The 60748-nt window shown below is 45.3% G+C and overlaps 1 protein-coding gene across 1 annotated transcript; it reads left to right on the top strand.

The window, feature by feature from the left end:
• Positions 1-32851: 32851 nt before the first annotated feature.
• On the top strand, positions 32852-59723 carry RRH (retinal pigment epithelium-derived rhodopsin homolog). Its single transcript, XM_077476720.1, has 7 exons — positions 32852-33154; positions 33925-34115; positions 38789-38888; positions 41337-41490; positions 56909-57077; positions 58880-59058; positions 59377-59723. The coding sequence occupies exons 1-7, from the start codon at positions 33031-33033 to the stop codon at positions 59480-59482; spliced, it is 1023 nt and encodes a 340-aa protein (XP_077332846.1). The 5' UTR covers positions 32852-33030; the 3' UTR covers positions 59483-59723.
• The last annotated feature ends 1025 nt before the right edge of the window (positions 59724-60748 follow it).

The raw sequence follows: 60748 nt of genomic DNA, 5'->3' as shown, positions 1-60748 counted from the left end.
GGCAGCCATCACAAAAAGGCAGTACAAAAACCTCAAAAGCATAAAAATCAAAGTGTAGTGCCCAAAATGTTATGCAAATCAGAGTAGCATATATATATATTCTCACATCAGCTAAAGACAAATGGAATAGACACAATTGGTGCATTAACTGAATAGAAGTGGTATTCATATATGCCGACGGTCCAAAAATAGGTACAAATAGTAATATAATATAGTCCAGGTGAGTAAGTAGGTGGGGAATATGGATGTATAGCCCCCATTCCAGTGAAGAAAGGGGGTCAAATACTGTCCAGGTGCTAGAGCCTCCACCATCAACTGAAATGCCTACTCGCCATGATGAATGGCTGCCATTACAGCAGAAAATACGTTTTAAAGCATAGTTGAACATCACTCTGGAGAGATTGCAGCTCCCACGGACAGCTCTCACTGGAATCCAATTGTCCCTAGTTTCCAGATTTGAGTTCATAAACAAGCCAAAACCTCTGTAGAGTTTCAGGGTTGTTATCAAGATTACTTGCTTTTACCTCTAGCCGTCCTTTCTAGTTTTGCTTCTTGGAGTTCTTCTTAAAAAAGCTCTGCAAGGTGTCCCGAACAAGTGCTCAAAATGTTAACTGGTGGCACAATCCTTCTGGATTTGAGTTACTGTTTGTAGTTTGCAGTCCCCCCCCCCCCCCCCCCCAAGTGTGCCTGTGTCTCTCCTCTGTCTTGTCTCCCAATTCCTTCCAGAGTGTTTTCACTGCCATTGCCAGCTTACACTCCTCAAACTGACTGCTTGCTATAAACTGGATCTAGTTGTATATAGCTGCCAGATTTGCTGGATGGCCAAGCAACTAGCATTTTTGGAAGGTCCTTAATGGCTCCCTCTATTTTTAGGAAAAGCTTACTATATTAGTTATGCAGGAAATAGTATTTGCCAACCGTGATCACTTTTTTTTTTTTTTTTTTTTTTTCCGTTCCCCTTCTCCATGGGGGGTTGGTGTCAGTTTACAAAGTCAGGAAACACAGTATACATTCACAAAGTCCAACATGGTATAATAAAGCCCAAATCCCAATCCTACCTGCTCGCTGCCAATGCTGTATGAGCAGCTTTAGTTTGACTCCCTAGCAGGTGAGTGGTTCCCAGCAGGCTAACACACACCACTGTTTGTCAGCAAGCACGCATAGGCACAGAACCCTGTAATTCCTGGGTTGATGCACAGCACTAGCACAGACCTACTTTTGTATTCTCAGATTGCAACAGCAAGGACAAGTATAAAATGTCAGTATTACATTTTACCAAAAATATGTAGAATACGTATCGGCCTGAGCTATGGGAAAAAAAAATATATATATATATATATATATATACAATTGACACTTTCGTTTCTCCTGAATCAACTTATCTGTCAGTGGCTCCATTGGTGATCTTTCTTTAACCAGTTCCTGACCATGCACTGTAGCTTTACTGCTACAGTGCCGGCCGGCTGTGCAGAATCGTGTGTGTGTGTGTGTGTATATAATATATATACATACATGTACACGCACAAACATGTGATTCATCTCTTCCTGGTAGGGGGCGCTCTGCTCAGAGGAAGAGGGAACAGAGCTCTGCCTATGTAAAGAAAGCAAAGCTCTGTCCTGCCAGGGGTGTGCTGGATTTTTGTTTCCTTACAAAGCGGGGAATGAAAACCGGCACATCTGTTAGTAAAAGCACCACATAGTAAACCCCCTTCCCAGCCAGTGTCATTAGTTGTGTGACAGTGTATTTTTTAGCACTGATCACTATTGGTGGTACTGGTTCCCAAAAAGTGTCCAGTTGTCTGCCGCAATATCGCAGTCCTGCTATAAGTTTCTGATCGCTGCCATTACTAGTAATAAGTGCGAAAAGAAGTTGCAATATATATACCCTAGTTTGTAGATGCTACAACTTTTTGCTCAAGCCAATCCATATATGCTTATTTTTTTTCCCTCCAATAGTCTTCCAGGGCAGCATCCGAGAGACGGGCTCCTTTAGAGAGGTATGCAACTATCCCCCCAGCTGCACTACATGCTGCTGGCATTTTCCCCCACAGCTACTGCTCAACGCTATTGGAGGGCCATCCGGCTGAGCCCCGCACTCCAGGTGCTTTAGAGGTTCCCTCGATGGGCAGGCAAACCGGCCGCCGACCACCCTACCCGCCGATCATATCCCACAGACCTTTCTGCAAAATCCCCTCATTTGCGGTCCTGGGAGGTTTAGCAAGATCACGCTGGATGTGTCCTTTTGTGGTTCCAGTCAACTGCCATTTTGGTGGAGGCTGGATCCTCCCAGGGCAAGCACTAGAGTGCGTTACTTCCAGTGACATCACTTCTGGTCAGGTGCAGCGTGAAAAAAGAAAATGACAAAAGGCCTTTAATGCTCCCCTCCTTTAATTAAAACCCAGGAAGGAGGATGCCAGGGAGGCTGTGGCAAGTACAGGTGTGTCCACCAACCTGCTGGGGGAGGGGATGGAGCAGGAAGCAGATAAAATGGCCCCTCTAAGCAGAGGAACCCGGTGGCTGGCCAGGTCAGACACTTCTCCACTGTGCCCTGCGGTTCCTGCATGTCAGGACAGCTCCAAGCCAGAGCACTCTGGAGTCACCTCTGTCTTTACCTCACTACAAACCGTACAATTGCATTGTACACTGTCAATCTCACGCAGGCCCTTTCTGCTTACTTGCAAGCAAAAGCCCCAACGGACAAAAGGGGTGAAGACTGGAGCAAGGCATGCGCATCTTGCAGTCACCGTTTTTTCTCTAAGTGGAAAAAGCCACTATGCCAAAAACGCTTGTACAAAATGGAGGCTAAGGAGTCACAAGGACTCCTTAAGGACATGCTCAACGCCTTCAAAAAGAAAATAAAGAGCACTATTGGATCAATACGCTCAGCAGTAGAGAAGTAGAGACGCTTCTGGTGCATCAAACTCTCAAAAGCATAGTCAAGAGGGAGTGGGATAAGTTGGAAGAGAAGCTCTTCATACCAGCTGCGGGCAAGCGCAGGTATCCATTTGCAGAGGAAGACACAAGTACTTGGGCGAATGTCTCAAAGTGGCGCTTCCCTCGTGAGAGTCGCAAACAAATCCGACTTCACTTTTGATAATGCAAAGTATGGGAAGCAGGGGCAGCGATTTTTGAATCCAGCAATAGCTTCCACCTGCACAGCTCACACCCTGTTAGCTGGGTGTCTCAACTAGAAGAGTTGCTAGGAGACACACCAAGGGAACAGTTAGTGAGGACCATTCCCACACTAACCAGAGCGGCAGCTTTCCTAGCGGATGCCTTGGCTGAAACAGTAAGAGATCTAGGGCCACGACCTTAATGAGGAGAGTCCTGTGGCTGAAAGCCATTGGTGGGGGACATCGCCTCCATGAAAAGGCTGTGCAGGATCCTATTCACAGGAAATTTGCTGTTTGGGCCAGACCTGGAAATGGTCCTGGATGGGACCGCATCGAAGAACAACGGGTTCCCCCAAGATAAAAAGAAGTGGGGAAGGTGGCTTTTCCTCAGTCCAGGAGATTTAATAAGGAAGGTGAACAGAAGAGCTAGGTTATGCATGGCCACAATTGATTTCCAAGATTCATACCTACATGTACCCATAAAGAAAAGCACAACTCCACACAAAGCCTCTACAGAATCGCATTTTGACCCAGTGGGATGGTGATCCATCATCCTAAGAGATGTCCATTCCTGTCCCTCGGTTGGTCAAGCAATCTCTTCAGTGGTGGCTCAATCTGCTTTGTTACGCCAAGGGGTGCAGATGGACGCAAGCTAAACCTGTGAGGATCGCCATGGATGCCAGTACCCTAGAATGGGGTACGCATATGAGGGATCTCTGTACGTAGGGGAGTTGTAACACTCCAGTTCTTGGGCCTCCTAGAATATGAGGGAGTTAAAATCCGTAGCGGAAGTGTGGAGAGCATTGCAACCAGCTATCCAGGGCAGAGATGTCCAGGTATGCCACCGTCGTGGCGTTGTCTGACAATCTGAACAGACCAGGAGGGAAAAAATCCCCTCATTTTGAGCCTGACAGAAGCAATTCTGTTATGGGCCAAGTTAAACATTAGATCAATCTCTGGCATCCATATGAATGGGACAGACAACAAGCTGGCAGACTTTCTAAGGCCGCGTACACACGGGCGGACTGTCTGACGGACTTGGTCCGCTGAAACGTGTTTCAGCGGACAGTCCGCTCGTGTGTGGGCTTCAGCGGACTTTTTCAGCGGACAGTCTGGTGGACTAAGTCTTTCGGAATTTCCGTAATATTGTCCGTCCAACTTTGGTTTCAGCGGACAGTCCGCTCGTGTGTAGGCAAGTTGGACGGACTAAGTATGGCGCATGCTCAGAAAGGATTTACACGGCCGAAGGTTGCATTGCAGTGTATTGGACATCGTATTTCTAGTCCCGTCGTACGTGCTGTACACGTCATCGCGCAAGCTTTCAGCGGACTGTCTGTTCATTGTGTGTGGTCAAGTCCGTTCATTCAAAAGTAGGACGGACTGTCTGTCGGATTGTCTGACGGACTTAGTTGGCCAGACAGTCCGCCCGTGTGTACGCGGCCTAAGTCTAAAGACCATAAAACAGACAGAGTGGTCTCTAAACCAAGCAATCTTCTTGTGGATCACGCAAACCTGGGGAGTGCCCGAGGTAGATCTGTTTACCTCAGACAAACATGAAATTGCCAAAGTTCTTCTTGCTGGATCCCACAGATGGCGACATCGGATTGGACACATTTAATCAAAGCTGTGCACACCAGCTGTGTTATGCATTTCCTCTGATCGCTCTAATACCAAAGGTGAGCCAAAGCATCAGGGAAGAAAAGGCAGCGGTGATACTCTTAGCACCTCACTGGCCCCAGGGAACAGGGTTCAGTCACTCGAAGAATCTGTCTCCAGCCGCATCTGATACAGCCAGACCTACCGGACCTCCTATCGCAAGGACCAGTCAACCACCCGAATCACAAGCTCATGAAGCGTTTGGCTTGGTTACTGAGAGGGTGAGGCTGCAAAAATAGGATTTTTAACCATCTGGGGACTTAAAGCGGTAGTAAACCCGCTATTTTTTTTTATTTTTTATTTTTTTAACACCTGCAAAGCAAAAGGCATAATGAGCTAGTATGCACCGCATACTAGCTCATTATGAAATGCTTACCTTAGAACGAGGGCCCGACATCTGGCACGATCCACGCCGAGGGAGCTGACATGCTCCCTCTGCGTTTCTTCCGGGTATCGCGGCTCCGGCGCTGTGAGTGGCCGAAGCTGCGATAGCGTCACTCCCGCGCGAGATTTCTTTCCGGCCACTGCCGGATTTTCAGGCCGAGAATCCCCTCGTGCGCATGCGCCGCTGCAGTCAGCGGCGCATACCGAGGGGAATATCTCCTAAACCGTACAGGTTTAGGAGATATTTTTTTTACCTACAGGTAAGCCTTATTATAGGCTTTCCTGTAGGTAAAAGTTACAAAAGAGTATACAACCACTTTAAACCCCCCTCATGACCAGACCAATTTTCAGCATTCAGTGCTCACACTTTTTTTTTATTGATTTTCATATTACAAAATGCAAAAACATTCAAAGTCATAAATTCATATAGCATAACATTTAGTGCAAAAAAAAAAAAAAGAGAAGAAAAACTGTTATTGTTTGTTTTATATTTCCTCTACCACCCACCCAATCCTTAAATATACAAATCTAATTATCCATTGTCTATCATTAACAATCAAAAATAGAGAAAAAAAATCCTACTCTGAGGGTAGAGAAGCGATGTGGGAGAGAGACTATAGAAGGGAGGTGTAAGAAGCAGACGGGTATATGGTGGGGAGCAGGGGAGAAATTATCCCCAGCTTCCCCCCCATCCCCAAGGGGCAAGCCATCTCCTCCAGCCACGATCTCCACAATCTCGCAAACTTCCCGAGGTTATTTTGTCTAATATATACCACTCTCTTACTCCAAACCATTGAGTTGATAGTCTCAATCCATAGCTTCACAGATGGGGGAGATTCTATATCTGTGCAATTAATCTCCTCGCTTGGAACAAGCATCTCAGCACTGCTACCTCTGCCTTCACCTTGGTCACATAACAAGAAACCATCTCCTGCGGTTCTGTTTAAAGACTGGCTTGCTGACATCCCTTCTGGCTCCTTATCCTGCTTGCTGTTGCTCTACTTGGATCCCTGACTTCTGGCCTGGCTGACTACCCGATCTGGTTATTGAACTCAGAGAGGCACAACCCCTCTTTTGATTGGCTCCGTGCTGAGGTTATCTACTGGTCACCACAATGCAGTGAGACATGGTTGCTGCAGGTATCCAAGGTCCTGTGCACCTCTTCACTCCCCTCCCTGCCGGAGGAGTACCGCAATTTTAGCGATGTCTTTGATAAAGGTCAAGCTGGTAGTTTGATAAATAAAAAACAAAAACATATAAGAAATAAGAAGTAACCCAAAACCAAATATGCACCTAAAATTTAATGCACACCAAAATTTAGAAATGCATAAGATAAAAAACAAAAAACAAATGAAATGATAATAAAAATTATCAACTCTATAAAGCGTCCATATAATTATATAACTAGTTATCGGTGTAAAGTGTCCATATAATTAGTCAATCACCAGTGTAAAATCTTCATGTGAATAACTGTAAAAGAGCTATAAGAAGGCGCGGTGGCCCGGCAGAAGAACCGAAGAGGGGGACAAGACCCCCAAAGTCGGGAGAAGAGGCCGGCGGCGAGGAAGAAAGCCGGACTCCTCCGCTAGCAAAAGAGCTACAAGAAGATAGCGGAGGAGTCCGGCGAGAAGACCCCTGAAGACGGAAGACCCCCGAAGCTGTGCAATAAAATATTTTATCTCGTGTGTTGTGTTTTTTTTTGGTACTTTTATTTTACAGGTGAATGGGTAGGGGTACATTGTACCCCATACTCATTCACATAGGGTGGGGGGCCGTTATCTGGGGGCCCCCTTATTAAAGGGGGCTCCCGGATTCCGATAAGCCCCCGCCCGCAGACCCCGACAACCAACAGCCAGGGTTGTCGGGAAGAGGCCCTTGTCCTCATCAACATGGGGACAAGGTGCTTTGGGGTGGGGGGGGCCGCGCGGCCCCCCCTTCCCCAAGGCACCCCCCATGTTGAGGGCACGCGGCCTGGTACGGCTCAGGAGGGGGGGGCGCTCGCTCGCCCCCCTTTCCTGGCCGGCCGGGTAGCGTGCTCGGACAAGGGTCTGTTGTGGACTTGGGGGCACCCCCACACCGATTTTTTTCGGCGTTGGGGTTCCCCTTTAAGTCCATACCAGGCGGCGGGGCCAGCGACGTCTCCGTCGCGGGCCCCGCCTACCTGGATACCCGCTCGAAATGAGCGGACTTTTCTCCGGGCGGGAAAAGTCCGCTCATTTCAAAAGTAGGGCGGACTGGCACACACACGAGCGGACTGTCCGCTGAAATGCGAGTCCGACGGACAGTCTTTCCAATATTCCGAAAGACTTAGTCCGCCAGACTGTCCGCTGAAAAAGTCCGCTGAAGCCCACACATGAGCGGACTGTCCGCTGAAATGTGTTTCGGCGGACTAAGTTGGGCAGACAGTCCGCCCGTGTGTACGGGGCCTTATTCTTACTGACCATAAGAATCTTACATTCTTGTCTGAGGCTAAGCGACTCTCTCCCAGAAGGGCGCGATGGGTTCTTTTCTTGTCGAGCTTTAATTACATTGTCTCATTCTTACCTGGTACTAAGAATGTAAGGGCTGATGCCTTGTCACGACAATTTTCCTCCACTTCCAAGTCGGAGTCGGTTCCGCTTCCTATGATTCCTCCTGATTGTATCTTGGCTATGGTTCGCACCAGTCTTACTTCTCCTTTGGGTGACAAAAGTCTTGCTGCTCAGGTCCATGCTCCTCCTGAGAAACCTTGTGACCGCTGCTTTGTCCCAGAGAGTCTCCGTACTGCTATGCTCCAGACTTACCATTCTCCCAAGGCAGCTGGCCATCCTGGGAAGAATCAACTCGTTTGGGCCATTTCCCAACAATTTTGGGGGCCTAGTCTACGGGCTGATGTTACTGCCTTCGTAGCTGCCTGTCCCGTATGTGCTCAGAGTAGGACTCCACAACACCTTCCAGTGGGTCTCATACAACCCATACCCAATGGAGAGAGGCCCTGGACTCACCTGTCAATGGATTTCATTGTGGAGTTGCCCAACTCCCAAGGCAACACTGTTTTCCTTATGGTGATTTTTTTTGCTCAGGAGATCTTTCGCTTACATGGACTACCCAAGGTGATTCTCGGACAGGGGCAGTCAGTTTGTCTCCCGGTTCTGGCGAGCCTTTTGTGCACAGTTGGGAATCCAGCTTGCGTTCTCTTCTGCGTATCACTCGCAGTTTAATGGGGCTGCAGAACGAGCCAATCAGTCCTTGGAGCAATTCCTACGTTGCTATATTTCTGACCACCATAACAACTGGTCAGACCTATTACCATGGGCAGAGTTTGCTCACAGCAGTGCCTTGAATTCTGCCTCCCGATCGTCTCCATTTATAGCGAATTATGGTTTCCAACCTTCCATGTTGCCTGACTCGTTGGTTCCGTAGAGTATTCCTGCGTTAGAGGAGCATCTCCGTGGTCTTCGTTCCATTTGGATACAAGTCCAGGAGGCTTTGCGTCATGCTAATGATAGGTACAAACTCCATTCTGACCGCATACGCCTGCCTGCGCCTTCTTACCAGGTTTGGCTGTCATCTCGCAATCTCTGGCTTCGTGTTCCCTCACTGAAGTTTGCACCTCGGTTTATTGGGCCTTTCTGTATCCTTTGCAGGATTAACCCAGTGGCTTATGCGTTGGATCTTCCTCCTAGTATGCCCATCTCAAGGGTGTTTCATGTCTCCTTATTGAAACCGTTGGTCTATAACAGATTTACCACCTCGGTGCCACGCCCTCACCCTATTCAGGTTGAGAACCATGAGGAGTATGAGGTACAATCCATTGTTGACTCCTGTAGGTTCCATGGGCGCATACAGTACCTGGTGCATTGGAAGGGGTATGGTCCGGAGGAACGCTCCTGGGTTTCATCCTCAGACGTACATGCCCCTGTCCTCCTCCGCGAGTTTCATAGACAGTTTCCCCTCAAGCCCGGTGGTCCTCCGAGGGAGAGGGGTCATTGAGGAGGGGGTACTGTCAGGGCTGGCTTAGCCCTTCCTTCTATGGGCTGGCTGCTCAGCTGTCGACTAATTGCCAGCTCTCATCTCTCTCCACAGTTACCGGCTGTTCCTGATCATGCTCGTCTGACCTGCCTACTTAAAGCTGTCCAGTTCACTTCACCTCTGCCTTCTCCTTGGTCACATCACAAGAAATCATATCCTGCGGTTCTGTTTAAAGACTGGCTTGCTGACATCCCTTCTGGCTCCTTATCCTGCTTGCTGTTGCTCTACTTGGATCCCTGACTTCTGGCCTGGCTGACTACCCGATCGATCTGGTTATTGAACTCTGGCCTGGCTGACTACTCGATCCGGTTACTGGACTCTGGCTATTCTTTGACGCTTTTTCTATTTACCTTTTTATTTAATAAACAAGTGTGATTTAATTGTATTCTGTCTTGGTCTGATTCATGGTTACTGACACTACCTTAGTACTGGGCGGGACTCTATCTTCCTCCAAGCTCCCTAATAGGCAAGTCTTGGCCACAGGTTGTAATGTGGTCCTGAAGATTTTATTTATTCCATCGACTATCTCTACCCAATATCTAAATAGATTTGGGCGCTTCCACACCATATGGATAAGATCGCCTGTCGCCTTGCATCTGGGGCATTCATGATTTGATTTCCATCCAAGTTTAAACATTTTAGGGGTATGGTAGACTCTGTAGATTAGGAAACGATTGGATACTTTCTGTGAGGGGGAAATCAAAACCAGGGCTCCTTGTTCTAGGATCTTATCCCATTGTTCCAGTTATTGTCCCTACGTCTCTCTCCCACCCGCTGTACTCATAATTCTATCCCTCAAGCTAGCATATAACTTGGAAATTAAGCCTTTTGTTGAAGCTGGTTTAATTATTTTTAGGAGTACCGGAGTGTGAATCCATTCAATGGTTTGAGACCTAAATTGGGCTTGAATGGCGTGCCTAATCTGCAGATATATATAAAACTCCTTGTTTGAGATATAAAATTCCAGTCTTAAGTCTAGGAATGTCTTCATGATATGAGGTTGCCCTCATATAGTTGAATTAGCCGGGTAATGCCCTGTCTTTCCAGGGTCTCTCTATACCCCTTATTTCGGCCAGATTTTATTATGCCATAGAGGGGTATATTCAGTTACCCTGTTATATCCCATTAGTGCCTTTGTTACCTGCCACCCTTTACTAACTAGTTCTATCGTTGGGCATCTATGGATAAAAGTCTGCTTCTAATGCCTCCACTAGTGTATTATGTGGGGCCCTCATTAACATCATTTTATTGCTGGAGTTCCCACCCCCTAGGGCTCCACAGCCCGATAGTGATTGGAGCTGAGATGACAAAAAATATAATCTTGGGTGCAGGATCGTCATACCGCCTACTTTAATTGGTAGTTGCATGGTTTGCAGGCTAATCCTAGATTGGCCCTTCTTCCAAATAAAATCCCTATACAGGGATTCAGTCTTCTTAAACCACTTCTGATCAATCCAGGTTGGAGAGTTATGGAGTATTTACAATATCTGCGGGAGCCATATCATCTTAATTTGATTACAATGCCCTGCAACAGACAGAGGGAAGCGGCACCAAATATCACCCTTTTGCTTTAATTGCAGTAGCAATGGGGCTAAATTATCATTGACATACTGGTATCATTGACAGACACCCAGATAGTTTAGCTTGGCCACTACTTTCAGGAGGGGAATTCCCGGAAGTGGCTAGTCACTGAGTAGGTCGACTGGTAGCAGAGCCGACTTGTCCCAATTAATGACCAGACCAGAAAGTTGCCCAAACTTGCCGACCATTTGTATTACTGTATTTAGGGAAGATTCAACATCTCCAAGAAAAAACAGGACGTCATCCGCAAACGAGGCAATTGTCTTCTTCTAACTGCCGCAGGAACCCCTGTATGTCTAGTTGTGATCTAGTCATAATTGCAAGGGCTCCATTGCCAGTGTGCTCTCACACTTTGAATGACAATTACTCATGTAATACTGTACCCAAATTAATTTTTTGTCTTTTTTTTTCATACAAATAGAGCTTTCTTTTGGGGGTATTTGATCACCTCTGGAGTTTTTATTTTTAGTGCTATAAATAAAAAAAGACTGAAAATTTTGAAATAAAAAGCATTTTTCTTAGTTACTGTGATAAAATTTTGCAAATTATACATTTTTCTTCATAAATTTTGGCCACAATTTATATTGCTACATATCTTTGGTAAAAATAACCAACGATATGTGGATATTATTTGGTCTGTGTGAAAATTATGCCGCGTACACGCAATCGGAATTCCGACCAGAAAAAGACCAATGAGAGCTTTTCATCGGAAAATGCGACCTTGTGTATGCTCCATCAGAATTTAGCTGTCCGAATTTCCGCCAGCAAAAATTGATAGCATGTTCTCAATTTTCCCAACAGAAAAACTTACTATCAGTAATTCCGATCATGTGTATGCAATTCCGACACGCCAAAAATCACACATGCTCAGATTCAACTACAAGACAGAAGCTATTGGCTACTGGCTATTGAACTTCCTTTTTCTAGTCACGTCGTACGTGTTATACGTCACCGCGTTATAAATTATCGAAATTTGATGTGACCGCGTGTAGGCAAGACAGCTTGAGCCGAATTCCATCGGGAAAACCATCAGAGCTTTTTCCAACGAGAATTTCGATCGTGTGTACGCAGCATACGAGTCTACAAGTTGTAGTGCAAATCATAAAAAAAGGATCACACCTGATGTACTGGTGGCCTATCTCATTTCTTGTGACCGAAACAAGCCAGGAAAGTACAAATACCCCCCAAATGACCACTTTTTTGAAAGTAGACATTCCAAGGTATTTCTTAAGATGCATGGTGAGGTTTTTGATGTCATTTTTTTTCCACAATTCTTTGCATAAAAAGATTTTTTTCCCCACAAAATTGTCATTGTAACAGGTTATTTCTCTCGCATGGCATGTGTATACCACAAATGACGCCCCTAAATACATTCTGCTACTCCTCCTAAGTATGGCGATACCACGTGTGAGACTTTTTCACAGCCTAGCCACATAGAGAGGCCCAACATGCAGGGAGCACCATCAGGTGTTCTAGGAGCATAAATTACACATCTCATTTCTCAACCACCCATTACACTTTTGAAGGCCCTGGAGCACCGGGACAACGGAAATGCCCATAAAATTACCCCATTTTGGAAAGCTAACACCCCAATGTATAATCTGTGAGGCATAATGAGTCTTTTGAACGGTTCATTTTATTCTAGGTTTTGGAATATGTGGAAAAAAAATGAGACCGCATTTTTTTACACAAAGTTGTCCATTTATAAGATATTTCCAACACATAGCATGTACATAGCAGAAATTACACCCCAAAATACATTCTGCTACTCCTGAGTATGACGATACCACATGTGTGAGACTTTTATACAGCCTGGCCACATACAGGGGACACATAGCATTCACATACCAAGAATTACACCCCAAAATACATTCTGCTGAGCAAAGGGTAAACAAAAGATTACCTGTGGTTTTAGTAGCGCAGTTATCCACAGGAGGATAGCACTGGTCCAGGCAGCAGGCAGGGACTTGGTCAGCAAAAGCTAACACAATTGTTCAGGCAACAGGCAGGAATACTGTCCATAGTCAGTACAGGCAGCAAGTAGGGATACTGTCCATATACAGTCCAGGGTCAGGCAGAGATTGTCAGCAGTGCCAAAACATTGCTACTGGTAAAAGGTAGGAACATGGTCCATGTATTGTGGTCAGTTCATGTGACAGGCAGAGGCATGATGGCCTACAAGCAGCAGGCAGAAGTAGGGCCTCGTTCAGGACAGAATGGGGACAGGGGTAGAGGCTTCTCCCACCCAAATCTCTTTGAAGCCTCTGAGTCTCCAGACCCTAATCTAGGAATGAGAAAACAAAAAAAATATGTTTTCTTCATCCAGAAAAACAATTCTGGAGCCCCTCACATTTGTGAGACCCCTGTGTTATGAATTCTACTAGTCCAGTAGTAGGTACAAGATCAGTTCAAGAAGCAGGCAAGAGGCATGGTGAAACAGTCCAGAGTCAGTTCCAGATCAGGCAGAGGCATGTACAGGATCAGTAGGCAGAAGCGTGGTCGAATAACAAGCCAGGGTCAGTTGCAGATCAAGTAGAGGTATCAACAAAATCGGTAGGCAGAAGCGTGGTCGAATAACAAGCCAGGGTCAGTTACAGAGCAAGTAGAGGCATAGGGGGTGTGAAGGTAAATGGCAGGAAGTGAGAATTATGGTTTACCATACTTCACTTAAACTTTAGTGAAGTATGGTAACAGCGGAAACAGTCAACTATGCAGAGGCTTGGTTGGGAAGGACATTGGGGACAATAAAAAGTGGTGTCTATTCTAACTCCTCCTCTGGTGCACACCCGCATTTTTTCTGACGTTTTTGGCCTGCTGGTCTGGGAGGGATTTTTTTGGGAAAGTGGCGCTCAGAGAATCTGCTAATCAAATCGGATCAAATGGATTCTGGTGGGCCGTGCGGGAATTCAAGGGCAGTGGTGATTTCCTCCTAGCAGCCAAGGAAGGATTTGGGGCTTTCAGTGGATTTGTGATAGATAACGTAGCTGTTGTATATGGCCAAATTAAATAAATAAATTGAAACTTTTTTATACCACTGGTATGTTCGTCTTGTGGCAAGGTAGGGTTTGAGCATTTGGTCCCTGAAGTCGACACCCCCCATGAACATATTGTATACGTGGATACATGTTGGTTTTTGGATTGGGCCATTCCTCCTGGTGATCTCAAAGAATGTATTGTTGTGGAACGATGAAAGTACGTAGACATCCCTTCTGTCCCTCCACGTCACAGCCAGAATTTCCTCATTCGGTAAACTCGCTGTCTCCCCTCTTCTTAGCTTCTTGTTGATGAGGCTTTGAGGAAAGCCTTTCTGGTTCTTCCTTACAGTGTAACATGCTGGAGTGTTCTTTCTGTGAAGGATGTGGAACAGGAGCAAACTAGTATAAAAGTCGTCCACATACAAATGGTAGCCTTTCTCGAGGAGTGGGTTTATGAGTTCCCAAACGACTTTCCCGCTTGATCCGATATAGTCTGGGCAATTAGGGGGATGTAGTTGGGTGTCCTCCCCTTCATATACCATGAAGGCATAGGTATACTTTGTGGCTTGGTAGCACAATTTGTAAAGCTTCACCCCATATTGAGCCCTTTTGGTGGGAATAATTTTTTTATGCCCAGCCTGCCAGAAAATTTGACAAGATACTCATCCGCGCATATGTGTTTGTCTGGGGTACACAACTGGGGGAAGATTTCAGAAAAATTATTTAGTAGTGGCTGAATTTTTTAAAGCTTGTCAAAATTTGGGTTATTTCAGAGATGGCACTGAGTATTATCATTGTAGTATAGGAATATCATAATCATGAGATATCTGGTACTGGGCATTACTGAGGAAAAGATGGGCATGTGGTAGATGGGGGCGGTAGACCAATACAAACGTAATACTTTTTTTTGGTTAGTGCCATACAGAATGTGAGGCCCAAATTTTTTTTAAACTCCTCCACTGTTAGGGCTCTCCACTCGTAGGGACGGGCATAATAGGACTTTGGGTTACATGCTATGAATTGTTGTGCATACAAGTTGAACTGGGCCACAATTGATGCTAGCATGTCCTTAGTAAAAATTAAATGGAAAAAATCAACCGGGGAAACATTTTCTGTTTCCACCTGGACACCTGGCTGGGCAGTGAAAGGGGGAATGATAGCTTCTCCTGAATTAAGAGGAAGCAACAAGGGGTTCTGAAGGAAATAGGGAAGGCTGGCATGGGACCTGACCCTTTGGGACTGGGGTGACACCCCACTGGTACGTGGCCTTTGCCAAGGTACTGCGGTGCTGGTGGATGGCAATGCGGTGCTGGTGGATGGCACTGCCTCCTCACCAGAATGCCTTAATTTGGCAGGCAGACTCTCATTCTCCTCTGAGGCTGTCAGTGTTCCACTGCTTAGGACAGGCTCATAGTCCACATCAGACTCAGAATCTGAATATGAGGAGGAATTTGAAGCAGAGAGCTCCCCATTGCTCTCGTCGGCCGCAAGAATATTGTACACCTCCTCGGCTGAAAATAATCTTTTCGACATTCTTAGTGGTGACAAATGGCACTGATATGTGGCACTGATGACATGCGACACTAATGTGGCACTGGTGACAGATGGCACTGATGTGGCACTGATGAAACGTGGCACTGATGTGGCAGGTGGCACTGAAGACAGATGACACTGATACGTGGCACTGATGACACGTGACACTAGAAGATGGCACTGATACGTGGCACTGATGTGGCAGGTGACATTGACTGATGGTACTGACAGATGGCACTGATGACAGATGGCACTGTGACACTAGCAATGATGAGCACTGTAGCACCAATGGCACTGATATGGCACTGTATGGGCACTATTTGGCCTGATTTATACTGTGTTTTCACTGTAAACAGTTGGCACCCACTGACGCTACAGCACAGGTCACTCTCCCTCCTCACATGCGGTCTCTGTGTGAGGAGGGAGAGCCGGCAACGAGAGATGATCTCATATGTTTACACTTGAGATCATCTCTCATTGGAAGCTCCGATCAAGTGCTAAATGGCCGCTGTGATTGGCCATTTAGCACAATCTGTGATTGGCTGTGTCCAAGGGACACGGCCAACACAGAATTTCCCCTCTACTCACCCACAGTGGCGTGCAGAGGGGAAATAAACAGGAGGACGTCCAGGGACGCCCTCCCGGCAATCGGCTGTAGCCGTCTTTCAGCTATAGCATGGGCGTGAAGTGGTTAAAACAGCTTAGCTGTAAAATCCTAAGCTGTTTTAAAAATCCTATTTTCTTATCTTGCATCACGGGACACAGAGCCATAGTAGTTACTATGTGGGATGTCCCATAGCAATGCCAAATGAAGGGAGGGAGACACAACAAAAGTAGGGCACTAAGAGACTAGAGGACTTATACTGCAGCCTGCAGTACACTGCACCCAAAGGCGATATCCTCATGACCTTTTACATCTATTAGATAGAACTTGGTAAATGTATGGACTGAAGACCAAGTTACGGCCTTGCTGATTTGAGTCATGGAGGCTTGGTGATGCACTGCCCAGTACCAATATGTGACGAACGCGGGTGTCAGATCCCTGCCCTCCTCGCTAACTGGCGACAAAGGACCGGCCAACCTCACACCACGCTGTCACTTATGTAACAATGCCACACTCAGCTGCACCCAGCACAAAGATTTTGCAGCTTGTGGGACCACAATCTAGGTGCGGGCAGCCTGAGAGCGATTGTCACTGGGCTAATTACACAATTAACCCTTTAACTGCCACCACCCCCGTTAAAAGACAGAGCCGGGGGGACTCGTAATTTTAGCAGTACCAATTATAAGTTTAGAATAAGTGCCTGCAACACTCACTGCCACCACAGACAGGTCTGCTCAGTGCCTTACTCTACCACAGTAGCGCCCTTTTAAGAGACAGGTTCGTTTATAGTTTGCATCAAGTGCTTTAAAGACAAGGTTAACACTTTTCAACATAAGGATTTATTATGAAAAGGTCAAGGTTGGTGCGAATAAAACATTTACAGAAAAAGGATGTTTCAAAACATAAAGACAATATACAGCCACAAAGAAATAAGGTAGAATTGGGAAGGAAGAATACTTGCAATTAATGTCCGAGGGTTGATCAGAGTTCGATCGATGAGCAAAGGTAATCGGTTCATAAACTTGGCAGATGTTCCTGTTTGGATGGTAAAAGGAGAACTGACCATTGCCTTGGCCTCTCCTCTTTTCTGTCAAATCAAAGGGGGTGTTGACAGTGACCAGTGAGGGGTTGGTTGCTGGGAGGTGTCTACACTCACCAGAAATTTCTGCACTTTGAAATAGAAAATCATAATTTTCAGTTGTGGCCCTGCCATTCAGTCGAGCCACAACACCATGGGTGTTCTCAAAGATTCTGGCACCTTCTTTAGCCAGATTGAGGGCTCAAGGCATAACGGTCCTAGCCTATTTAGACAGTCTACTTTTAATAGATCATTCAGTCTCAGGTCTAAACCAGAGTCTGATCACAGCTGTAAACTACCTGGAATCTCTGGGTTGGATACTCAACCTAGAAAAATCTTCCTTAAAACCATCAAGGAGATTACAATACTTGGGGCTGGTTATAGATACCGTACAAAAGAAGGTAGTCTTACCGCAGGCAAGAATCAGTTCCATTGTTGGACTAATTCACCTTATCAAAACAGAGAAAAATACTTCCATTTGGCTGTGTAAGCGATCGTTAGGGGAAATGGTAGCCTCCTTCGAGGCCGTCCCTTACACGCAGTTTTCACTCAAGACTGCTTCAAACACCATCCTGTTGGTCTGGAATAAAAAGTTTCAGGCCTTGGTTTTTTTCAAATACGCTTGGCTCCCGACGTAAGTCAGAGCCTAAATTGGTGGTTATTATCCAGCAAAAGGGAAAATCTTTTCTACCTGTATCCTGGGAAGTGTTAACAACAGATGCCAGCCTTCTAGGCTGGGGAGCAGCCCTGGAAGAAGATTCCGTCCAGGGGAGATGGTCCATGTTAGAGGACCTTGCCTATCAACATTTTGGAAGATTCAGGCAGTACATCTGGCCCTAGAATCTTGGACGATCAGACTACAGGACTGTCCTGTCAGGATTTAGTCCAACAAGGCCACGACTGTGGCTTACATCAATCACTAGGGGAGCACGAGAAGTCATGCAGCCCAAAAAGAGGTGAATAATGTTCTAGCTTGGGCAGAACACAACATTCCTTGCCTATCGGCAATTTTCATTCCAGGAATAGAGAATTGGCAGGTGGACTACTTAAGTCACCAACAATTATTTCCGGGAGAATGGTCTCTTCACCCCAACTTCTTCCTAGCGTTATGTCAGAGATGGGATATTCCGGACATGGATCTATTTGCGTCCAGATTCAACAACAAAGTCGACAACTATGTAGAGAACAAGGGGTCTGCTAGCAGGCGGAACAGACGCATTAGTCTTCCCATGGGATCAGTTTTTTTTTACTGATCAATGCGTTTCCTCCAGTTCTGCTACTTTCGTGTCTTCTCTGCAGGATCAAGCAGGAAGGAAAGGAGGTGATTCTGGCAGGTCCCAGAAGATCTTGATTTACCAAGATCATAAAGATGGCAGTAGGAGTCCTTTGGAGTCTGCCATTATAGCCAGACCTTCTCGCACAAGGCCCAGTATTCATTCCATCCTACCTTACGGACGAAAAATTTAACAGGTTTGACTGTTGAATGCCACTTTATAAAGGATCGTTTGATTAATGCCAGGAAGCCGGCTTCCAGAATCATTTACTATAGAGTCTGGAAGGCATATGTTTCTTGGTGTGGATCCAGGGGTTGGCACCCCAGGAAGTATGTCATAGGCAGGATTCCTGATTTCCTGCAAATGGAATCTGAAATTAAGCTGGCTTTGACTTCTATCAAGGGCCAGATCCCGGCCTTGTCAGTGTTTTTTCAATGGCCTCTTGCTTCCCAATCTTGGTGCGTAGCTTATTCAGGGGGTAACACGGATTAATCCCCCCATCAAGGCACCTCTAAATCCTTGGGATTTAAATTTGGTCTTATCGGCTTTGCTGAATCAGCCATTTGAGCCTTTTCGAGAAATTCCCTTGGTTCTTTTGACAAGAAAAATAATCTTTCTGGTTGCCATTTCTTCTGCTAGAAGAGTATCTGAACTAGCGGTTCTGTCTTGTAAAGAGCCATATTTGATCATGCATAAAGATGAGGTGGTTTTATGTCCTCATCCTGAATTCCTACCAAAAGTGGTAACAGGTTTTCATTTAAACCAATATATTATTCTTCCTTCTTTCTCCCCAGAGCCTCAATCTAGGGAAGAGAAGGCACTACATTTCCTTGATGTAGTAAGAGCGATCAGAGTCTATTTAAAGGTGACCACTCAGGTTCGCAAAACAAATGTGTTGTTTGTACTGCCAGAGGGTCCAAAATGTGGACAAGCAGCGTCAAAATCCACTATTTTGCAAATGGATTTATCAAGTGATTGTTCAAGCTTCAGCTTAAATAAGAAAATTCTTCCTTCTCATGTTAAAGCACACTCATCCAGGGCGATTAGTTCCTCTTGGGTGGTGCATCATCAGGCCTCTATGGCTCAGATCTGTAAGCTCATGACTTGGTCTTCCGTTCATACGTTTATCAGATTTTATCAAATCGATATTAAGGTCATGAGGATATTGCCTTTGGATGCAGTATACTGCAGGCCTTTTTGTCCTACTTTTTTGTTATGTCTCCCTCCCTTCAGTTGCCATTGCTATGGGACATCCCACATAGTAACTACTATGGCTCTGTGTCCCCTGATGTAAGAAAAGAAAACAGGATTTTTATAACAGCTTACCTGTAAATTCCCTTTCTTTGATGTACATCAGAGGACACAAAGGTCCCTCCTTTCTTAGTATACACTTGTATTGCTTGGCTACAAAACTGAGGACTCGTAGTGGGAGGGGTTATATAGGGAGTACACTTCTCACCTTAGGGCGTGCCAGTGTCCATCACCTATCAGTGGCCCTATAACCCACATAGTAACTACTATGGCTCTGTGTCCCCTGATGTACATAAAAAAAAGGATTTTACATGTAAGCTGTTATAAAAATCCTGTTTTTTCTATTAGAAATTCTTTGGTTATATTTATCCAGTTCGTCTCCAAACAATCGTTCACCGTAAAAATGGAAAACTAGCCAAGAGCTTTTTGCATGGCGCTTCGGCTGACCAATTTTTCAACCATAGAACTCTACGCACATGTAGCAGCCCGAGCATAAGCCGTGAGGCTTGGAGAATAGAATCTTTCATAGCATCTACTGTAAAACATAACGCCTCTGATATCCCGGCCAAATCTTGGGCCTGCTGATCAGGAATAATCTTGAGCACCTATTTAAACTGATCTTTTAAGGACAGATATACCCCGATCACTGCCAGCGCAGGCTGAACCACTGAACCTGCCAGAGAAATATTGTTTTTAAATAAGAATTCCAACTTCTTATCTGTTGGATCCTTCAGCATTTGAGCATTGTCTACAGAACAAGTCAAGTTTTTGTTCACACAGGATATAGCAGCGTCAATTGCTGGTATCCCCCATTTCTTATTAAACTCTTCCTCCATATGATAAAGTGTTGAAAACTTTTTTTGGAGGAAAAAACTGTTTATCTGGGTGCTCCCACTCAGAATACATAAGCTTTTTCAGTAATGAATGGATAGGAAAAGCATGAATAGGTTGGGGAGGCTTTAGCAAACCCAAATAAGAAGTGGGCTCATCAACTGACTCCGCTACTGACAGCAAAAATGTGAAGCAGACCAGTTCAGTGAGAGATTGTACCAACAACCTTTCTTGTAAACCCCATCCGTATTAGACTCTTCAGAAGAGGAGTCATCATCCTCTTCCTGGTCACCTCAGAGACAAGCATCATCTCTCGCCCCCTGTTCCTCAGCTTGAGGGTCCTGGGTAATGGACTTATTACTCTTAGTCCCACTCTGAGATGCGATTAAGGCATACATTTTTTGCTCCAAGCCTAAATGGTTGAGGAAAAAACCTCTTCAGTAAGGGGTTGTAGTGCTTAAAGCAACTGCAACACCCGACGTCCCTGATGGCTCACTTTGACCAGTCATATCACTCTCAGGGGAGGATGCCATCTTTTTTGAGAAGGTTTTAGGCTTCCTAGTGGCTGTAGAAGTCTTTTTAGAGCCCATTTTTGAGGTGTTTTTACCCCCCTTCCAACCATAGCCCAATGCACAAAGCAGCGGTACTACCAGAAAGAACGCATCCACTACTTGCCGCTGCTATTAATGCTCAGCCTGATGCAATAGTAAATGTGTCAAAAGGAATGCCTCTGTCACCAAACCCCTTTCATGCCCCTCTTTGCTCTTGTGTCCCTCCACCAGCTTGCAGCAGTAAAAATAGTGCTTTTAAAACACACATACCCGCACTGGATGTTGGAGGATGCCAACGCCGTGCTAAGAGCCGCCCCATCCCTCGCATACGGCCCCCTCCTTTCTTTTTTAGAAAATTGCTTTCCCGCGGGGGCCTCTGATCTTATGGGATCACTCTGAGAGGGGGAAAAATGGTGAGGAGAGAGCCTGGAAGCCGCCGATTATGGCAGTGTGCTGATCGTTTCTCCTGCCGCTCTTCCTCATGAAGAGGGGGAGAAAACAGCACAGGTGGGGGGTGTTTGGTGAGGAGGAAAACCCCCCAGACTTACCGGAGGTCTGCTGCTGGCTGGAGGGAAAGGAAGCTGCTGTTCCGGACACATCATGATCTTTTGAGGAAGCATGGGAAGGTATGTGCTCCATACAGACCCCGGTGGTGAAACAATAGGAATGACAACATTTACTAATTTAAAGGAGACATTCATAAAAAAAATCAAACATTTCTGTGGTAAAACCAACAGACCCAATCTTCACCCTCCACGGTAGGTTCTGTTAACAAACCTTCAGGAGCTGGGGACCCTCTGGGAACCCACAATCCTGGACCTGTAATAGCACCACCGCCAGTAAACCTTTATGGTCTTAATACCAAAAGTACTGGATCCCGGGGTCCAGCTCTCTAAAAAGAGAAGCGTTTACAGGCAAAACCTCGCTTCTTCAGACACGATGCCCGGGTACCATTCAGTTCGGCCTAAAAGACACTTTGAATGGATCCGGCTGCATGGCTAGCCCCAGCAAGGATTGCTCCAGTGGAGCTCAGCACAGCACACCTTTACTCGTGACTAACACCTTAGACACTGGCGAAAAAACCGAGGTACTCGCAGTAGTGAGAGGGGTTATATAGGGAGTGGACTTTTTGTCTTAGGGCGTGCCAGTGTCCATCACCTGAAGGTGGCCTTCAAGTGGCAGCACTCACCCCCTGTCTGGACACCAGATTAGCAGAGGACCCACTCAGAAAGACATTCCTGATCTCGTTAAATAGAGCCAGACCCGCTAAAGTCGGCAGAACTCCGACATGGGACCTCTCCACGGTGCTCAGAGGATCCCTCTTTTTGCCATTTGAACCACTGGAGGAGTGCTCAGATAAAAATCTTACACTAAAAACCGCACTCTTAGTGGCCCAAGCATCGGCCAAGGGAGTGGGTGAAAGTCAAGTTATTTTACATGATGTAACCCTACTGCCTGATCCAGACAGATAAAATAGTCCTCTCGCCAAACCAAGTTTTTCTAACAAAATAGTCCGATTCGGCTAAAGGTTAAAGTTTATTCAACCAATTTAGGGAAAAACATTTTTCCATCTTTTTCCATTCATCCTCTATGAGGTCTTTTACTTCCTCCGTAACAGGAAAAAAGTAAAGTAGTTTCTTCAGAAATGGAAAATAAGATCCTGCCTACTTGTAGCAGCCTGTTGGGAAGGCGTTGATCCCATTAGCTCCATTAGCAAATCCTTGATGACTTTCTTGATCAAATTTGCCTCCTGCTGTGTGCTTCAGCCTCCCCTTGAGTGGCATAGCTCTGGAAACAGTCCTTGCAGACCAACTTATCCGTCATAGGGACAGCTCCGCAAGTCCGACACCGTTTGGGAGAATTTACCGACCGGTGCCTCTTAGATGCAGATCTTTCATGGGAATGTTGTTGGGATCTAGATAATCGGCTGTGTTCAGGGCTTAGATATGAATGACCTCCATGTCGGCCAGAAGTCTTGTTAGACTTATCTTGGCATATAGGGCTGCAACTAAAGCAACAGCATAAATGCACTCTTTTAATTTCCCTTTTCTTTTATTCTTTTTCTTTTAAAGAAATACGTGAAACCGAAATGCATATCCTTACCTAAGCAAGCAAGGGTCTTGATCTGAAGGCGGCGGACCGTGTCTGGCAAAGGCTGAAACCAGATGGAACCTGCACAGGGCAGAGGTAAGAACACGCACCAACACTAATCCATGAGGTATGAGGAAAAAAAAGAAAATGCTATGGAGAGTATTGGTCTTTCTTTTAGTACAGGGATCTTCAAACTACGGCTCTCCAGCTGTTGTGGAACTACACATCCCAAGAGGCAATACTAAAACTCTGACATCACAGACATGATTAGGTACAATGGGAATTGTAGTTCTTGAATAGGGATGAGCCGAACACCCCCCCCGGTTCAGTTCGCACCAGAACTTTTGAACGGACGGCAAATTTGTGCGAACGTTAGAACCCCATTGAAGTCTATGGGACTCGAACGTTTGAAATTAAAAGTGCTAATTTTAATGGCTAATATGCAAGATACTGTCCTAAAAAGGGTTTAGGGACCTGGCTCCTGCCCCAGGGGACATGGGTCAATGCAAAAAAAAGTTTTAAAAACTAACGTTTTTTCGGGAGCACTGATTTTAATGATGATTAAAGTGAAAAAAAAAAAGTTAAATATTCCTTTAAATATTGTGCCTGGGGGGTGTCCATAGTATGCCTGTGAATTGCCACGTGTTTTCCGTGTTTAGAACAGTCCCTGCACAAAATGACATTTAACGTCATTTAAAACTGCTTGCGGTTTTAATGTTATATCTGGTTCCATTAATCGGGATGAAAATCATTGAGAAAAATGGCATGGGTACCCCCCCCCCCCCGCCCATTACCAGCCCCTTTGGGTCTTGTACGGATATTAAGGGGAACCCCGTACCCATATTAAAAAAAGGAAATACGTGTGGCCCCCAGGCCCTATATACTCAGAACAGCAGCGGTAGCTGTGGGTGATCCAAGACTGGTTCATCTTGATGAAGGTCAGTCGATCAACTGAGACGGTGGACAGGTGCACCCTGTGATTGGTAACAAAGCCACCAGCAGCACTGAAGTTGCGTTCCGAAAGAACGCTGGATGCAGGACAGGCCAGTAGCTCAATTGCATACTGTGCAAGCTCTGGCCAGTGATCCATCCTCAAGACCCAGTAAGCCAGAGGATTTTCGATGGGAAAGGTGTCCAAGTCTGACCTTGCCCCTAGGTATTCCTGCACCATGTAAATCAGACGCTGGCGATGGTTGCTGGAACCGATCATACCTTGGGGCTGCGGACTAAAAAATTGTCTGAAATCATCGGTCAGACGGCCACCTTCTCCACCGCTCCTTCTGACCGATGCCTCAGCAACACGTTGTCCAGGACCAGGAGTTTGTAACCTCCCAGTCTCTGAGAACGCGTTGCACAGACCTTTCTGCAAGGCCTCCCGGAGATTCCTCATCCTCTGCTCCCTCTACGATGGCAAGATAAGGTCGGCAACCTTACCCTTGTACCGTGGATCCAGGAGAGTGGCCGCAGGCTTTGCAGGATCAGGGAGGCCATGCAGCGTAGGTTAGCTGAGGCATTCGGTCTGGAGTTCTCTGGGTCACTAAGGACAACATGATTCGCAGCTACCTCCTCCCAGCCACGTACAAGTCCACAGGTTTCTTGGGACTGTAAATCGTCCCTACAAGACTGCTGCTGCTGCTGATGCTGAGTGCCAGCCTCCACCTCCATGCTGACACAATCATCCTCCTCCTCCTCCTCCTCCTCCTCATCCTCTTCCTGTGTGATGGGTGACACAGCAGGAACACTGTCTGGATAAAGGGGGGCTTGAGAGGCAAGGAAGTCCTCCTCTTCCTGCCTCTGTTCTGCCTCAAGTGCCCTGTCCATTACTCCACGCAGCGTATGCTCCAAGAGGTGGACAAGAGGTACAGTTTTACTGATGCATGCACTGTCACTGCACACCATCCTTGTGGACTCCTCAAATGGTGACAGGACAGTGCATGCATCCCTGATCATGCCCCACTGGCGTGGTGAGAAAAAACCGAGCTCCCCTGACCCTGTCCTGGTTCCGTAGACGCAAAGGTACTCATTGATGGCCCTCTGCTGCATGTGCAGCCGCTGCAGCATGGCCAACGTTGAGTTCCACCTGGTGGGCATGTCACATATAAGACGGTTCTTGGGCAGGTTCAACTCCTTTTGGAGCTCAGCCAGCCGAGCACAGGCTTTAAATGATCGGCGGAAATGCACACAGACTTTCCTGGCCTGCTTCAGGACATCCTGTAAGCCGGGGTACCTGCCCAAGAACCGCTGCACCACCAGGTTAAGGACGTGAGCTACACAGGGCACATGGGTCAGTTGTCCCTGTCGGAGGGCGGAGAGGAGGTTGGTGCCATTGTCGCAAACCACCATTCCTGGCTTAAGCTGGCGTGGCGTCAACCACCTCTCGGCCTGCCCCTGCAGAGCTGACAAAACATCCGCCCCAGTGTGGCTCCTGTCCCCCAAACAAACCAGCGCAAGCACGGCATGGCATCATTTTGCCTGCGTACTTGCGGAGCCCCTGGAACGCCTACGGAGCACCGCTGGTTCTGAGGACAGAGCACTGGAAGAGGCCATGGAGGAAGAAGAAGAGGAGGGGGTGGAGGAGAGAGGTGTGTCACAACCAATAGTAGCATTTTGGAGGCGTGGTGGCGGAACAACCTCCAACACTACTGCACCTTGTCCTGCATCCTTCCCAGCTGCCAGAAGAGTGACCCAATGGGCCGTGAAAGACAGGTAACGTCCCTGTCCATGCCTGCTGGACCATGAGTCAGTGGTAATATGCACCTTACCGCTGACCGCCCTGTCCAGCGAGGCAAGGACATTGCCTTCCACATGCCAGTAGAGAGCCGGAATCGCCTTCCGTGAGAAAAAGTGGCGTTTGGGGACCTGCCACGGAGGAACCGCACATTGTAGAAACTCACAGAAGGGGGCCGAGTCTACCAACTGAAAAGGCAGCAGTTGAAGTGCTAGCAATTTAGCCAAGCTAGCATTCAACCGCTGGGCATGTGGATGGCTGGGAGTGAACTTCTTTCGCCTGTCCAGCAGCTGGGGCAGGGACATTTGCCTGCTATAATCGGACATGGGTGTACTGCTAGCAGAGTGCCCAGAAGCACTTGGCTGTGACACACCTAATTCTACACCTTCATTCCTCTCAGAGCAGGTTTCAGAGAGGACTGAAGGTCTAGTGGGGTTGGAGATCCCAGCTGATGAGGAGCAAGGAGAGGTCCGCTTTGTTCTTTGGTGTGGGTCTTTGAGGTACGCTTGCCAACGAGCTGCATGGCAGGTCAACATATGTCTGGTCAAGCATGTGGTGCCCAAGCGGCTGATGTTTTGGCCACGCGAGATACGCTTGAGACATATGTTGCAAATAGCAGTGGTGTGATCTGATGCACTCGTCTCAAAAAAGGCCCACACCAAAGAACTTTTAGAATAACGCGCAGAGGCAGCGCCCTGCACAGGCGGAGCACTGCGGTGTGATTCAGTTGGTGTGCTGCCCCTAAGCTGGCCCCCGGAGGGCATCCTGCCTCGTTGGACATGTGCCTCCTCCTCCTCCTCCTCCTCTCTCCTACCAGGCACCCACGTGGAGTCAGTGCCCTCATCATACCCTCCCTCTTCATCGCTGGAGCAAACCTGGCAGTATGCTGCAGCTTGTGAAACATGACTGCCAGAGTGCTGTCCTTCTTGAGCATCCCCTCTCTCTGCATTCACGCTACTGCCTTCCTCTAGCTGAGTATCATCATCAGAGCCTACAAAACACTGGGCATCCTCCTGGAGCATGTACCCAACACTGTGCTCAAAGAGTTCAGGAGACTCCTCAGGAGGACGTGGTGGGTCTAGGGAAGGAGTCACTGATGATGACATTGAGAGGAGGGAAGACGATTCATTGGCAGCTGCTTTGCTAGTACCCTGAGCCTGGGTGAGAGAGGATGAGGAGGGTGAAGAGTGCTTGGTCATCCACTCTACCAAGTTGTTGGCATATTGCGGCTCAACATGTCCAGCTGCCGAAAAGAAGGACAAGCGTGTCCCTTGGCCACGTGCTGATGATGACGATGCACCGCGTCCACGACCAGCACTGTTGTCTCTAGACACAGACGGTAATGGCCTGAAGGGAGATGGGAAAACCAGCAATTGGGTAGTGTATATTGTGTTGGAGGCACACACAACATCCACTAACTTAGAGAAGAGCTATGTAGGTGGATATAACGGTGTATACTGCGGTCAGGGCACGCAGACAGCACGCACAATCTCCTACAACTGACTGCAAGCTCTATTTAAAAAGAGCAAGATAGCTAGCTATATAGGTGGATATAGCGGTGTATACTGGGTTCAGGGCATGCAGACAGCATGCACAACCTCCTACAACTGTCTGCAAGCTCTATTTAAAAAGAGCAAGATAGCTAGCTACAGTGGTGTGAAAAAGTGTTTGCCCCCTTCCTCATTTCCTGTTCCTTTGCATGTTTGTCACACTTAAATGTTTCGGAACATCAAACCAATTTAAACAATAGTCAAGGACAACACAAGTAAACACAAAATGCAATTTGTAAATGAAGGTGTTTATTATTAAAGGTGAAAAAAAATCCAAACCATCATGGCCCTGTGTGAAAAAGTGATTGCCCCCCTTGTTAAAACATACTATAACTGTGGTTGTCCACACCTGAGTTCAATTTCTCTAGCCACACCCAGGCCTGATTATTGCCACACCTGTTCACAATCAAGGCATCACTTAAATAGGAGCTGCTTGACACAGTAAGGTCCACCAGAAGATCCTTAAAAGCTACACATCATGCCGAGACCCAAAGAAATTCAGGAACAATTGAGAAAGAAAGTAATTGAGATCTATCAGTCTGGAAAGGGTTATAAAGCCATTTCCAAAGCTTTGGGAATCCAGCGAACCACAGTGAGAGCCATTATCCACAAATGGCGAAGACATGGAACAGTGGTGAACCTTCCCAGGAGTGGCCGGCCGCCCAAAATTACCCCAAGAGCGCAGCGACGACTCATCCAAGAGGTCACAAAAGACCCCACAACAACGTCCAAGGAACTGCAGGCCTCACTTGCCTCAGTTAAGGTCAGCGTTCATGCCTCCACCATCAGGAAAAGACTGGGCAAAAATGGCCTGCATAGCAGAGTTCCAAGGAGAAAACCACTGCTGAGCAAAAAGAACATCAAAGCTCATCTCAATTTCTCCACAACACATCTTGATGATCCCCAAGACTTTTGGGACAACATTCTGTGGACCGATGAGACAAAAGTGGAACTCTTTGGAAGGTGTGTGTGCAAGTATATCTGGCGTAGAAGGAACACTGCATTTCATAAAAAGAACATTATACCAACAGTAAAATATGGTGGTGGTAGTGTGATGGTCTGGGGCTGTTTTGCTGCTTCAGGACCTGGAAGACTTGCCGTGATAAAAGGAACTATGAATTCTGCTGTCTACCAAGAGATCCTGAAGGAGAATGTCCGACCATCTGTTCATGTACTCAAGCTGAAACGAACTTGGGTTCTGCAGCAGGACAATGATCCTAAACACACCAGCAAGTCCACCACCGAATGGCTGAAGAAAAACAAAATGAAGACTTTGGAGTGGCCTAGCCAAAGTCCTGACCTGAATCCTATTGAGATGTTGTGGTATGACCTTAAAAAGGCCGTTCATGCTCGAAAACCCTCTAATGTAACTGAATTAGGACAATTCTGCAAAGATGAGTGGGCCAAAATTCCTCCAGGACGCTGTAAAAGCCTCATTGCACGTTATCGCAAACGCTTGGTTGCAGTTGTTGCTGCTAAGGGTGGCCCAACCAGTTATTAGGTTTAGGGGGCAATCACTTTTTCACACAGGGCCATGATGGTTTGGATTTTTTTTCACCTTTAATAATAAACACCTTCATTTACAAATTGCATTTTGTGTTTACTTGTGTTGTCCTTGACTATTGTTTAAATTGGTTTGATGTTCCAAAACACTTAAGTGTGACAAACATGCAAAGGAACAGGAAATGAGGAAGGGGGCAAACACTTTTTCACACCACTGTATATAGGTGGATATAGCGGTGTATACTGGGTTCAGGGCACGCAGACAGCACGCACAATCTCCTACAACTGACTGCAAGCTCTATTTAAAAAGAGCAAGATAGCTAGCTATATAGGTGGATATAGCGGTGTATACTGGGTTCAGGGCATGCAGACAGCACGCACAATCTCCTACAACTGACTGCAAGCTCTCTTTAAAAAGAGCAAGATAGCTAGTTATATAGGTGGATATAATGGTGTATACTGGGTTCAGGGCACAGAGACAGCACGCACAATCTCCTACAACTGACTGCAAGCTCTATTTAAAAAGAGCAAGATAGCTAGCTATATAGGTGGATATAGTGGTGTATACTGGGTTCAGGGCACGCAGGCAGCACACACAATCTCCTACAACTGACCTGAAGCTCTATTTAAAAAGAGCAAGATAGCTAGCTATATAGGTGGATATAGCGGTGTATACTGGGTTCAGCGCACGCAGACAGCACGCACAATCTCCTACAACTGACTGCAAGCTCTATTTAAAAAGAGCAAGATAGCTAGCTATATAGGTGGATATAGCGGTGTATACTGCGGTCAGGGTACGCAGACAGCACGCAAATCTCCTACAACTGACTGCAAGCTCTATTTAAAAAGCGCAAGATAGCTAGCTATATAGGTGGATATAGCAGTGTATACTGCGGTCAGGGCACGCAGACAGCACGCACAATCTCCTACAACTGACTGCAAGCTCTATTAAAAAAGAGAAATATAGCTAGCTATATAGGTGGATATAGCGGTGTATACTGCGGTCAGGGCACGCAGACAACAACCACTACAGAAGAGCAAGAACGCAAAATAGGCCGATAACGAGCGGTGTATACTGTGTTGAAGGTACACAGAACACCCACTAACTCCTACAGACGCCAACACACTACACAAGGCCGCCGCGCTGGCGGCCTTATATAGTGTGGCGCGTGTACTACACAGCCTGAGCTATGATTGGCCACAGGCATCCTGCCTGTGGCCAATCATGTCTCTCCTCGCTGCCGGCGCTGTGATTGGCCAAGCATGCGGGATCACAGTGCATGCTTGGCCAATCATGAGCCAGCAATGCACTGCGATGGCGCAGTGCATTGTGGACCATGAGAGCCACACGAATTTGGCGCGAACGGCCCATAATGTTCGGAATTCGCCGAACAGGCGAACAGCCGATGTTCAAGTCAAACGTATGTTCGACTCAAACACGAAGCTCATCCCTATTCTTGAACAACTGGAGGGCCGTAGTTTGAAGACCCCTGTTTTATAATATATTCACTATCCTGTAGGGAGGGGTCCGGGCGGAGCTTATCACAGGTATGCTGCCATGGAGGCACCAGGAAAAAGAGCTACCACGTACCTAACCCTGATTTTTTTTGTTTTGTTTTTTGTTTTGTTTTTTAACCAAAAATATGTAGCAGAATACATATTAGCCTAAGTATATGAAGAAATTTGATATTTTATTTTTATTTTTTTTCATTGGATAGGTTTTATAACAGAAAGTTAAAAATGTTTTTTTATTTTTTCCAAATTATCAGTCTTTTTTTGTTTATAGTGCAATGTGCAATAAAATAAAAAACCCAACGGCGATCAAATACCACCAACAGAAATCTCTAGTTGTGGGAAAAAAAAGCTTACATTTCATTTGTGTACAACATTGCATGAGCATACAGCTGTCAGTTAAAATGACTTTCTAAGTTTTTTTGGAGCCTGGGAAGCATTGCACCAGTGATCAGCAGATCGCTTATGCCAGGGGTGGCCAACCCGCAGCTCTCGAGCCGCATGCGGCTCTTTGATCGGTTTCCTGCGGCTCTTGTGTTCGGGCTGGGCCGATGGTTCAGTGGGCTGGTTTAGTGACAGGCAGCCTGAGTCTCGGCACTTCTCCGCTCCTCCCACACATCAACAGCCAATCAGCATGTAGTGTCCCCAGCCCGCCACATTTGAATACATAGGCGCTGGAGTGAGGCTGAAGGGGGGCAGAGGAAGGAGAAACACGCTGTATCTGAAGCCGATAAGATACAAAAAGGTATGACCACAAGTGTGCAGGTTACTGATCTGTCCTCCCTTCTCCCTCTGTCTTGCTCTGTACTTTTTTTTTTTTTTAATAACTGTTTCACCTGAACACTGATAAGATCTGCTCAGCACATTCTCTGTCTATTGATAGTGTGACACACGGCTGGCTGTTAACCATTTCAGCTTCTTTTCACTTATTTATCCAGAGCTCTGTGTGTGCTGCATGCTTTCTGTGATGTTTTTTGGAAGAATTTACTGCTAGTTCAGGCTAGAAGACCCATTAACTGTTTATTGTTATCCTGACCAGTTCACTGTTTGTAAGACAATTTGTATTTTGGAAATTAGATGAGCTGCTGTCTTCTGTCACATGGATGTACTTTCAAAGGAAGATTACTGACTTGATGAAAATGACTGGCCTGTGGTCTTTGTAGTATTAAAACAGTGTGTGACATTTACAATAAATCCAGCTGAGCAAAAGTATGTGTGTATGAGGAAGGGATGGGGTGATGTTCATGTGTGCCCATGCGTATGATGTGGCTCTTTGCGGTAACTCTGTAAAAAATGTGGCTCTTGGTCTTCGTCTGGTTGGCCACCCCTGGCTTATGCCATGCAGGTCTCCAGCAGACTGTCAGTGTGAGCTGTCTGCCCGTTGTCACACTGACAGGAAGTCTCAATGAGCTACCAGAGTGCCGTGGTAGTTCTTTTCCGGCTGTCTGCTTGTAGTTCTCAATGATGTTGTGACTTGTAGTTCATTCATTCACAGAGTTCTGGGAATGAATTAAAAATGTGGGCAGAGCCCCGCTTTTCTGCGCTTTTTTCAAAAACTGTCAGCTAGTACAGGAAACTTCTCTACGTACTGCTGTCACAGGAAGAGAGGGGAGCGGCTGCAGCAGTGGGAACATGTTACATCCTTAAAGAGGAAGTAAACCCTGATGGGTTTACTTCCTCTTTTTTTCCCTGCAAAGGTAAAGCATAATGGACTACTATGCATCGCATAGTAGCTCATTATGTGTCACTTACCTGACACAGGAGCCAGCGAAGTCGCCGCTGATCCCTGTAGTCCGCCGCGTCCATCTTGCTGGTGGCGTCTCGCAGCTCCGACCAATGACAGCGGCGAAGCCGCGATGACGTCACTCCCGCGCATGCGCACGGGAGTCGCGCCTCGCAGCTCCGCCGCTGTCATACGGCGAGGCCGCGATGACGTCACTCCCGCGCATGCGCACGGGAGTCGACAAATTTGGCAAATCCATTCTTGGATTTGCCGCATTTAGTGCGCATGCGCGCCGCTGTCTACGGCGCATGAGCCGTAGACAGCAGTGCCCATTTTCGGGCAAATATCTCCTAAACCATATAGGTTTAGGAGATATTGCTTGGACCTACAGGTAAGCCTTAATCTAGGCTTACCTATAGGTCCAAGTTGTTTGGAAGGGTTTACTTCCTCTTTAAAATGGGGTTCACAAAGGTGAACTTATCCTTTTAAAATGGTATGAATTTCTGCCCACTTCCACTAAGGTCTGTTGTATCCCCAGCAAATCTGTTTTATAGTGAATCTAAAGCATGTGACACAGCTGTATGCATTTATAATGGCGCAGAACTGAGAATTCTAATGGTGACTTCTTTCTCCTGGAAGCCCAAAGGGATAAAAGAAGCCAGGGTGTTATGCAACCTGTCAAAAGCTGCGCTATACTGTAGTACTGTGTTTTTAGCGATGATTAAAAAAAGAATTCTATTTAGGTGCCATTAAAAGATGATCCCAGGAATAGATTGTTATGTTATGAAGGAGTAAGTTGTGTGTCACATTCCAAGCCGTTTGATAATAGGGGCATGTGATGGAATTAAGCTCTCTAGAAAAGAGGCTCTGAATGAAAACTAAGCAGTTCATTGTGAATACGCCAAGTTCTGTGCTGGTCTTTGTTTAGTTAACAAGCTTTGCTCAACACAAACCTGTGGTCTGAATCCTGTCAGCTTTTCAAGCACTTTAATGCTCGAGCAGCACATGAAATAATGACCAGGCATATTAGTGGACAGTCAGTACACTGAGACACATCCATGAGAACAAAAAAAAACTTGCAATGGAAAAAACATCAACATCCTCCTGGGCTGAGACGGTGAATGGTTCTACTGCTCCCACTGAAGTTCATTCTGTGTTTTCCCAGCATGAACATAATATTGTTGCAGCCTATCTAATAACAGCAGGTATGATCTTGTCCTTTAAGACTTTATAGATTTAGGTAATTTTCATATTTGTCCGTATGGTACTTACTATAGTTAAAATTTGAATAATTGAAACCTGTCAGAGTAGACATGGAAACTGCCAAAACTAACCTCCCCTTAAAATGCTTGTTTACTGGCACGCATTGCACCAATATTTTGAGTCACTAACCCAGAACATGCAGATATATACACTGCTGATCCTTGTCTAGCTTTCCTTATTTGCATACTTGTTCAGGGTCACCCAAATGGCATTGTAGACTTAGGGTCAGCATAGCAGGTAGGGGGCAGCCAGGGAAACAGAGTTTTCAAGAGGTCAGCAATGGCAACAATAGTCATTTTAGGTTGAACTGAATGGACCTGTGTTTTTTTCAACCTTGTAAACTATAGGTTTACTTTAAAGAATACTGAATTTTTAACATAAATTTGCTATTCCAAGCTGGGGTCTACTATGTACAGGTCAGTAAACAGCATTTTGTGAATGCTTCATAAATTCACATTACACATTTTTTTATTAATAGAAGATAGGTGACTAAGCCAGGCTGAACTTTTACTAGTCACGGACAGCTTACTTATATATATACTGTAGAACACAAAATTTCCCCCAAAACTTTTTTTTTTATCATTAGAGTTGCGAATAAATGAGAAAACTGTTAAATTTTGGGTATATTGCCATGGTTTGTGCAGTTTATATTAAATGTTTCTAGTTTATTTCCTTTGAGCCAGTGCCACATATCTCACTTTTGTTCACACAGGGGTAATAAGCCTTTTAAGCAACATTGTGGTTCTGGGAATTTTTGTAAAATACAAGGAGCTTCGAACAGCAACCAATGCCATCATTATCAATCTGGCATTTACTGATATCGGTGTCAGTGGGATTGGTTATCCTATGTCTGCTGCTTCTGACCTTCATGGAAGTTGGAAATTTGGAAATGTAGGATGCCAGGTACTGAACATTTTGGACAGGTTTAATTATGTATCTTAAACACACTTTTTTTGGATTTGTTTCCTTGCACTTGCAAAAATAACTATCTTGATTTTGTCAAGTTTTATATGCATATGATCACAGCCAGTTTATTAAAGCGGATTCTAGACTCTGAATATAATGAGGCAATTTAATGTTACCCACATGCAAAAGATAGTGCTTGCCACACTTAAAACATTCCATTCATTATCTTTGATTCAATAGGAAATTTGCCCAGCATTTGCCACTTTTACCACCCTGCCTCCCCCCATTTTTTTTTTGCATGACCATGGTTTTCACTCAATTTGAAACCAGATTCACCTGTCAAAAATTGCAATAAAACAAGATTGACCAAAACATTATCTTCAAGATAGAAATCAAATTGTGCTGTACTTTCAACATTCAAATCACATTTGATTTGGCAACATTCAATTTATGTAAGATTCCCTTGTCAGCTGCCTGCATAATACATAGAGTGCATTTTGGTAGAAACCAGCAAGTAAATCCTGTTGAATCTTGAAATAAATTTTTTGGTGGAATATTAACTCGAGTAAATTGTTGATACATTTACCCCTGTATGTTTGAAAACTATGTGAGAGGGTCCCAGAAATTATTGGACTGATGTATACCAGTAATTGATATGTGTATGACCATTAAATTATCCTAAAGGGAAACTTTAATTGTTTTGCTCAGTTTAAATAGCTTTTTAATATCACAAGTTTATTATTTGGTATTTCTTTTTCATCCATTGAAAGAAACCGGAAGTCTTAAACCTTTAAGTTCTACTAATGCCTACAGGAGAAATCAACACTTGCAACAAAAAAACTGTTACCCACCAATGGATAAACATGTCCACAACCAGCATGCCTCAATTTTGTAACAAAGTAGTACCAAACGCTGATCATAAACACAGAGGGGTGGGACCTGGGTCTCTAAATAAACTCCAAAAAGGATTTTACAGGAAAACACTACTCACAATCTGCATGCCTCTGTTAGTTGCTTGTGTCTTCAGAAGAGTGGCTGTGCTTTCTTCAGCAGTGTTAATTTCATTGTCGAAATTTTTTTTGTTAAATTAACAATATTTTAGTTGACTAAAATACGACTAAAAGTAAAATGCCATTTTAGTCAAGAGACTATGACTAAAACTAAATTGAAATTTGAGGTGAAAATGGTTATATATCACAATGACTAAATCTGTGTCTGTAGTGCATGTTCAAACCCTAATACCATAAATAACATATTCGATTTTTACTCCAGTAGTATATAAGGAGTTTGGAAATTCTAGAGAAATGCCTTAAAGTGGTGTTGCCACCAAAAAAATAAAAGCTGCTTAAAATTACTAAAAAAAATAAAAAAAATAATTGGCAAAAAAAAATTTTTTTACTCACCTCTAAATACCGGTTGCTAGGGGGTCCCTCGTAATCTGCCTTCTTCATTGCCCGGGCTGGTGACATCACTTCCCCTCGCGCCGCACATTCACCTGGGACCTGTCATGTGTCCCAGGTGACTGTACAGCGTATCACGGCGCCCTGCGCCGCTCGCGCATGCGCAGTGGGTGCCCGGCTGTGAAGCCACAGCCGGGTGCCCACAGTATGCATGACGGCGCCGCGAGCGGAGCGGAGATCGAGGGGGGGGCTTTGTTCCCCCGCATCGCTGGACCCTGGGGCAGGTAAGTGTCCGATTATTAAAAGCCAGCAGCTGCAGTATTTGTAGCTGCTGACTTTTAATTTTTTTTTTTAGGGGGTACCCCACTTTAATAATGCATTACAATTTAACTAAATCCACTCAATTTTAGTCGACTAAAATGTACTGGGGATTTCAGTTGACTAAAATATGACTGTAGCAATTCAGATGACTAAAATATGATTAAAACTAAAATGGCATTGTATTCAAAAGACTAGCACTAAAACAAAATTGAAATTTGATGTCAGAATAAACACTTTTCTTAAGCTCTAAAGTTTTCTATTTGGAAGATTTGCTACTATCAACAGCTACTGGTAGATTCATGCCAAATGTATTAGATCACTTCAGTGACTATCGCCTGTGTTCCAAGTTCACACAGGGCTTTACTACTCAGGTCAGTGTGACCTACAATAGCTTAGTGTGCTGCTCAGTCTCTGCGTGGGGTAAATGTGGTTATTTGCAGCTGCTGCTGGGAGTGCTGACAAGGGATGGAGCTCATCCTAGCTCCTGCTGTAGCTCAAATGGAAAGGGAGGAGGTAATCCCTAAAGCCGCACATCTGTCCCGCTCCTCAGTAGTGTCAGAGTGGCAACCTCAGCCTGGCTCCAACCAGGTCACACCCCCCCCAACATGTTTTGCTCTGCCCTCTGGAGCTTAGTCTGGGGGTGACTAAGTTCCGGGGGCGGAGAGTGAAACGCATTGGGAGCAAGGCCATTTTACTACTGCAGAGCGGTACGTATGTGTGGGTTTAGGGATTACCTCCTCCATTCCCTTTGAACTACTCAGGTCAGGACAGTATGTTTGGGGATTCCTTATGGAGGTATTGGGCCGGTGCTAAGGGAGTTCTCCTGTCCCTGTCACTGCAATTAACTGTTGTGAGTATCTAGCAGTTTTGTTCTGAGTTAAGGTTTCCTCTTTCCTTTTATTCTTTTAAAAAAGAAGAATGGGCAAAGCTTTTTGGTCATACTTCTCTTGTTGCATCACAGGAGTACACTTACTGGTGCTCTACTGTGACCTAGAATCATCCGGCAGTGGGATAAAGCCCGCTGTTGGTTGATGTTATAGAGCTACTCTAGGCTCTGGAAGAGTTCCTCAGATGCTTGATTGCCAGCATGCTGCTCAAAGCCTAAGACAGCCGCTTCTGTCCTCTTCCCAGAGCAGCTCTCCAGTGTGTGCTGGAGGGGCAGAGCAGGGAGCAGTGACTGATAGCCACTGATTTTTGCTCAGAGCTTACTGAGAACTAAGCTATCAGCAGTCATGTAATTGATCAGTTCTCAGTCTTACAGCAGGCTGGAAATAGCTTCAGCCTCAGACTGATGATGCAGCATGGAGGTGAGTATGTATGTTTATTTTTTCTATGTACCCCAAACTTCCCATTTGATTTCAACTGTGATGAATGCTGTCAAATGTCAAATGCTTTCTGGTGGATGTTCAGGCTTCATTTGATAAAAGCTTTGAGCTGCAGGCAGTCTCTAATTTTCTAATTTTTTTTTTTCTGTTAACTTGTGTTATGTTACCCACTCTCCAGATGGACTACTTTTGGACATTCTGAAGGTGTAAGTATCCCTGTGTCCTTCAATGAATGAGAAAGAGAATTGTCATTTTGTAACCACCATAAAATCCTTTTCTTGGAGTCTATTAAAGAGGAAGTAAAGGCAAATTTTTTTTATTAAAAAAAAGCACACCCTGTAAGGCAAAGGCATAATGAGCTAGTATGCATAGCATACTAGCTCATTATGAATAACTTACCTGAGAACGAAGCCCCCAAAGCGGTCCTCCGTCTTCCTCTTCGCCGCTGCCATGTATCCCAGAGCGACTTCCGGGTCTCGCTGCTCCGGTGCTGTGATTCGCCAGAGCCGCGATGACGTCACTCCCGCTCATGCGCATGGGAGCCGACACTCGCGGCATATCACCACGATCTGCGGCCTGCCCCAGTGCGCCTGCATGCCGCTGTCTACGGCGCATGTGCCGTAGACAGCGGTGGCTGTCTTCGGGTTAATTTCTCCTAAACCGTATAGGTTTAGGAGATATATCTTGGACCTACAGGTAAGCCTTAATCTAGGCTTACTGTACCTGTATGTAGGTCAAAGTCGGTTGTAAGGATTTACAACCACTTTAAGAGACACAAGTCCAACCCCTCTGTTTTTAAGGTCTGCTCTTATTACTACTTTGGTACAAAATCGAGACATACTGGTTGTGGGCTTGTTTATTCTGTGCTGGCTAACAGTCTTTTTTGTGTGGCCATTTTCAGTTTCTCTGGTAGGCAGCAGTAAAATTCAAAGTTTAAGACTATTTGTGTCCCTCAGTTCTGGTTCACACCAATGCACGGCAGTCCAAATCACATGCGATGTCCATGCAATGCGATATCAGCCATACATATAGTATGGCTGATATCGCAACGCATTCGGAACCAAACTCGCACAGGACCCTTTTTTTGGTCAGCACCAGAATCGAATTGCATGGGTGACACCGCACAAGTGTGAACCGAGCCTCAATAGACAACAACAAAATATTTTATGGTGAAAAAAAAATACTATTTTTAATAATGTATGAATTATTTATGCAATAATTGTACATTATTTAATATATACCTGGCAAACTAAATGATATTAAAAAATATATATATTATTAATCCTTAACATAATAAATCATTAAATAAATTGTAGGTAAAAAAAATACCCTACATGCCTTGTACATGCAAAAACAAAAAGGCAAAAAATAAGTACAAAATTCTAGGTGCACTGATTGATTTTTGACATTTTATGCTCTGTGGGCCTTTGTCACTATATGGCTTTAAAGCAAGGATGCAGGTTTGTAAGTATTTTCCTTATAAAGACTATCGTAAATGAATATTTAAAAGTCTATAATGGATATATCCTGCATTTCTAGGTTTACTAAAACAAAGATGAGAACGAGATGATGTTTTTGTTTTGTATGCTGTATGAAAAAATGCCAAAAATTTGTTTGTTTGCAGATCTATGCTGGCTTGAATATTTTCTTTGGCATGGCAAGCATTGGACTGCTGACTGTGGTTGCCATTGATCGATACCTGACTATCTGTAGACCTGACATAGGTACTGATTAAGATTAAATTCTGAATATGAGAGTAGAGATTTAATTAACAGTTCTCATATTTGTAGTACTGGTAAACACAATGAGCTTGGCGTATGAGAGCTTTTGAAAAAACAAATGGTGTTGCCTATTACAGTTAGCAACACAAGCAGTATTTAACCACTTGACCTCTGGGAGATTTACCCCCTTCATGACCAGGCCATTTTTTGTGTAGAGGTACCCCCGTGGGGGCTGCTGAACTCTATGTCCCACTAGCTACCCCAACTCTGCAGATCCTACCTCTGACACCTTGGGTTCCATTCTGCAACGTGACGTTAGCACACAGAAAGCTTTTTATCTTAATGCAGATAATGCATTAGGATAAAAAACATTCTGACTTTACAATCCCTTTAAGTTTACAAATGTTGGGTCTCAACCGTTTGTCATAACTCTTTGTTTACCTTTCAAACTACGACCTTTGAACATATCTGTCTTCACTCACCTGGTTCCCTGGGAATCATCTCTTCTGTTTACTTCTCCTTGAACGGGGGTGGAGTTAATTTCACTCCCACTCATACATTTCTACAGTAAATGGGAAAGAGATTTGGTGGTCACTATAGATCTAGAGAACTGAAGCAGGGCCTGGTCATCCATAGCCAAATGTTCCTTCAACACGGTCACCATGAAAGCAGCCATAAAGTTCTCTTCTGCTGGTATTGGGTCCTTGCCGGTATAGCCCATTCAAACCCATCATACAATGATAGATGTTTCAGGGGGTGTGGCCAACACAGATACAAGATCCATATTTGGTGGTCTTGCCAACGTTTGGTGGGATTCTGGTCCAGGGTCTATGGCCTACTTTAGACACTTTTCATGTACCTTTCCAAAAAAACGCCTGGCATACACTTCTTCACTGCCACCTCCCAGGCCTTATCTCAGATCAATAAAAATAGGCCACCTAGCTCTCTGCCAGCGTGCTATTGCCAGAGCCTGGAGAAGGCCCTCGGTTGGGTTGCAGAGGTGGGGAGCATTGTGACTACCCTCATGTTGCACGAGAGGATGACCAGTATACTTCATGACTCTCATGCTAAGTTCCATAAAGTGTGGAATCCCTGGTGGACCTATGCTTTCCCCACTCTGCCCCCCCAGCCCATTTGGGTATTTCGGACCATGTTGTTATACTATCTAACTCTCAGGCTCCAATATCTCTTTCAGCCTAAGCCTACATCTTTTTTCTATTTCTGTTTTAATCATTTCTTTTTCTCTTCTTGCCTAGGTCCGTATCTCTTTCCTTCCTTTCTTGTTCTACTTTGTTCTCACCCCCTTGCTCCTCCTTCATCCTGCTCCACCCTTGTTCCCTTATTCCTTCCTTTCCCAACTCCCCCCACTTTTTTTCTCTTTCCCTTCTTTTATCCTTCCCCCCTCTCCCCCACCGTGGGACAACAATCCCACCCCTGCTGCCTCACCATGTTTCGGGCCCCATGTCCGGTTACTCATTACCACTCATTACCACCTCCGACACTTGTGCCGAATGCGTCTACTACTTATAAATTGGCTTTGTTTAACCAAATAAAAACGATTGTACCATAAAAAAATATTTATTCAGAATTGTTATTTTATTAATAAACATTTAATTTGTATGTAAACCCAAAATCAATGTTAAGCTTCATGCCTCTTTGTTTTTTTACATATGCACTCATTCAGTTTGCCATTGGGCTGCTTTTTATATGCCTTTCTTTCAGTTTGCCTTTGGCTCACGGGAGGAATGCACAGGTCTAATATGCCAAGCCTGACAACACTGCTGCTAATGAAAACAGGAATTGCTGTTACTGGCAGAATTTACAATCAAGAAACTTTGCAACAGATTCACGAAAAAATTATTTGCTTGGTATACAGTGAGGCATAGTGCTAAAAAAATACCAAAAACTGTATTTTGAGTTTACATACATTTAAAGTGATAATAAACATACCATTTATTTATATTTTTTTTAAAATAACAAACATGTTATAGTTACCTGCTCTGTGAAATGGTTTTGCAGAGAGCCGGGACTCTGGGCTTCTGCCCTCTGCTGAGTTCCCCTATAGCAAGCCACGTGCTCACTCTGGATCCACCTCCACAGAGCGTGGCTCAATCCCCCCCCCCCCAATCCTCCCTGGTTGTGATTAATAGCAGTGGGAGCCAATGAGGAGGCAGAGACCTGGGAGAGCAGTGGTTCTCGTGCACACCGTGATCAGGCTCGGGTAGGCATTTGGATGGGGGGTCTGGGGGTTAAGCTGCATGCAGACGTTTTTTTGGCTGTTTGGATTCTTTTGTTTTGGACTTATGGTATTAACTCTGACGCAGAGTCTAGCAACAGTATGTAATGAGTGTGTAAGAAAGCACAGGGAATGGTTACTGTTAGTGCGTATATGTTATAGTACACCTCACTAGGCTAAAAAATACATTAACTAAAAATATATTTTTTCTGCAGGAAGAAGAATAACAAGCTATCATTATGCAGCCATGATTATTGCTGCATGGTTAAATGCAGTTTTCTGGTCTGTCATGCCTGTTGTTGGATGGGCAAGCTATGCTCCAGACCCTACTGGAGCCACATGCACAATTAACTGGAGGAAGAATGATATGTAAGAATGATTACATTACAATTATTACAATGATATGATACAATATAAATACAATACATTGATTGTCATTGACACAATACATTATGTTAATTACATTTCATAAGCATTAAAGTGGTTGTAAACTGGCAATTGTTAAAAAAAAAAGAAGACCTACAAGGCAATGGCATAATGTGCTATTATTATGCATTGCATACAAGTACATTATGAAATACTCACCTTAGAACAAAGCCCTCCAGCACTATAAAGTCACTGCTGAGAGGTTCCCCCTGTCTGTCTTCCGGGTTTGCGGAGTCTGGCTATGTGATTGGCTGGAGCCATAAAGCTGCCATTTCCGGCACAGGCTCTGAAGGTCTGGCACTGTAAGCCGGACCTTTTGAGTGCATGCACTAATGATGTCTTGATGTCTTCAACTGCATGCACTCTGATTATCTCCTAAACTGTGCAAGTTTAGGAGACCTTCTAGATTGTAAGCTCTAACAAGCAGGGTCCCCTGATCCCTCCTGTATTGATTTGTATTGTAAGTGTCCTGTCTGCCCTCATGTTGTAAAGCACTGCGCAAACTGTTGACGCTATATAAATCCTGTACAATAATAATAATTCACAGTGCCATAGGTAAGCCCAGGGACAGCCCAAGACATTGTGCTGCCTGGGACCAAGAATAAAATGCTGCCCCCCCCCCCCCAAACAAAATTCACGCCCACCAAAGGGCCCTCACATTCATTATTTTATATCATGATAACTAAAGGGGACCCATCATGGCTCTATACATGTATATAGGAGTATAAAGTGGACCTTTCATGGTTGTTTACATGTATAGGAGTATAAAGAGGACCTGTCATGGCTCTATACATGTATAAAGTAGTATAAAGAGGACCGGTCGTAGCACTATATGTGTAAGGGCTCTATACATGTGTATAGGAGTATAAAAGGATGTGTCATGGCTCAATACATGTATGTAGGAATATAAAGAGGACCTGTCATGGCTCTATACATGTATGTAGGAGTATAAAGAGGACCTGTCATGGCTCGATTATAAAGGGGACCAGTCATGGCTCTATACATGTGTATAGGAGTATAAAGGGGGCTGTCATGGCTCTATACATGTATATAGAAGTATAAAAAGAACCTGTTATGGCTCTATACATGTATATAGGAGTATAAAGAGGACCGGTCATGGCTCTATACATGTATATAGGAGTATAAACGGACCTGTCAAGGCTCTATACATGTGTATAGGAGTGTAAAAGGACGTGTCATGGATCAATACATGTATGTAGATGATAAAGAGGCCCTGTCATGGCTCTATACATGTATAGGAGTATAAAGAGGACCCGTTAGGGCACTATACATGTATATAGGAGTATAAAGAGAACCTGTCGTGGCTCTATACATGTGTATAGGAATATAAAGAGGACGTGTCATAGCTCAATACATGTATGTAGACGCTAAAGAGGACCTGTCATGGCTCTATACATGTATGTAGGAGTATAAAGTGGACCTGTCATGACTCTATAGATGTATATAGGAGTATAAAAGGACCTGTGCGTTGCCAGCAGCCACAATGTCAGCCGGCTACCCACGATCGCTCCACAGAGAGCCAGAAAGGGGATCTGTCAATGTAAACCGACAAATCCCCATTCTGACGGGGAGGAGAGACAGATCTGCTGTTCATAGTGATTAGGAACAGAGATCTCTTTCCTCCTGCAGTCCCACTCACCCAGTTAGAAACACCTCCCAGGGACACATTTAACCCCTTCCCTGCCAGTGACATTTACACAGTAATCAGTGCATTTTTATAGCACAGATCGCTGTATAAATGTAAATGGTCCCAAAAAATGTGTCAAAGTGTCTGATCTGTCCACCGAGATGTTGCAGTCTCGCTAAAAACTGCAGATCGCCATTACTAGTAAAAAAAAAATGGCATAAATCTATTTCTTAATTTGTAGACGCTATAAATTTTGCGCAAACTAATCAATATACACTTATTGCATTTTTTATACCACACATATGTAGAAGAATACATATTGGCCTAAACTTATGAAGAATTTTTTATTTTTTTTTGCATGTTTTTTATAGCAAAATGTAAAAAAAAAATTGTTTCTTTTTCTTCAAAATTGTCGCTCTTTTTTTTGTTTATACCGCAAAAAATAAAAACTGCAGAAGTGATCAAATACCACCAAAAAAAGCTCTATTTGTGGGAAAAAAAGGACGTAAATTTTGTTTCGGTACAACGTCGGATGACCGCGCAATTGTCAGTTAAATCGACGCAGCCAGTATCGCAAAAAAGAATGATTATTTCATTATTTCATTGTTATATAAAATAAAATCAACTCACCATATTTCAGAATCAGTGCGAGCTCTGAGCATGTCACTTGCCATTGTCACTTGCTGCGTCGCCTGCCACCAGATGCGGATTGTCACTTGCCACAACGTCACCTGCCACACATTGCAGATTGTCACTTGCCACAACGTCACCTGCCACACATTGCGGATTGTCACTTGCCATGACGTCACCTGCCACACATTGCGGATTGTCACTTGCCACGACGTCACCTGCCACACGTTGCAGATTGTCACTTGCCACAAAGTCACCTGCCACCATGTCATCTCTCTGCTCCCCGCCTGCTGGCCTGCTGATTGGCCAGCAAGTCTGATCATCTGCCGTATGGCCTGCCTGTTCACTCAGCCACCGACCCGGCTGTACACCCCTGTCACCTTGGTACCGGGCTTCTCACAGTGGGATAAGCAGCGGAGCGGGATGTAACAGGTTGGCTGGTGGGCGGCAGTTTACCGCCCCCTTGAAAGTGCCGCCTGGGACCGATAGTACCATTGGGTCCCATGGTAGGGCCGGCCCTGGGTAAGCCTTATTATAGGCTAACCTGTTGGTACAAGTGGTAGTACAGAGTTTACTATCACTTTAAGAATGGTCAAGTGACTTTTACCACAGTTTTGGTAGCATGTATGCATCTATTGTAAGGATACTGGGCAGCACAGTGGCTGAGTGGTTAGCAATTCTGCCTAGCAGCACTAGGGTCCTGGTTCAAATCCCAACCACGGCAGTACCTGCCTGGAGTTTACATGTTCTCCCTGTACCTGCATGGGTTCCTCCCACACTCCAAAGACACGCTGATAGGTAAATTGGCCCTAGTATGTGTATAGACAAATGTAAGTTAGGGACCTTAGATTGCAAGCTCCTTGAGAGCAGGGAATGGCAGTTTCATTTCTGGTTCATGATCAGGATTTTGTGTTGTTTTTATAGTATGTTGGTATTGTGTTGGTTATTTGGGGTGGTGTTAGAGAAAGTGGTATATTATTTGTATTTGGTAGTTTGTCTGTTGATTTCATTTGTATTATTTATTCTATGTTGTATTTTAATTGTATGGATGTTTTATTTGTAGTGTAGTTTTAATTTTGTTTATTTGGTGCTAATGGCTGTTATTGGTAATTTTGTTGTGTTTTTGCATCTTGTTCAGTTTATTGTTGTGATCTTGTGTTGTCTTTGTTAAGTGTGTCTGTGTCATAACAATTTCCCAATTTCCCTTTAGGATTAATAAAGTATTCTGTATTCTGTATGTGAATGTAAAATAGTGTAAAAAGAGCTGCTTAAATTGACAGCGCTATATAAGTACCTGTATTAAAACAAAAAAAAATGTTGCTGTTATTGTTTAGGATTTCCTGAGATTAAAAGGGTCAGTCCATCACAATAAGAGATTTTATTTGCAGTTGGAGACTGAGGGGCTATATGGGCCTCTGCGCAAACAGTGAAATCTCTCTGTTATAATTGCAGTTTTCGGGAGCAGTATCCCCTGTTGCATTCTACATAATATAAAATAGTTAAAGTGAAACTCCTCACAATGGCATAGGTAGGCCTGCGGATCCAAGAACTCAAACAATGATATCTCACCTATAGAGTACTTAAGGGATTTAAAAATCTGACAGGTGAAAGACATAGCAGCATTGAGTGAACTGACTATTTGACCTAATTAAATTCCAGCTATCATTTTTCTTTGAAGGTTTTAAAAAGCAACTTAATGCAGTATTTATTTGGCTACTGTTCTCAATGTTAAAATTTGTTATAGTGCTGTGCCTTTTCCTTTACCTTAATTTTATCTGAATTAAAACTGTATAGCTTAGGTTCAATAAGTTTTTATTGATCTTTTTTTTTTTTTTTTTATCAGAATATAGGCAATTAAAGATTGTAAAGTCAATAGAAAAAACATAAGGTGGGAACAGAGGCAGGTGTCCAACAATGGACTGGCTGGTCCAACAATATTAAACACAGTATATACTTTACAGGTAATGGTAGAATAAGGCATACTGTTACAGTCATGTAGCACATTGGGGTTCCCAACTATATTCACAGTAGTAAACATATAAATCAAACAATACGAGTATCCTTTTCCCTGGACTGGGCGCCCCTATGGGAGCTTGCTGCGTCCAGTACCAGGGAAGGGTGGATATTAGCGTTAAATCTGCTACGATGAGCGTGACCAAGAAGACAAGGTCCATATGGAACCCTCAATGGGTGGTGGTTACCAGTTAGTGAACCAGGATGTCTGTAGGCACGTATAAAGGCCAAGAGAGGCCTGCTAGTATAAGAGAGAAGAAGAGGTGGGGAAAGAGGTGAGGGGGGAAAGGCAGATAAGAAAGAAAAGAGGGACAGAAGGGGGAAGAAGTAGGGCAAAGAGACAGCAAGCTTCCGTGAGGTTGGGAGTTTCAGTGTCTAAGACCTAAGGTCTGCCAGAGAGGTTAAATCAATAGCTCAGGTGGAGGTGACTGCTGAGAGTCTATGTTTTAATTTGTCTGAAGTAGAGTAATGCCTCCATATCCATATACCCCAGGTAAAGGAGAATTTAGCCTGTTTATCAAGTACCTTTGCTTGCATGTCCTCCATGAGCATTAAGTTGTTAATTTCACCTACCCATTCTAATAAGGATGGGGAGGTGGTGGTTTTCCAATGTCTAGGGATCAACTGTCGCCCTGCACAAAGGAAAAATTTTAGTAAGTTGTTTTTCTGTGATCTAATGGAGCCCGGGAGAAGAGACAGAAGGGCAATGTAGGGAGAAGGCGAAAGCGGTTTTTCATAGATATCTGAGTAGATCTGAAAGATTTGTGTCCAAAACGGAAGGAGTACAGCACACTCCCACCAAATGTGAATGTACGTACCTTTTGCGGAGTTGCATCTCCAACAAATGTCAGAGGTAGAGGGATACATTTGTTTGAGATTGGTCGGGACCCGGTACCACCTTGACACCAGCTTGTAGTTCTTCTCTTGTGCGTAACTAGAAATCGTTGATTTGTGGGTGAAGAAGAAGACCCTACTCCACTCCTCATCAGTTATATCTCTCCCAAGGTCCTCTGACCAGATTTTAGCGTACTTAGGTAGTGATCCATGTGAGTAGGTCATGATCAGTTTGTAAAGTAGGGAAAGGGTGTGACGAGGTGTCTCCGGGAGCATGCATAACTGTTCATATCCCAACACTGGTCTATGAACTTGATTGGAGTCATGGAGTGTTTTGTAAAAGGACGTCAGCTGTAGATGAATTAGCCAGTTAATTTTAGAGGAAGCGTCGGTTCAGTTTGTGACAAAAGTACCCAGTGTGCTGTTAACAAATTGTTGTGCTATGGGCCAGGAGGACCTGTCATAGTCGTCCAAGGTTTGGATGGAAATGCCTTCTGGGAAGGCAGGGTTATCAAACAGAGGAGTGAGGGGGCTCGGGTCAGAGGATAGTGAATAGGTCTCTCGTTTTCGGTACCAAATCATCAAAGAGTCTTTAGTAAGGGGGGATAGGCCCGTAGGAGACTTGAATGTTTGGGCATGTCCCCAGAGTAGCGCACGGAGATCGGTAGCGGATAGGTCTTGTTCTACTGAAACGGTGGCCTTGACTAAGGGGCGGGGGAACCATTCCAGGATATGGGACAGCACCGTAGAGACATGATAGAGCTCAAAGTCTGGTAAGCTGGTACCCCCTTTTGCAATGGGAGAGCATAGAAGTTTATGTTTCAGTCTGGGATGGTTCCCCTGCCAAACGAATCGGATGCCCATTGAAAGTAAGGTGCGGAAGAACGCCACCGGGAGAGCTATGGGAAGAGCTTGAAAGAGATACAAGAGTTTGGGGAGTATGTCCATCTTCAGGGTATGCATGTGACCAAACCAGGACAGAGGGAGGTCCATTCGACTGTCTGTAAGGCGTCTAAGCTTCGTAAGAAGAGGACTGAAGTTAAGGGAATATATGTCTGGGAGATGTCTGGGATGGCTGTTCCTAGATAAGAGATCGAGCGTTCTTGCCACTGAAAAGAGAAATTATTCTTGAGGGAAGTGAGGGCAGTGTGTGTCAATGTCAAGTTAAGTGCCTCCGTTTTTGAGATATTCAGCTTGTAATTACTGTGACGCCCAAATCGGTCTATCTCCGCCAGTATGGAGGGTATGCTGATGTGAGGTTGTGTAACATAGAGGAGGAGATCATCCGCGTATAAAGAGAGTTTGTAGTGGGCGGAAGGGGTGTGGATGCCATGTATGCTAGGGTTGGCTCTAATAGCCTGGGCCAAATGTTCAATCACAAGCGCAAATAAGAGGAGAGAGAGGGCAGCCTTGTCTAGTGCCGTTGGCAATCGTGAATGTGTCAGAGTGGGAGCCGTTTACCAGGATCTTGGCTGAGGGTGTGGAGTATAGGAACATGATGCGGGAGAGCATAATAGGTCCTAGGCCCAATTGGGACAGGGTGGCACGAAGAAAGGACCAGCTGACCCTGTCGAAGGCCTTCTCTGCATCACAGGAGAGAAGGCAGGTCGGCAGTAGGTGGCGCTGAGCGTAATGGATAAGGTGAACAGTTTTGGTGGTATTGTCTCTGACTTCGCGGCCAGGGACAAAGCCAACCTGATCATTGTGGATTATGTCTGGGAGCAGAGGTGATAAGCGGGTGGCAAGAATCTTCGCGTATAATTTCAAATCAATATTTAAAAGAGAGATAGGTCTATAGTTAGGGCATAGAGACGGGTGTTTGCCCGGTTTAGGAATGACAACTATTTGGGCTTGAAGAAGGGCAGAGGGAGGGGTAAGATTCCCGTCAATGGCATTGAAAGCTTTAACTAAAAAAGGGGATAAGTTGGGGTGCAAAAGTCTTGTAGAAGCGTGCGGAGAACCCATCTGGGCCGGGGCTCTTTCCATTTTTAAGGTGTTTTATGGCCGCCAGAAAGTCTGCGTCAGTAAAGGCAGATTCCAAATCTGCTTGGTCCGTAACTGGTATAGTGGGGAGCGCAGTATCCTGGACATATGTGGATAGGTCTTGCAGGTGAGATGGGGAAGAGGAAGACAAGGGGGTAAGATTATTTAAATTGGAATAATATTGGCGGAATTCCTCCTTTATGGCCATGTTATTCATCACTTTGCCTTTTGTCGGGGAGTTAATAAATGGGATGGGCTTCCTGGCTTGTCTGGGTTGAAGGGTATGCGCTAAGTGTCTACCGCATTTGTTGGCACATGAATAATGGGCAAAACGCCCTTTATCCCTCGCAATCGCTTCACGATGGGAAAAAATTTGCTTTAGGTCTCTCCTGGCGTTAGTGAGTTCTAGTAACGTTGTGGCAACCGGAGATTTCTTGTGTGAAGCCTCCAAAGTGGTTATAGTATTAAGGAGACGTGCGATATCAGCAGTACGTGCGCGCTTGATACAGGAACCATGTTGGATAAGTTTACCCCGAACAACGCACTTAAGCGCTTCCCACTGGATAAGCGGGTTGGTGGTGTCATGGGTGTGATCAGTAGCGAAGTGTTTAATCGTTTGTACGATATCCTGTGTGCAAACGAAATCAGAGAGAAAGTTATCGTTAAGCCTCCATGACAATCTTTTATTTCGAGGGGGTAGCCTGCCCAGGCCCAAATGAATGGGGGCATGATCAGACCACAGGGTAAGGCCTATAGAGGCAGAGGGGGAGTAGTCCAGTAAGGATTGAGAGACAAAAAAGTAATCAAGTCGGCTGTAAGAGGAATGGGCCGGGGAAAAATAAGTGTAGTCTTTAACGGTAGGGTGTAACAGTCTCCAAACGTCTACTAGGGATATGTCATATAGGAGTGTGCGCATTTTGGTCAGAGAGACTGGGGAGAGCGATGACTTACCGGTCGAAGCATCAAGGCGTGGTATCAAGGTGGCGTTGAGGTCCCCTCCCAGGATCACGTTGGTCGTGCCAAACCGTTTAAGGTGGGAGATCACTTTGGTGAGAAAATGCTGCTGCTCCTGGTTGGGAGAGTAAATGTTAACCACAGTATAAATCGTGTTAAAATGTGACAATTTGATAAAAAACATATCTACCCTGGGGATCAATGTAGGTGTCAAGGACATCTGGGGAGAAAGAGGCGTGAAATGCAATAGAGACACCTTTGGATTTAGCTGAGGGGTTGGTACTGTGGTACCAAATTGGGTAGTATTTAGACGGTAACTGCGGGATAGCATCTGATCTAAAGTGGGTCTCCTGCAAAAGCAATACTTGAGTCCCCAGTTTGTAAAAATGATATAGAATCTGCCTTCTCTTCTCCGGGGTGTTAAGGCCTCTGCAATTAAGAGAGGAAAATGTCATCGGGGTTGGCACTGCCATCGATTGGGTAAAGTATGGGGTTTATTTTGAGCACCAAAGGTGAAGCTCGCTGTCTCAGAGGGGGGGGGGGAGAGGTGGAGAGGAAGGAACCAGTGGTTGCAGGTGAGGGAAGGGGGGAGAAGGGGGGAAGAAGAAGGAAGAGAGGAGACATAGAGAAAGAGAGAAAAAGAAGGAAATCAGGCCGGATAGGCCGGACTATTAAAGTTGCAATCAACATATCAGCTAAAACTGCTATGGGCGCTGAAAACCCTAAGTGGGGGGAAACGTGGTCAACACACAGAGGCCCGCACACGCCGGGCAACACATTAACAATTTCTGCTAGTTATTATATAGTTCAAAACCTGGTAGTGCTAGTGGAATGTTCAACTACTATATGTGGGTCCACAGCTAAACTATATGCATCCAGCAGTACACAGGGAAACTCTTTCCTATGGAGAACAGGACACATCATCAGTGGGGGGAGGTGGGGGAGGAGTGGGGAGAGGGATCAGGTGGGGGGGGGGTGATGAGGAAGGAGGGGAGAAAGGGTGAAGCCCCAGATTAACAAGGGACAATTTGTGCAATAACAAACAATTCCCCCCTATCATGGGGGGCTTGTATCCTGAAACTGAGTGATAATACCTGCGCGTGCAGTTAAAAAATAGAGGATAAACGCTCCTTAGGGCAGCACGGGATAAGCCTGATCTCCGTTTTCAAGGCCATAAGTACCAGCTCTTTACCGATTTGGCCCCCTCCACAGTGCTAAAGAGGCGACAACTGAAACCCTATACTTCAGCTCTGGTGGAACGCCACATCAAATACACATGGGGCTTTCCCTTTCACCTCGCTTTCACCTACCAAGGTTGGAGCTACACGGTGCGCACCACAGAGGAAGCCCAGGCGACTTTTGCAGCTCTACATTTGCTCCCCTCTTCAGATGACCCCGACCTCCGTGAGAAGGCTTCAGGTCCTGGGCCCTCTTCTAGGTGCTTGGGCCGTGTGTGGGAACCAGTCAACAACCGGAAACGCCCCCTTCCTGCTACCCAGTCACATGCTCGATCCCCCTATTTAGATCCGGGATGACAACCGTGCGGGTGAACCCATCCATGATCCCTTGTTTTTGGTTCGGTTGGCCTCCCCGGACCTTTGAGGCACTGTTTGTTTCTGCCTGATGCTGGATTTTGTCTCATACCAGATGATGGGACTATGCTCTCCTGGCCCATACCTCCCCCCTCCCTTCCTTGTTTTTATTTTATAACTTTACAGTTACTTGTGGTTTTTACTTCATATTCAGGCCCTATGTGCCTTCACCTTAGACTTTAGGCTTTTGTCGGTGCTCCAGCCCTACTATGACTGCCTAGTTTTGCCCAAGCCCCCCAGCTTATCTGGGGGTCTTCTCCTGGACCAATTGTTTCTTTAAAATAAAGAAAGTGGGACTGTAACCCTGGTGGGATGGGGGCAGTCTGGGGGGCCGGTTGCAGGGCTTATTGTATATAAAGTCTAATTTCTTATGTATTGGTTGGTTTTTGGACCCTAAGAACTGTAAAGGGCTCTAACATTTCCATCTTTTACCCTGCCTTCCCTCCTTATTCACACTCCCTCCTCTCCTCATCCATGCCCCCTCCCTGTTTCCCTTCTATTCTCCCGCTCCCCATACCCTGCGCCTCTCTTCCCCCCTTTCTGCACTTCCCTTCTTCCCCCTCCCCATCCCCTTCCTCTTCCTCCCCTTCCCTTACCCCTCTCTCCCTCTTAAATTATTATTTATTTATTTTTTATTTTTTTCTCTCTTCCCTGTTCCCCCCCTTCCTTCCTACCCTCCCTTCCTTGCTCGGGTCGAGCCATGGTTTAATTCAGGTCCGTCCCCCTTAAGGGTGCAGGCCATGATCAGCACTGGTGGCCCCCCTGCTGGACCGTGGCCCTAGGCCATACGGGGTCCCCTCTTTTATTGTGGGACCCCTGGGGCCTGGCGGCGCTCCGGCGCGGGGGTCACGTTCGGGGACCGAGGTGGGGTTCTCTCCTTGGGCGCTCCCAGCGGGGCGGTGCCGGCTGGAGGGGACCCTTAATCCCATTGTTAGTTTTATCCACTGCTACCCGGTAGCAGTACTACGGGATGGGCTTAGCTCGTCTCACCTGTTTCTGTTCTAGTTTTAATTGCCCTGTGCAGGGGCGGTAATAGGATAATGATGTAGTAATATTCTATTATTACTGTTGTCAATGCTGTTATGTTTTACTATTTGTTAGCCTTGTGGTTGGTGGTGGAGCCGCCTCCTTTAGTGTCCTACTGCAGGATGCAATGCCCACCAATTGTGGTGTTTATGTGTTTCACTTGTCTATTCTGTGTTTCTTTTTCTCTTTCTTTCTCTTCTTCCTGGTGTTCCCCTCCCTCCCAATCGCCACGGGCTCAGGGTAAGTACGTGCCTTGTTGGTCGCTCTATAATTATATGAACCTTCTTTTACCCCCCAGATGGCTCAGAATGTGCTGAAAATATTCTCACAGAACATCCATGGGTTTAATTCCCCCATTAAGAGGTCAAAGGTCTTCCGTCACTTAAAATCTCAATCCATTGATGTGGTGTGTCTGCAGGAAACCAGGTTCTCCCTATCCTCTTCCCCCAAATATTTGTCCTCCCATTATCCAGTGTTTTTTACGGCTTCCGCTTCTGAGAAGCAAAGAGGGGTGCTGATGGCTTTTAGGCGTAACCTCCAATTTACCTGTTCCAAGGAAATAGCGGACCCTACGGGTAGATATTTGATCTTGCAGGGCACCCTCTGGGACCAGGAGGTCACTTTAGTTGGGTATTATGCTCCTAACTCGTTTCAGCAGAGGTTTTTCTCCCATTTGTTTCAGGTGATCACTAGGCACCAAAAAGGCCTCCTGATTATGATGGGAGACTCCAACTCTGTTTTTAACTCCTCTTTGGACAGGCGTAGTCTCAGGGAAGTGCCTCCGTCCCGTGATGCCTCCCAGGAACAAATATTGCATGATCTCTTTCAATCATATGGCATGGTGGACGTGTGGCGCGAGCAGCATCCGTTGTCACAGGAATTTACTTTTTTTTCTAACCCCCATCAGAGTTTTTGTAGAATAGATCACGTGTTTCTGCAACTTAGCTCCCTGCCGTTGGTACATAAGATCGTTATTGCTACCTCGCCCTGGTCGGATCATGATCCCCTGATCCTCGGAATCTCCTTGGCAGGATTCTCCCGCCCCGGCCTATCTCTGGCGGCTTAATGAATCCCTCCTGAGTACGCAAGCTACATCCTCTCAGATAGAAACACATATCCAAACCTATTTTACAGAAAATGTAGGCTCAGTTGATTCTCCAGTTGCCTTGTGGGAAGCCCACAAGGCGACGGTCAGGGGACACCTAATCCAGATCGCTTCTCGTACAAAGCGGGCCAGGGAGCAGCGGATACGGGAGTTGACCTCATTGTTAGAAGCGGCAGATACGACGTGGAAGGCGCGTCCTACGGTAGCCCATAGGCGGACACGCGACAACTTGGCCACTGAGTTGGACATGCTCGCCTCCGCTCAGGCAGAGAAAGCTCTGCGCTGGTCCAAATATAAATTTTACAGTTGCTCGAACAAACCTGGTCCCATGTTGGCTAGGAAACTCAATTCAGTGGGGGGTCCGGGCAGGCCGGTTCGTTTACAGGTGACAGGTGGGGGATTCACGTCCAATCCATCCAAGGTAGCTGCTGGCTTTGCCTCCTTCCTCTCCTCCCTCTATAGTGGACCAGCTGCCTTCGACCGAGACAGGGCCGAGAGATTCTTCCAATCAATTAGTCTTCCTTCATTGTCCTCAGCGGCACAGGCTAATTTGAATGCTCCCATAACTGAAATGGAGGTCGCCCAAGCCCTAAAGTCCCTCATCCGAGGAAGCCACAGACCCACAGTCCTTTCGTCCCATCTCCCTGTTGAATGTTGACCTGAAGGTTCTGGGAAAGGTTCTGAGCACGCGAGTCAACAGATATCTTCAGGCCCTCATTCACAGGGATCAGGTGGGCTTTGTGCCCGGTCGCCAGGCGGGGGACAATGTCCGCAAGGTGGTCCATCTCCTTCATATACTTCGTCAGCGTAAAATACCAGGACTTTTGCTATCCCTAGATATTTATAAAGCGTTTGATTCGCTTTCCTGGGACTACCTTTACTTTGTTCTAACCAAATGGGGATTTGGACCACATTTCCTACAATGGATCCAGGCCCTCTATTCCACACCGTCGGCGTCGGTGAAATATGCGGGCTTCCTTTCTGAACCTTTCCCGATACTCCGGGGGACTAGACAGGGATGCCCCCTGTCCCCGGCACTATTTATCCTGGCATTGGAGCCGCTGACGGCGGCGATCAGGGCCAATGGTGATATCTCGGGAATCCCTTACGCGGGCACTCAATACAAAGTGAACCTTTTTGCGGATGACGCCCTATTGACCCTGTCCAACCCGCTTATCTCCCTGCCCAACCTGCAACTAGTATTAGACCGATTTTCGGCCTTCTCAGGTCTTCAAATTAACCTCTCCAAGACCACAGCGATGAATGTTAACCTCCCTCTGGAACTGGTGCAGCGCCTCCAGGACCATTTTCCATACCGTTGGGTATCCCACTCGATCGATTATTTAGGTGTCAAATTGACACCGTCTTATTCTTCCCTTTTCTCGGCCAATTATTATCCCCTGTTGCGAACGGTGTCCACCCTTATGCAAGCCTGGCAATTCCCCACACTCTCATGGGTAGGCAGGATCTCGGCGGTGAAGATGACCATCCTCCCTAAAGTCCTTTATTATTTTCGTACTTTGCCTGTCCGGGTACCCACTTTTTTTCTTCGACTCCTGCAGAATAGGATACTCCAATTTATATGGGCGCGCAAACGCCCCAGGGTACCTAGAGCAACCCTTTATACCCATAGGCTCCGGGGAGGCTTGGGGGTCCCCAATATCTCTAAATACTACACAGCGGCCCAGATCGCTCCGTTGACTATGCTCCATGCAACCATGGATGTTCCTCTGTGGGTGCTCCTGGAGGTGCCTGGCTGTGACCCTTGTGCACTTCAGGCACTCCTCTGGCTCCCCAGGAATCTGCGCCCTCCCTCCCTAAGCCCCATGCTCCTACATAGTCTGCAGGTGTGGGACTCAGTTCGCTTTTCCAGCAATCTGATGTCCCCCTTTCTACCCCTACTTCCCATCACCCATAACCCTCTTTTCCCCCCGGGTCTGGAGGAGCCCCAGGCATTTTCCTGGTGGTCCTCACATGGCTACCCACAAGTCCAAAATTTTCTTTCCTCACGCGTATTCCCCTCCTGGGAGAGTATCCGGGAAACACACGGGGCGCCGGCTAATGAGCATTATCATTTTATCCAATTAAAGCACTGGATTGCAGCGTTGCGCCGCAGGTCCACCTACCCCTTCCAAAAAACTTTTTTTGAACATTCATGCCAAAATGCCCCAGGGTCCCCAGGCCTTATTTCGGCCATTTATGCCTCTCTGAATAGCCGTCCGCCATCAGCACCCCTCTCTTATATGACTCAATGGGAAAAGGACCTTCAGACCCCAGTAAACCCGGAGGACTGGAGCAGGGCCTGGAAAACAATCACCAAATGCTCGTTTAACACGAATACCCTGGAGGCTGCATATAAAGTAATGCTCCGTTGGTATTGGGTACCTGCCCGCACAGCTCGGGCTTTCCCTGGGAGTACGGACAGATGCTTCCGTAATTGTGGACAGCGAGGTGATGTTATGCATACATGGTGGGCTTGCCCAAGGCTGGTGGGGTTCTGGTCTAGGATTTTTGGTTTGCTGCAGACACTTTTCCACCTAACCATCCGAAGGGACGCTAAGCTAGCTCTCCTACATTGCCCGGTACCTGGTTTGCGGGGCCCTCAACAGAAGTTGGCTACTTACCTATTTATAGCGGCCAAGCGGACCATTGCCCAAGCCTGGAAGTCCCAACGGGTAGACTTTCAAGGTGTTAAAACCCGCATGACTGCAATGTTACTTCAGGAACGTATGTCCAGTATTGTTCACGATTCTCATGCTAAATTTCGAAAAATCTGGGAGCCGTGGATCTCCTATGAGTTCCCCGCACTCCAAGCAGCATGCCTAGGCTTGGTCTAGCTCCCCTTGGCGAGGCACCCACGCCCGAACTTTCCCCCTCCTTCCTTCCCTCTCTTTTCTCTCTATCTTTTCTTCTTTTGTTCCCTGTCTCTCTTCACTCTTCTTTGTAATCTCTCCCATTGCTAGCGAATTCTGCTGCCCCCCGTAGGAGGGGGTAGTGGAAGAAGGGCCTGCCCTCCGGAAACAACGAGGAAACGAGTTGCCTGGTTCTGGAACCAGCCTTGATACCATCCCCTACTCATATTCCCCCCTGTCCTCTGTTTATTACAAGTTTAATGTGATGGCTGGCCCTACTCATATTCCCCCCTGTCCTCTGTTTATTACAAGTTTAATGTGATGGCTGGCCCTTTGGTTTCATGTTCATGTTTTGTAGCCCCTGCGAGGGCGCACAAGGAGCAGATTGTAGGATTTTGTTTATTCCTGTTTATTCAACTTTCCAATAAACATATTGAAACAGAAAAAATAGAGGATAAGGGATTAGGTAGAGTAACAGAGAGTCCCAGTAACAGTGTATACAGTTGCATCTTCACTGGTCAGAAGCCTGTGAAGGGGCAGAAAAAAAAGTTAGTCAAGGTAGCTGCATCAGGTAGTCATCCATCAGATGCCAAAACTGTATAGCTTAGATTAATACAATATTTACCATTATCTGTCTGTTAATGTGTATTAGAAGATTATCATGTATAGCTGTTATTGTGCAGAATGAATGTTTCCACTCATGTGTGGACTGCTTTTCTTACAGGTCCTTTGTTTCATACACAATGACTGTGATTGCAGTAAACTTTGTGGTACCTCTGATGGTAATGTTTTACTGCTATTATAATGTGTCCATCACCATGAAAGGATACGGAAGCAGCAACACCCTAGGGGGCAGAAACGTAGACTGGTCTGATCAAGCCGATGTCACAAAGGTATGCCTATTTTTTTTTTGGTCATAGAACATCATATCAGACCTTTCTTTTGTTTTTTTATTACACTGTTGAACAACAATATACTTTTTTGTGGTAAAGTGAAAATAAAGCTTTGCAAAGTAATTTATTAAAGTAAAATAATTACAATAGCATACCACCGCTTTAATATGACATACCTCAAACATCAGCGATCCAGCAAATCCTTTCTGAAAGTCACATAATTAGTGAAATAGGCGCTTACCTGTATATAGCAAAGGGGTTTCAAGTGATGGTAATATAAATACACATGTGCTGTTTCTAGAAGGCCGGGCTTCAGTCAGCATTATGACATTTCCTACACCATGAAGACGATCCCCAAACCCCTATATACTCACCTTACATAAACTCACTCGCAACTGACACTGAAATTGGCTGCGTTAGTGACCCAGTGAAGATGTGACGTCATTCCCCCAATCATATAGCATGTAACAATGCTTGGGCCTAGCATTTGGCTGCTAGATTCTGTTAAACTCACAGGGGAGCAAATCTCATGCTTCTCCATACCTGAAAGTGGTGGGTATTCTTGCTGGCTGCAGAAGAACAAGGAGCTGCTACAGAGTTCAGGTAAGTGTAAGGGACGGGGATATCCTTTTCAGAGACACTGTCGCCTTGCCCTACATGGGCAAGGTAACAATGTTTCTTTAATGCCTAGTGTATGGGTAGTGTGGTGAAATACTATATAATGTATATAAAAATCTACTCATTCCCAATATCACACAGGTGTTTGTTGCTAAAAATATATTGCTAATTGTTTTACAGGAACACCATTATGTATTTGAATTTTTTTTTTATGTAATTGTTTATTCAGCTTATACTTTCACATGCATACACACTAGGGTCAATTGAGAGAAAAGCAATTAACCTGTCAGCATGTCTTTATAGTGGCTGACAGGAGTAGTGACAGCTGTATCACTACCCCTGTCAGCTTTGTTCAGGAAGTGACAGGCTGAATCTGGAGAGGAGGAGAGAGCTGGAAGGAGGTGCAGGCTATGCTCCCTCTCCTCCAGCTCCTCCTCCTGCCACTGCAGCGCTCCTACATTGGGACTGTCAGATCGGGACTGTGCAGGGTTTGCTTATCTTGCCCCATCTCCTCCCAGCAAAGAATGGGGGTAGGAGGCAGGTAAGCAAACTCTGTAAAATCCCATTCTTACAGTGAGTGGTGTCCCTGAGCCTCTATGCTATAACCCTGCCTTAGCGGCATCTCTCCTCACCTGCTGCCTGGCAAAAGTTTTAAATGTCAGCTTGTCCAAGGTTCTTCCTCAACTCGGATGTGTCAAGATGAGGAGGAGCCTAGGAGGAAGGACATCACATCGGGCATCTTGCATCTGAGGTCTGTATGTATGAGGGGGGAACTGAACTGGGGACAATTGGGGAATGAGGGGGGGGGGGGGTGGGGTAAGCAGAGTTTATGATGGGGATAAGACATAAAACACATTTATGATGGGGATAAGATTGTGCTAGGAGGGTGGAGAGGGAAGAGCATTAGTGCTAAATGGGGGGGATTTGTGCTAGTAAGGATGATTGTGGGGATTTGTCCTGCAGGAGAGGATTTGTGCTCCTGGGGAAATGTGGGGGGGGGGGGGGTATTTGTGCTAGGAGAGCTAGGAGAGAGGATTTGCTTGTTGAAAATTTTGGCCTGCATAAAGAATGTTTGTTTATGGGGTTAGCGTGCAGATTTGTATCAACAAAGTACTGTGACTCACTATGTTTTTATTGCAATTGGCCTTTAAAGAGAAAAGTTTCCCCATTTTTCTGTCTTGCAGATGTCAGTAGTAATGATTGTCATGTTTCTGGTGGCCTGGTCTCCCTATTCTATTGTGTGCTTATGGTCATCTTTTGGGGATCCTAAACAAATTACACCAGCAATGGCTATCATAGCTCCACTGTTTGCTAAATCCTCCACTTTCTACAACCCATGCATATATGTCATTGCAAATAAAAAGTAAGTGATGCAATTTCTTTAATAATTCCATATCACTATTTATTTTCTAAGCTTTACTCAAAACATTTTATTTCATAGATTTTCTTGATTTTTTTTTTTTAAATGTTTGTATTAATACTAGCCATAGCTTTTATAGAGTGTGTCCAGGAACAGGCTAACCTGTTTGTCCTTTATTACAAGTAGTCAATGGTTAAGCTGATAAAAGCTATTAGACCCATATGTTGATCTGCAACATAACAGTATATTTTGTTTGCTCTTGTTGTGTATATACAGTATAGTGTATTCCTACATAAGTGATCTTTTTACATTTTAATACAGGTTCAGGCGTGCAATACTTTCCATGGTGAGATGCAAGACACATCAAGAAGTAAATCTGGATAACCAGTTTGCAATGAGTGTCTCCCAAAATCCTCTAACAGCATAACACATAATCAATATGAAATGTTCTGGTTATATGGAGACTTTAATATTAATCCATACAGGATGTTCCCAGCTCTTTTTCTCTATAGAATATCTTCACAACGATGTGTAAGCAACAGGAGGTAAAACAGGAATCATGACATCAAAGATATACAAGTCACTAGCACAATCTCAACACACTTCTTTTTTACTCATATGAAATAAATCTCTCTATAAAGTTCTTAATAAAGATGGAAATCATTCTAGTCTGATCGTTATTGCTTTCAGAAGTGGCTAGTAATTTCATTGATATTGCTAGTATTTCGCAGGAACTCACAACAACTTAGCCATACTTAAAATGTATGGAAAGGCATCCCTTTTTTAATTTGTTTTAGTTTTGTATTGCGTTAGGAGTGGCTAGACACTCTGTCAACTTTTTAATGCTTTCTATGTATCCGCTGGGGAGAAAATAAGGGGAAATCCTAAAATTTAGAATTGTTTAATAGTTGAATATTCCATTGAGAAGAATTGTGTTTTTTTTTATTTTTTATAAATAGGCTTAAAGTGGTTGTAAAGTCATTATTAGAAATCCTGTAAATACCCTATTTACAGCGCTTCTGTTTGCTCACATGAGCTAGAGCTCTCCTTCCTTGCTCTGAGCACTGCAGAGGGAGGGGCCAAGATTCCCAGCTGAAGTCAGCCGGGAGGAGAGCAGCAGGAGGTCACGTGAACACCCAGTGGCACTGTAAATAAGGTATTTTTCGCAATAATTTTACACAAAGACAAACATTGCACATTATATGATCCTGTAATACAGCGGATTACAAGATTTCTTAATGTTAATACTACAGTTTACCAAGCTGACAGGCAGGGAGAGGGGGGGAGGGGGAGAGGAGACCAGTGGCTAATGGAGGCACGTAAACTGACCACGGTAATCAGGTCTAAGAAGTCATGATTACCATGCTCAGCACAGACAGGGGGACACAGGAACTGGCAGGGTCAACCAGGTTTTTTGAAACGTGTAAATGACACAGCACAAGCACTGTGCTATCTATCATGCTTTAAAGGATTGGGATAATCTTCTTTTTCTTTAGGGTTACAACAACTTTAAAATTGCTATGAAATCATCCTTATCCAGTGCTTTGATGAGCAAAGCCTGTTATCTAAAGCACACACATAGTATATGTGCTGCAATGTGGGTGCATTGTCCACTGCTGTTGGGTAAGTGTGATTTGAATAGAACTGCAGTACATCAAGGTATGCACACTGCAGCTTGTTTTAAGATACACTT

Source organism: Lithobates pipiens, unplaced genomic scaffold (assembly GCF_037356315.1).
Source record: "Lithobates pipiens isolate NorthernLeopardFrog02 unplaced genomic scaffold, aLitPip1_a1.2 Scaffold_13, whole genome shotgun sequence".
Taxonomy (NCBI): Eukaryota; Metazoa; Chordata; class Amphibia; order Anura; family Ranidae; genus Lithobates; species Lithobates pipiens.
Note: the sequence above shows the minus strand (reverse complement) of the source record. Positions and strands in the feature narration are given on the sequence as shown.

Bases quoted from the DNA above. Each gene is read 5' to 3' on its own strand.
- RRH (XM_077476720.1), top strand. From the start codon at position 33,031: ATGGAAAAAACATCAACATCCTCCTGGGCTGAGACGGTGAATGGTTCT. The intron at 38,889-41,336 runs GTACTGATTAAG...TTTTTTCTGCAG, and splicing joins TATCTGTAGACCTGACATAG to GAAGAAGAATAACAAGCTAT. The intron at 41,491-56,908 runs GTAAGAATGATT...CTTTTCTTACAG, and splicing joins AACTGGAGGAAGAATGATAT to GTCCTTTGTTTCATACACAA.